At 38.5% G+C, this 72,089-nt stretch overlaps 1 protein-coding gene across 1 annotated transcript; it reads left to right on the forward strand.

Moving 5' to 3' along the window:
• Positions 1 to 8,495: 8,495 nt before the first annotated feature.
• Positions 8,496 to 40,247, forward strand: LOC140951908 (uncharacterized). Its single transcript, XM_073401281.1, has 8 exons — positions 8,496 to 8,535; positions 19,260 to 19,358; positions 22,351 to 22,512; positions 23,326 to 23,403; positions 25,248 to 25,315; positions 27,109 to 27,201; positions 33,704 to 38,001; positions 38,643 to 40,247. Exons 2-7 carry the CDS (start codon positions 19,265 to 19,267, stop codon positions 37,988 to 37,990), a joined length of 4,782 nt encoding a protein of 1,593 aa, XP_073257382.1. The 5' UTR covers positions 8,496 to 8,535; positions 19,260 to 19,264; the 3' UTR covers positions 37,991 to 38,001; positions 38,643 to 40,247.
• Positions 40,248 to 72,089: the final 31,842 nt, after the last annotated feature.

Raw genomic sequence — 72,089 nt, forward strand, 5'->3', positions numbered from 1 at the left:
ATAAAAGTACAATTATTCTGTTAGACCATTTACATTATGCACTTGTATATGCTGTATATAAAACCAGATGAAAGAAGGAAAACTTTTGGCAGCAGTAACAAGAAAACTGTAGGTTTAAACATAGTTAAATAAATGCAACGTTTTTATTGGTCAATACAATCAAAATGATAGGAATTCTTTTGAACGTTGTGCACTTTCAGGTCCACAAAAACATATAACAAAGGAGTCTGACGGGTTTCATAGCCATTCCACTCAATTAACTATGGTTTAAAGGGGCTATGTCACCCCACACGCATGCGCGAGCCAATGAAGACAAACTTGAAAAAGTCGGCCCGACTTTTTCAAGTTGTGTCGGAGATTTTGGAAGGCTGTTTTTATCTGTCTAAATCTCAGCCATCTTTCGATAGTTAGCGAAGTTTTGTATTAAGAATCGTTCTATGGTGATTACAGAATAATTTTTTGGCGTTATTTTGAAATTGTTTGCCTGTGGAATGTTTTTACGTTGATTTACTGTGTCCTCTTATCAGCGGCCGTTGTAATGGCAGAGTTATAATGACGGCTACTCCACAATGAGTGATGGAATCTTTGATGGAATCTTCCCTATAGTTCACAGAACCTTTCTATTGAGTTATTTTAGAGGCTTCTGGCTCTTGGATTTTTCTTGTGCCCAAAGTATGTGGACATATAATGAAGCGGCTATCGAGTTTGCGGCGGCCGTTTTTTGTAAACGATTACAAGAGCAGGCGCGGATCTAGGATAAATACTGACCGTTTTTCTAAACGAGCGCCGAAGGCGTAAGCTTCCAGTGGGGTCCAGAGGCATGCACCCCCGTGAAATTTTTTTTATTTTTCTCCCTTAAGTCACCTTTCCTGGGTTTCTGAGTCATTCAGCCAGGATATTGGCCTGATTTTAACTTGGAAAGTTTTATTTTATGAAAAATTTATTCAGTTATGAAAATTCTGACCGATTTTTGTAAAACGGTGAGACCGGTGTGGATCCGCGCCTGAAGAGCATCAGGCCATGAGTTTCGTGACGAAACTAAACTCCTGGCGAAAGAAACAATATAAAATTCGGCTAGATTCCTTCTTGTATTTATCTGGATTCACGGCAAAGATAAAAACGACCGTTTGCTCGTCCAGATTGTTCTCAACGGACTTAGAGAGGCACCTTAGTACGAGTTAGATCCTGTAAATGCCATGTTTTTGAACTGTTTGTGTTCGAGCATATTTTTGGAAAATAGCAGAGTTTACTTTCCCTTTTTATCAACGGACTGCTTATAGTGGCGTAGTATACCAATGATGCTTGGTTCTGTTTTTCTCGACGTCGCAGTGATTCGGCACGATCGAACAGTTTTGCGCGATAATGTATGTTTCCCTAAGATCAAAACAAAGACTTGATGTCTCTTGTTCTATCAGCATCTAAATTATAACAGGGTCGTAACAAGGTATATGGGATCAGGGATCCACAGCAAAAAAAAGAGGGTGGGATCAGGACTCACCGCGCCGGGATCTGGGATCACAAGCCGTGGGATCGGGATCAGCATTACTGTAAGGGGATCAGGGATCCGGTTTTCCGACATAACAACAAAGACCACAAAATTCTGAAATGCGCCTTAATTGGAGGAACCTCAGCCAACATTTTTCAATTCAGTTGTATTTTTGCTGTAACATTTCGATCCGGTACTAAACTGTACTAACGCAATCCTATCTGCTGGATTAGCTTGTCTGCAAAACGTGTGGCCATAGATACGAATACTTTCCTTGAATTGAAAGATATTTATCTTATGTTGCCTTTTTTAGCCCATTACTTACTCTCAGCGTGTTGACCTGTTAACTCAGTTTGTTGGAGCTAAGATGACTGAGCTAAAGAATTGGTCAAAAGTCTTTGCTTGCCGAATACGGATTCTAGAAAAAATTTACAAAATGGACATTGCCCTTTACCAAAGAACTAATTTCCCTCTTTCTAAACCTATATTGTGTGATGAAGCCAGGCCGTGACTCTAAGCAAATATTTATCATTAAAATGTCTTAAGAGGTGCAGTTCTTTTAATTGACAAAATCCTCTTATCATAGCACTTTCTTTTTGCACTTGGTACTTGACACTTAGCACGTTTTACTGACGAGCCTCAAGAGACCATATATGGCAGCCTTTATACCAAAATTCCTTTCAGTAATAGATCCCAAAAATATCGATCAATCAAAATTTACTTTCAAGGCACTAACTGCAAATTACTTTCAAATGTAAAGTAGCTAGTGTCATGAAAGGGATAGCAAAAATATGAAGCTTGCGGGTCTGATTAAATATTCTGCTAAGGAGAAGCTCTGTGATAAAAGCCTACAAGGCTATAACAGGCCGGATCGTCCAAAATGCAGGAAACACAATCCCTATAGTGTGGAAATAAACTGCTGCAAATATTGAAACCATGGTAGATTCTTTAAATTTCCTGTCGCTACACCTTTTGCAAGTTATATTAGCATTTGCCAAGCTGTTGTTGTTCATACGCTAGCAACAGGGATTCTCTAATCATCCTGGTCTTGTGGAATTCTGTAGGAACTAGTCGTTGGTCAAGCCAATCTTTGCTCAAAGAGATCTCAGGAGCGTAGCATCCATATACGAACATACGCGCGTGTGTACATGTACAGCTAAAACATAGAAAAATATTTTTTATTTTCCTCATTAAATCGGGATGACGGGTACATTTTTCGCATTATTGGTGTGTTTGTGTTAGTATTTCCTTTATCCTTTTATTATTCCATAATTCTGACGGCGTCACTGGCCTCTTTCTCCCCATAAAGATCAAACTTAAAGCAAACATGGAAAATTCTTAATGAAGTGATCAACAGGCGTGTCGCTAAATCGCCGTATCCTGCAAGCTTCACCAAAAATGAAATGGAAATTAGCAATCCTACTGACATTGCCAATAAATTCTGTGATTACTTCACCAATATAGGGCCAAATTTGGCGAGCAAAATTCCTTCCACAAATTCGTCACCCAAGAATTTCTTAAGCAGCGCTCTTTCCGAATCCATTTCATTGCAACCACTAACAGTCGGTGAATTAAACAATATTGTTAAATCGTTCAACGCCAACAAAGCTCCTGGACATGATAATATATCCATGAAGATAGTTCATCAGTCTTTCCAAAATATTGCGCAGCCTCTTGTAACCATTATAAACACTTCGTTGTCTACTGGTGTGTTTCCTGAATCTCTCAAAATAGCCAAAGTGATTCCAGTTTTTAAGGCAGATGACCCAACACTTTTTAGTAATTACAGGCCAATATCAATTCTTCCAGCCTTTTCTAAACTCTTTGAAAAAGTCATGTACAACCGACTGATTAATTTATTAAATTTGCATAATATTTTATACTCGAAACAATTTGGATTCCGTAATAATCATTCGACTGCATTAGCGTTAATTGACTTGATCAACAACATATCTTCAGCTATCGACAGAAATGAAACAACTTTAGGCATCTTCTTAGATCTTTCTAAGGCGTTTGATACAATTAATCATGAAATATTGTGTCATAAACTGCAACACTATGGTATTCGGGATACTGCTTTGGCGTGGATCAAAAGCTATCTTGACGATCGGACTCAATTTGTCCAGTTTGGGTCCCATCGATCTTCTCCGCGGAAAATTTTATGTGGCGTCCCGCAGGGCTCAATTCTTGGACCTCTTTTGTTTATTATTTACATTAATGATCTTCCTAATGTCTCTAGTCTCACTCAATCTTTACTGTTTGCTGATGACACAAGTATCTTTTGTTCCCATAAAGATGCCAATCACCTCGTTTCTATTGTTAACAATGAACTTGCAAAAATAATTATTTGGCTTAAAGTGAATAAGTTATCTCTAAATCTGACTAAAACAAATTTTATGATTTTTCATCCAAAGCAAAAGAAAGTCTATGTTAATGTCCCTCTTACTCTGGAAAATACCGTGATCAAGCAAGTCACGGAGACAAAATTTTTAGGTGTTCTCATTGATCAGCATCTCTCTTGGAAACCACATATTGATTTCGTCTCAAAAAAAATTTCGAAAAGTGTGGGAATTATTGCGAAAGCCCGCTTTTACCTATCATCCCAAACTTTGATGACCTTGTATTACTCCCTTGTATATCCTTTCTTAACATACTGTAATGTCGCCTGGTCCTCCACCTACTGTTCCAACCTAAACTGTATTTACCTTTTGCAAAAGCGTCTAGTGCGACTCATAACAAAAGCTCACTATCTAGCAAATACCGCCCCTTTATTTAGCCAGCTTAAAGTCCTTGACATATTTAGTATTAATTCATTTTCTGTCGCTACCTTTATGTATTCTTATCACCATAATCTTTTGCCTAATAGCTTTCATGACTTGTTCTTAAGTAGTAATCAAGTCCATCAATACGAAACTCGACTAGCCTCTCAATATAGACCTCATTTTTGTAGAACAAATATAAAGCAATTCAGTATCCTTTACCGAGGACTAAAATCTGGAATTCGTTGCCTGTTTCACTAATTAGCTCTCCTTCTACATCTGTTTTTAAAAAAAATTTAAAGAATTATCTAACTGATAGCCGATCTGTCGTTTAATTTTCTGATCTTGCTCACTCTGCACTCAGCCATGAACTTAGTTCACTAGGTAGTTGAAGGAAACCTATTAATATAAGCTTCAAGCTTCGTTAGGCTTCCTTGTCACATTAGTTTTATAATTTAATTAACACCTTTTGTTCATGTTGTGTAAGGTTTTGTGAGTGACTAAATAAATAAATAAATAAATAAAAATAAACGCTGAATCTTACCAACAACACCAGAGATGGGTAAAATAAACGACTAGCTACTGCATTTTCCTGCGTATTAATTTACTGAAAATGTTCTGTAAAAAAACGCTGGAAATGGCATTTCTGACACTCTAAATTTAAAAATTTTCTGGTAGTATGCCACCAACCCCCCTAGGCTGGGCCGCCTTCATCGCTACAACTTTTCTCCCTGCGGCGTACACCCTCAGGCTACCTACACCAGTATCAAACTCGTATAAAAATAGTCAACTTAGTTGGTCAACCGGTGCTATCTAGGCGACGACTGAGACAAAGATACGTGTACAGCTAGAGCAAATGCCTTTTACCAGACTTAGTTGATCTTTTCTTTCGCTTGTGTTGTTAAAAGAAGGGCGTAAATGGTACGAACAGAGCACTAAGCTATAACAGTTCATTACAAGATATATTGTAATCAGAGCTCCTACGATTATGATAGAAATTATGATAAGTCGATGTGTCGAAAGAACAGACTGGAGCCAACCTTAATTCTCCATTCAGTAAATGATGTGACTAATTGTAAAAGAAATAAAACAGAGAAACACTTTTTTTCAGTTTTTATAAAGTATACGCACTTAACGTTAATCCAACCCAGATTGAATCCAGGGATAAAAAAAAAATTCGTGGGATCAGGGATCAAGTTTTGAAACAATTTTGGAATCAGGGATCAAAATTTTAGGCTATAATGTGGGATCAGTCGGCAAAAAATATACCTTGTTGCGACCCTGTTATAAAATCACTAGCGACAGACAAGTCTAATTGTTAATGATTTGAAACAGTCTTGGTCTTTATCTTCGGTCTAGCGTCTTTTGTAGCTCGTTTGTAAAATACAACTTCGATTTATTTTGTTGAATAAGACAATATGTTGTTGTTGAATTTTTGTTTGCGCTCTATTTTATGAATGGCATGCGTTTTTACTTCAAAACTACAAGTAAAATTGTCGTCACAATTTTATTCTTGATCTAGCATAACCAGAGAAGAAACGTTTCGTAAATTCTATCGAAATATCCCTTATCTAAACCCATTTCGCTTGTTAACCTCTCTAAATTCGGAGCCTTGGACGTGACAGAGATCAAGGAGAAAGTCGCGCGTTAAAAACAATAGAATTTTGACAGTTGAAAGTAATTTGCATAACCTCAGAGCGCATGCTCTCCAGCTGACATAGCCCCTTTAAGAGGGGGGCGTAAGGGTTTGCGGTGATGCGGTTTTGCGTTATTTTTGGTGCGGTTTTGCGGTAATTTTTATTTTAACTCGCGGTATTGCGGTTTCCAAACACTAAGCGGTTTGCGGTTATTACAACCTTGAAGTCGCGGTTTTCGGTGAAAAAAAAAAGTGTCTGCGGTGATAACACTCTTTAGAACGGTCGGCATCCGGTTGTTTTGCAAGCGCGAGCCAAGTGTTTTGTTTTACAACGCATCAGGGTTCATTATATCAGCTTACAATTTAACTCTGTGGTTTGCAATTACGGCCTTTTCCAGTTAATACTTAATGTGATTAACCGTTTTGGCCAGTGATGCGTAAAAAAATTAGTTGCCGGATGTTAGCTCGTACAGCCATACAGCGTCGTGTTCTCGTTGCTTTGATTCAATGCGCGACAATGGCAACTGAGGTCGTCGAGGTCGCAACTGAAAGCGAAGAGGACGTAATAATTAATTGCGTGGCAATCTTCTATGAAGAAGGAAAGGAAGGGGAGAATTTCAGAAGAGCTGTACGTTTTAGCAATCGTATTTTCCACTGAACGTGAACTCTTTACGAGACAAGAAGGTCACATTTCCAGAAGAAACATTTATTCCGCGTTCCACAACTAGCACAGGGTCGTCCAAAGTGATCAGTCACCCAATGTAAGACGTACAGGATCAGTGACAGAGTTTTTCGTTCAAGTACATGACCAGCATACTTGGCATATGGTTAGTAGTAAATAGAGTATAATAGTGTAGTACAATATATCGTTAGCGTTATGATGGTATGTTTAATACTAACGCACAATGTTATTGCGTTCGAGGTACGAGAACGCAGCCCCTAATTTGTGTTGGGTGTTGTGTGCATTATTGGGTGTCCTGTGCAATTAATAAGAGAGGTTTTTTTGAGATTGCATTTTCGTCGTCGGTCGTCGACACACATTTGCCTCGCTTTGAGGCTCTTGCTTAAGTTTTGCTTCACTTTGACGCGCTAACCCATGTGGTGATTCTTGTGTCCTCGGCGTTCATCTTTCAAAGGTTTGCTGAGGTCTGATTAGACTTTCCAAAAGTCCTTCGTCGGATTTCATATCGTCGCTCGCGGTAGGCCGTCTCGCGGCCAAACAAGGCTCGCTCCGCTCGCCAAGAGGTCGACTTGTAGCAAGTCTAAGGTCTGATATTCTGTCTTCGTAAGGCGTTCATCTTTTAAAAAGTTTGCTGAATCTTCGTAAAGCGTACATCAATATGTGTTTGCTGAATCGTCTAAAGCATTCATCTTTCAGGAGTTTGCTGTTAAATTTTGATTTGGAATAAGCCTTCATATTTTTGAGCATGGTTCGTCACTGTCTTTGGAAAATGTCTGCGACTCCTGGTGCATGCATCAAACCGTGTTAAGTTCGGCGGCCGTTATGCCACAAAGTAAATTTACCGAATTGTGTAGCTTGGCGGTCGTTGTGTCAAAAAGTAAATCTACCGAGTTGTGTAGCTCGGCAGCCCTTGTGCCACAAAGTAAATCTACCGAGATGTGAAGCTCGGCGGCCCCATTTGATCATGCCTTGTGATATTTTCGGCACCGGACAAACGAACACTTTAACTCTATGTTATTTATTAGGAAAAAACTTATAAACCAGCCCACAGTAGCGCCACTCTCGAGTCACTTAAATCAACACGCCGGACCAAATCACTGGAAAAGTTATTGACGTGAGCCGCACACACGTACCATTGAAGGCTTTGACAGGGTTAGTGCGAAGTTTGAATTCAGATGCGAAAGCTTTTAAAACAGTAAATTCAATGTAATTCATTTTGTCAACAAGTTGATAATTGGATGCTCTTAAAAATGACAGAGAAAATTATCTGAAGAAATGTTTTTGAAGAAAGAAAAAGAATCCCGGGTTAAGCACTAATCGGCCTTTGAGTAACTGCGCCTTGTAACTCGCGCCAGTAAAACAAAATGTTCCATTTACGACGCACTCTGGCCAATGCCTCCTCCGATTTAAAGCACTTGACACCGAACCATACGATATCTTTTGAAAACGTTCTTATGATACACAGTTTAAATAGAGGTTTTGCTGTACGCAACCCTAATACGTTCAAAATATGCCATAATCATATTTATCGATATCGCAACCACCTTTTCGCCTCAACTGCTACCTGTATGCCTAACAAACATATCGAACGCACTCTCCTAAGCTCCGATTACTCCTAGTCAGAATATATCACAAGTCTTGCTGACGTCAGCTTTCATATTGCGGCCTACATGTACGCGCGGTTTCGGTATTCGGGAAAAAATCCGATGCGGTTTGCGGTTTTTTGGCGTATTTCTGTGCGGTTTTGCGGTTTTCGGACCCCCCTTACGCCCCCCTCCTTTAAGGTCTTGCCAAGACAAGCGAGTCTAAAGAGATTGACAGAACAGTGATACATGATTGGTAGATTTTAATCCATTGTTTCTTATTGGTCGTTTTAGTTTTGATTGGCGGAAGAGCAGTGAACATACTTCATATGTTTTCCTTCAGAGTCTGCTTGTCATTTCGCTACAAAAAAGATACGTGTTCAGTTCAGGTAATTGTGCCAGTTTATCACTGTATGAGGGTTTTGATTAGAATTGGTGATATCAGCTAAGACGAAATTGTGTGAAGACTTGAGGAGTCAGTTGCTTAAACAAAGTGAGTAGCTTAGATAACAGTAGCATTAAAGAAACGCGCCCATTCAAAAACGTCGATCGTGAAAATGCAAATGAGTGAAAAATGACGTTAATTAAGTGTGAATCAAGAAATTCCCTGGGTATATCCCTTTCCTGCTTATTGTCCTGCTCAGACAGCCGCAACATTTGCCTATTCTTCGATGAAGAATAGAACTTCACGCGACTAACAATAGCTCAGTCTGTTTAAAAACTGTCTAAATTTACTCCGAATTAGCATGTGACTTTTTGCTGTTAAACGCTTCAAAATTGAAAAATCCTCGATGATTGTTGTTGATTTTGCCGTAAATAATTCAATGCACTGACTTAAAACGAATTTTTACCTTTTAAAAACTTCATGGTGTTCGAATCGATCGATGAAATATGAGCGCAACCGATGCGTCAATAGTTTGTTTACATTTTGTCGCAGGTTTTGGATAATATTATAAACCTTAAAATTTACGGGCAAATTCGACGAAAAAGCACTCTCACTTACATTATTCATTTAAGATATTGATTTTAGCAACGTATACGGCAAAATTAAGAGCGATACTTTCTTTAAGAACGCTATAACTACAAACTTAATGGCCAAACCTAAACAGCGATCTAATCCGTCTCTTGAAAACAACTACAATACCGCTTCTGATAATAATATTTATAAACGCTGCAAACATTTTTATTCAATCTTATCGAGTGATTTTCGTGAAGAGGAGTTTTTAAGTGAAGAATACTTTGGTTTCTGATTAGCTTAAACTGTTTTGCCATCGAAACAATTCGCACGAGACTACCGAATTCGCGAGGGTTTTATGTTAGTGCACGAGGAAGAAAAATGCTTCTCTTTGCATAAACATTTTCTTCTTTGTTACAATGACAAAGACATTCCAACACTTAAAACAATGGCAACCTACTTCTATTGTTTCTGCATTGTCTCTTGAAAGTGTGAGAATAGTGTAACCGCTATGAAGTTCATAAGAGACCGAAAACCATGGTAGTCTTTGAAACCTCGTTTTTGCTCTCAAAGCCTAATGGGTACCCCACTTTTCACGGGCCACGTTTTTCAATGGGCACGTTTCTGTAATGGAAAAAAATAAGTGTATCTTAGAAACCTATTTATAAGTCACTTGTTTTGAGTTGAGGGCTGTAACTGCGTCAAGCCATAGTTTGCCGGACAAATACCCAGGATATTTTATCTGAGGAGGAGCAATCGGCATTTCTTTTCCCCGGTCAGTAAGGGCTACTTGTGCTGAGTAAGTTTTGATGCAAACAAACAACTGAACATCGGCAAAACTTGTTAACAGTCACAGTAAATTAAAGCAGAAAGTAATTAGCGATTTTTTTAATTCATCAATTTGAATCAGACTGATGTTTTGAGTTTTAGCATTCTACAACATTTTTTCTCTCTATGTGAAATTGCTAATCTTGCTGGAAGCCATATTTTAGCACAGATAAATTTTAAGATTTTGTTTTCTCTATGCTTAAATAGTGTAATTTGGGGGTGTTGGGAGGGAGCAAGGTAATTAACGAAATAATAAACTGTTAAAGTAGTCTACAAGATTGCTTACAAAAGTGTCGTTAGGATGCCATTCAATGTCTTTTCATCTCATCCTTGAATGTTATGGTGGATTAAGTGTTTAGTATTATCAACTGAACACATTGCTAGACTTAAAACATTCCCGAAATGATCAAAGTGACGTGGTCTTTCTATGTCAGAATGAATTGATATTGGTTGACAGAGAGAGTATAACTTTTATCCGAGCTCCATCGGCTAAACTTGTTGACAGAAATAACAGTAAAAGCAGAAAGTAATTAGAGATTTTTTAGATCATTGATTTGAATCAAACTGATGTTCTGAATTTTAGCATTCTACAACATTTTTTCTCTCTATATGAAAGAGCTAATCTTGCTGTCGTGATGCATTTATTAAAGAGCAAAAACGAAGATGTCAACACACAATGACAGTCGAAAAGTTTACAAAAAAATGTCCGAAGAATATCAGACTCTGCCTCAGACCATCATGAAATGCCGGTTACCCCTCAATTTCTCCGCGAACAGCTTAAAAACGACAGCTTAAACAGAGAGTTTTTGTCCCGTCTTTTACACGATTGCACTTATTGGTAGACTTAAAGCAGCCCCTTATAAATCATCAAAGTTATCTTGCACTAAAGTGCGTGCGTTCCGTTTCAAAGTGAATTGATAGTGGAAGGTTTCCGCTTCATGATGAAGCAGTGAAACTCAAAAGGGGGAAAATTTAAAAAACAACTGGCCACAGTCATAATGATAAGTATTCAAAGTCATTTTCTTTTTCATATGAGAGCAGCGCAGATTTGCTCAGCGGCCACATTAGAAACACTCGAGAGTGGAAAGAGGAAATCATCTTCGCCACTTTTGAAAAAATTTGAGCGAAGCTAAGAGCATCAGCTTTTCATGGAAATACTAGCAAAGGAAAGAAAGAACTTAGAAAGGTCTTGTTACCGTAACTATGGGTGCTGTAATGTCAGAAATTCGAGCCACTTTATAAAATAATGAAAAATTTTCAAAGGAGAAATTGTGAACAAAATTATATATTTCACCCTTTGTAAACAAATACTCAAATTCACTATTCGTTTACAAGCAATGTTAATCCCTTTTACCTTCTTTCTCCCTCTCTCTTGCTTTCAAGGAAGGAAAAATCATGTATTGTGTGACATTCTCAGAAAAACAGGAAGACTATGATGTTATCTCTTAGGGAATTCCCCCAGGAAGAGCTAAGTCTTTTGATTCATCATGTGATTTTTAAACCAATAACAAATTAACCCAGAAATTATATACATAAGCTTGGATTAGGGAGCAAGGGTGGCGCAGTGGTGAGAGCACTCGCCTCCCACCAATGTGGCCCGATTTCAAATCCCGGCGTCGACGCCATATGTGGGTTGAGTTTGTTGTTGGTTCTCTCCCTTGCTCCGAGAGGTTTTTCTCCGGGTAGTCCGGTTTTCCCCTCTCCTCAAAAACCAACATTTCCAAATTCCAATTCGACCAGGAATCAGGTAAACGAAGAACCACTATGTGGATGTGCTACCTGCAAATCGTTATTTATTTGTCTTTGTGCAGAAAACTAACAGAATGGTTTTTCTGGAATCGCGTAGGGTTTTCAAGAAAACTACGGTGTATAAACCTATTCAATTCCAAGTGAATAAGAAAGAAATAACCAAATTCGCAGTGGATTTTAAGAATTTTTTTGGCGTATCTAATCTAAGCCAAATGATGACAATTTCTTAGAGGCCAGCACTGCAAACGGGTGTGAAAAATGACATTTTTGGTCTGAAAAAGGGTCAGGATCAAGAATCAAGAATTCCCAGGAGTACCATTAGGTTTATCTCAAATTGTCAAAATGTTCTGGCTGACCCCTCTAGATAAACTTGCGCCTTCGGCGGTCTTTGAATTCGTGCTAGGTTTGGGCTAACCCCATCAGAATTCAAAATCCTGACTTTTCACTTTCCTGTCAGGGCAAAGTTAATGTCAAACTGCAATGCGCCTGACAGGAGCATAACTAGTAAGAAATAGAGCAATTCAGAGGTATAATCAACTAGTCGAGTCTTCCCACTGTCTCCCACTGTCAGCTATGTTTGCCCTTGCTACCACTGATTACGTTTAAAGTCCGTCGACACAAAAAAAACCATGAGGCGTTTCTAGCAATTCTTGCACAAGAGGGTTTCAAATCCAAAGGATAAGGGATAAGAGGGCGGGGGGTTGGGGACGACAAGAAAGGCAATATCCAACTGGACATGCAAGGCAGACTGTATATTGTACTTTCAGTGGACACTCCTTTAACCCGGAATTGCCTTTATTTTGTATAATGAACAACAAGACCAAAGACAACAAATAACCAAGAATTGCGAACCAATTTCGTTTCTCAGTAGAGCATATACACATATTGCGTGACTTTTGGTCAGCCGAAATGATAGCAGCTCTAGGAACGAAAAAGAAGGAAAACAATACTGTTAGCTACCCTAAATTGTTGCTTTTAACAACTGATTAACATGTGAAAATTGCAGAAAAGAACTTTTAAGCGGGATTTTATTGTTATGAGAGTTAATGTGACGTGGAAAAAAATCGTCCTTTATCCGTATTAACCGGTGTCCGTATTAGGCGGGTCATTTTTAGAGAAAACTTTGTCGGGACTTTGGAGATTGTCTCTTATACCCGGATGTCCGTACCTTTCAGTTATATTTAGATATATGTGATCCTCTAGATATGTGTGAGTAGATAATTAAGGCTGAGCTCAATTTCTTTACCTATATATAATTAATTTAAGAACTGCAGCCTCTGATTTAAAACGTTTTACTATACGTGGTTTCGCTTTGTTAAGTCTGGAAAGTTTCTTGGAAGTGCGAGGAAAATTTCATTTCCGGTTAATTTGTCATACATATTGCGTGGCACATGGAATAATGTTACGGAAGATGCGGGGTCATGGAGAGTTTAAAGCGCCCATGGAATGAGACTTATCGTACTAAAACTGAAGCGGGTAAGTGTTAAAAACTCAAAATAGAGCGAAGGGTACACAAGTGAGACTTGGCAAAGCATGTCGAAGTCCAGTGGTGTTTTGCCCGAGTCGCAGCCCGGGGTCACGTTAGTCTTTGCAGCCACGATTGCAGGCACGGTGGTATGGTGCGTTTCTTGTTGCTTTTTCTTTACATCCGACTTCCCTACAGGTGAATTTGGATTAATAATGATAAACTGTTAAAGTGTAGTCACCAAGATTGCTTACAAAAGTGTCGTTAGGATGCCTTTCAATGTCTTTTCATCTCGTCCTTAACTATTATGGTGGATTAAGTGTTTTACTATTATCAACTGAACACATTGCTAGATTTAAAACACTCCCGAAATGATCAAAGTGACGTGGTCTTTCTATGTCAGAGAATGAATTGATATTGGTTGACTGACAGAATAGAACTTTTATCGGAGCTCCATCGGCAAAAATTGTTAACAGAAATAACAGTAAAAGCAGAAAGTAATCAGAGATTTTTTAATTTATTGATATAAATCAGACTGATGTTTTGAATTTTAGCATTGTACAACATTTTTTCTCTCTATGTGAAAGTGCTAATCTTGCTGTCGTGATGCATTTATTAAAGAGCAAAAAGGAAGATACCAACACACAATGACAGTCAAAAAGTTTACAAAAAAATGTCAGAAGAAAATCAGCCTCGGGTGCTGCCTAAACATCCTGCTTTCGCTTTGACAGTTTGGATAGTTTTCACTTTCGTCATTCAAGCAGAAAAAAAAAAGCACTACACGATAGTTTCAGAGGTATTCTCTGCATTCAATGGATACACACACCGATGCAATCATGTTTTGAAAGAGAATTCACAAAGCACTTGTCAATAGGTTTAAACGTATGATAAAGTGAACAAAAATCTCAAAAGGGATTCATTGTAGTAGCATCTTTTGACGGAACAATTTTATACAGTTTAACCGCTGGAGTATTACCTTTTTGGCATAAAAAGATCTACTGCAATACAGCGACAATCCAGCGAAGAGCTAGTGCTGGATATTGTGTAGACTCATCTAATTTTCGCCTCTTACCCTTTTTTCTCTCCCCACACCCCCCCCCCCCCCCCTTCCCGCCCATCCCTTGCCTATGACCTATGGAGAGCGTAAACAAAAGTAAAGACAGACAGTTGTCACTCCAGTTTTGGTACTAAACAGATCATCAGACGTAATCAAATACTATTACCTGCTTTTGACCTATGAAGCAGTGATCTGATGAAAATAGGCCAAATTGCAAAACGTGTTCATTTAGCATCCAGGTTTCGTTTCGCCAATTTCCCTTTCCTATTAAAGCAAGAGCTCTTCAGTTGACTTTCCTGCTGCCTGACTGTTCTTTGTATCAAAAGGTATGTTACAACTAAATATCCGGGGGAAGGGGCCTAGGGTAGAAAAGTACCATTTAGTGTTTCAAGCATTTGAAAGACGAAAGAAACATAGTTAATTCTACCGTTCGTCATATCTGCATTTCCTTAAACTTAGCTGTTCATTATTGTTATTTTAATCGGTGACACCTGTACAAAATGGTAATACTGAATAAACTTGTTGTTGTTGTTTCAAACCCCGTAAAACTACCATCGACATTTTTTACGATGAGTAAGGAATAGGAACCCTGTTTTACGACCATACGTTAAGCTATTTGGTTAACCTGTCCTTTGTATCTCCGTCGCGCCCCCCGTTCTTTAGCCTGCGAAAACAGCCGTCTCTCCTCGTTCCTCGCCGTTAGGGACGCTTCGCCTGGCGGAACGTGCCTAGTAGCAAGGAGCGAAGAGAACCGGCTGGTTTCGCACGCTACCGGTTCTTTCTCGCACTTCCAAGCGCCTGCTAGCGGGGTATGATAGTCTCAAAGCAATAAACAAGCGTGTTGGATTTTATTCGGACACCTCCCGCCATTACCTAATGGATACCGTAAACAAATATGTGCTTTTGATGCACATTTTTTACCTGCTAAGTAGTAATCTGATGAAAACTAAAACAGATGCTGCGTTAACATCCTGCTTTCGCTTTGTCAGTTTGAATAGTTTTCACTTTCGTCAGCGTAAACAAATATGTGCTTCCAGATCTGAGGAACATTTTTTTTACTTAAGTGAAACAGACGCCACCCCAGATTATTTTAAAAAACCCTGCTTTCAGATTTGACAGTTTTCACCCTCGTTATTCAGGTTAAATACAGCGGAAGCTCTCGTAAGAATCTCGTAAGCGAACACCCTTGGGACGCTCAAAAAGGTGTCCGTTACAGGAGCTGGCCATTTATAATTAGGAGAATGGATGTCATAAGTGGTACCCCGTAAGCAAAGGCTACATTTTCGCGGTATGAGCTGGCGTGCGAAAAGTACCTTCGTAATACTAAGGAATTTACTGTGTATAAGAATATCATACCATTCAGATTGCACAATAATGATGATGGTGGTAAGAACAAAAATAGTACACTACAAGAGCAAGGTGTGAGCAATAACTGTGTTTACAAATTAAACTAGAGGCCTCACTCTGCCTTTCGAAAACTAAAACAATCAAAGGTGAATCTTTCCTTTTACACCAGCTATTTCTCTGATATATAAGTAAATTCTTATAACTTGCATGTACGCCAAGCAAATTTCTTGACAAAGAGAGGTGCACAGCACTCAAAGGAAACATACATGTATCATATCACGCCTTATTCTGAGTGGAAGTTGAAGGTTTCCTAAACGTTTCGTAGTCGTCGCGTTCCAGTCAAAAAAGGTATAAGCACAAAATTTATTTTCTATCACTTCGCCAGTAATGAAAGCAAAAATCACCACCGATACAAATAAACTTAAGAATTAGCATTTGGGACATTCACTGCGAGTTTTGCGAACTGTAAGCTTACCTTCTCGCGCTCTCTCTTCATACGAAGATATCTCTCAGATTCCAGATCTGTTGATTGATCCTTCTTCTATATGCTAGCAAAAGATCCAAGTTTAATTTTCCGCCGCTGGTTTGCGTTGAGAGCCGCCGTAAAAGCAGTACTCTTCGAAGTTATTAAACCGAGAAAACAACGAAACTGTCAGCTGTAAACAATCTCTCATTCTCTTGGTCAGACTAGCGTGCAGCACAATTTGTTTGATTGAAGTGATTGCTGCACACATACGGAGACTAATGTAGTAAAATCGAAAGAGTTTTCCTAAACAAGAACTTCTCGAAGTGGGAGAGAAACCGAACGTTATTTGAGCAGGGCTCGTTCAAGAAATTAGTCAAGTTAAGAAAATTACGTCACATAGCTATAGTCTTGTATTCTTGGTATCCAGGCCACAGGATCATAGCCTTTTTATGGCGGACGAAAATTAATGGTTTCTGAGCGCAAAAAATACCACTTTCCTTAATCGTATGAAGCTATAATTTGCACACGCAAAAAAAAAAGTATTCAAGGATTTGATCATAGTAGGACTTTAAAACCCCGAAAGTTGACCCTGTCACGTTTTATAAGCGCACAACGTAAGTCAAGTTATACTGTAATGCTATATTTTGGGGGTCAAGGGATTGGGGCACTGGATGCGTTGTGGAAAGTCCGAGTTAAAAATAATGCCAATCGTTTCTTGTTTCAAAGGCTAACTTGCCTATTTTTATTCATAGCGGTAGAAGCTACTATACAGCCTCGGCTTAAAAACGCGCAGTCGGTAGACCAATAAACCACCATTATAGGGTCTTGTTGATTAGCAAATCGAGGGTATCAAACGGAGCTGATTAAAGATCTGCGGGTATCACATCGTTAATTTCTTTAAGGGATCATCGTATCTTTTATCCCATGTTGTAAGTCCATATTTTACATCCATGGATTCAAAACTGATAAATGTAACCTTATATAAGCTATGGCCTAGCGCTTTGGGGCCAAGCTGTTCAATCTAATTTTATCTTAATAAGATCTTGATGCCACAAAAGCGTGCGCTTCGCCTCATCAATTTTGCACCGTTCAAATCTCATGTTGTCCCTTTATTTGGCCTCTATAATGTTCTTCCTCTGGATTTTCTGTACTTTAAATCCATTTGTATCATAATGCATGCCGTATTTAATAACAAAGCACTCCTTAATATCTCCAGTTTTGTCACTCTCGCCTATGAAACACATTATTACAACACTAGATTTTCTCAGGCTGGCACTTTCGCCATACAAAATTCCAGAACACAGCGGAGAATTAAGTCGTTTTCTTACAACGGGCTAAGGCGTGGAATTGCATTCCTCTTAATGTTCGTTCATTATTAACTGGGCTGGCCGAAGGCTGGCCCAGTTTATAAAATACGTGGTGGGGGTGTGCCGTCCGACTCTCCCAATCCTGATCCTAGACGCTATTTTAGACCAATACCTATAAGGCAAATATAACGGAGTAACCCGGGATTTTTGTGTCAAAAAATGAACGCTATCAATCATTAACTAAGTAATCCAGGGGGGTATTCCTGGGAATTCGTGGTGGGGGTGTGTTGTCCGGCTCTCCAAATCCTGATCCTAGACCTTATTTCAGATCAATACCCATAAGGCAAATGTAAGGGAGTACTCCCCAGGGGATTTTCGTCGTCATGATGCAACCTCGTCCCCAGGGCTTTTCCCTTGAAAAATGGGTGGGGCGGGAAAAGGCCCTGGCATCGGCTGGTCACGTGTCCCCTCGTACACCCTAAAATCCTGGGTGTAATAAATTAGCGCTATGTGAAAAGCTAAAATTATGCGTAACTTCACACCGCGCGATCTTGGGCGGCCTCTTATGGCTCTTAACGGTTAACGAAAGGTTTTGCAAGATTTCCTTTTTGTCACAGATACTGGCCTTGGTAATTTTTTGCTTTTCTTCGATTTCTATGAAGGGGACAGCGAGTAACATTTGTAAAACTTCTGTTTATAGAGCGGTATATATCGTACATGCATAAAGTATGTACTGGAAAAGTCCGCTTTCTCGACTCTTCAGATTTTTTTCTTTCATTTCTTGCGAAGACGGCTGCCGTACACAGCCTAGTTCTATTCACCTTAACTCTCAGTCATATCACAGCGACAAGCGTTGGTTTAAACTTAGCCTGTATGACCTGTATTTTTAAAAAAATTGATTGACCTCTGTGATCAAACGACTGGCAACAAAGAAAGACTTGGGTCCATTTAAAATTGACAGAGCTATAGTTGATTCCAATCGATCAGTTTATCTTCCCTTTGATATAAGGAAAATCCTTTATATTTATCCTCGAAAAGAGAAAAGATATCAGAGGTCTTCAAATGTTTCAGATCGGCGACCTGTCATCGTTCCTGGCTGGTGGGCTGACTTGCATCCGGCGCGGAGATTTGTTTGTTTCATGGTCGGGTTGTAGAGAAGACCAGAATCCATAAAGCATTTTGATGAACAATTCTATTTCAATCAAGTTCAATCCTGGAGGCAAAGGCCCGCATTGTTGTTTGACATTGGACAAAATCACACTTACGACTCCATGAAGTTCGGTCAAAGTACTAGTCAATAACAGCTTGTCTCAACTCTGAAGCATTTGATATATTTTGTACGTGACAACGTAGAGCCGGTACGCCCTTTCGTAAACTTATAGCATTTGAATAATGCACAATTAAATGGATCTTCAGCTTTTGAATCGTACACACGCGAAAATATTGACATAGTTTTCTATGCTAGTATTTTCCATTGTTACTCCCTTCGACTTCTGTCAGCGCAAAACCAGCGGGTTGCATATAAATTAGCTTCTCAGGAATATTTACGCTGTGCACGTGACCAGCCGATGCCAGGGCCTTTTCCCGCCCCACCCATTTTTTAAGGGAAAAGCCCTGGGGACGAGGTTGGTCATGATGATGATGAACACTATCGGTTGTTAATTTGGTAACGATAAAGTATGTTAAGCGAAGGCAGCCATTAAATGGAGATGTGTTTGAAACTAGCATACTTTTTTTTTCATCGAATAAGGACGAATAAGGACGTCTCTTAAGCTATCATTTGTATGTGAAGTAAATAAGGGTTGTTGTTGTTAATAACCACTACAGTGTTTACAATGAGAGCGACTTTTATCGGTTTTAAAATTGTTCACGTTTGAAAGGAAGCCGCAGACGCATATTAAGTTTGTTTCAGTTTGTTTGTTTTTTTTCCCCGATCCAGAATTCATGGCGCAGAGAGGAGGTAAAGAAGAAAATGAGAGTGACGTCACATCACCTGATGTAGGGCAAAAGCTGTGTTTTGATGACGAAACTTTGAAAGGTAAGGTAACGGCTACAAAGAACATTACGAAGATATTCATATCAGCTTTTAACATGTCCAAAGCAGACATATTTTTCTTATTCTCTTACGATCCTAGAATAAAGCCCAACACGAGCCTTTTCGAAAGCTTGTGCCTTGAAAAATGAATGTCGCCTTTCGCGAAAGCTCTCTGTATAAAGTGTCTAGCTTCTAACATAAAAAATATAATTATTAAAGCAATTCTTGGCTTCAGTTTGCAAAAATTTGGTGTTTCTTTGGTGACGTCTGCGCTCAGGATACAAAGATATCTTTCTGCTGGAGGGTCTATCGTATGAGGGACAACTGCTAAAAAACGGCCTATTTCGATTTCTTTTCGCGTCTTGGGGGTTGTGTACATTTTGTGAAGTTGATGCTGTTTTATTGATTTGATTTATTTCCTTGCATATTTTTGCGAGTTGTTTAAAAATTCTTTCATGAAAGATGTTGTGCTGCATTATGTAATAACGACGCATTTTGGTAATAACTTACGCAATTTGTAACAATGCCCTGACGCAAAGTGTAATAATTTTGTTCTTGCAAGAACAACATACAAGCAAATGAGAAAACAAAAAATAATGTTACTTAATTAGCAGCAACGAGGCCTTAATACAAAAGTAAACCTTACGAGTCGATTGCCTGCGTGCAGACGTCTCCTATTTCCTTTGTTGCACGCGAAAAAGGGACGTCTGCGTAACGCCGTCGCTAATCGTGTTCCAGCGTCCCGCTGGCATGGAATTCTATTTCGCATAAATTGTGAAATAATATCCGGTTAGTAATAAGAGTTGACAGGCCAAACACAACATCATAAGCTCGTTATAATGCGAAACGTGACCTTGAGAGTCTGCTTGCACAGAGGTTTTTCTTCTTTTCTCTCTCGCACTACACAGTGCATGTAGCAGTGTAAATTTTGACTGAGTAAATCTCGTTTTTGCCGCACCAAGTCTTACATTTAGAGGTCACGAAGCAGGCTTGTTACATGTACACTGAGTAATCATTTCCTGTGCTTTATGCTTCTGTGGGTGTTCCTGATAGGATTTGATTTCAGATGCAGTTCTGAAGTGTTTAAATTTTCTTTGACCTCTGTTTGTTATGGCTTAATAAAGATTTTAGTTTTTTGGCTGGCTTTCTCCGAAATGCCCGCCTGGTGCGAAGTCCACGCCGCTTTTGTACGGTCTGCACAGAATGGCACATGTTTTGATTAGTTTTGACCGGAAAACCCCGATTACATAAATCACTGCATACATTATCAGACCAGATTCAATAACAACCAATCAGCGTTAAGTCGAACAATGCGCACTGTGTGTCAGCCTATCACAGCATGTTCCCAAGATCTTGGGAACCCAGCGGGACGCTGGAACACGATTAGCGACGGCGTTACGCAGACGTCCCTTTTCCGCGTGCAACAAAGGAAATAGGAGACGTCTGCACGCAGGCAAACGAGTCGACGGCATCGACGAGTTAAGTCATGTTCATGAATACTGCCACAAGAAATTTTAATTGTTTAGAAAAGCGTTAATTAAAAAATAGATTCGACACGATCCATTATTACTGACTCTTAAATCGTTTCGTTCCACATACTTACGTTTTGTTGTTGTTGTTGCTGTTAATTATTGTTTATTCTCTGGTTCCTCTGGAACGAGAAAGAAGAGAGAGCTGAGAACGAGGTTGTGTTAGTGCCTCATAAACGAAGTGAACGAACCTGGTTTGGTTTTTTTAAATAAACATTATTAATCGTTAGTTCTCGTATTTAGGCAGTTTTGGTGGATTTTGCTTAGGTTCGAAACCCGGTCATTGAGAAGTGAATTTCAATTATCATTTCTTACGAACCTTTCAAGTCGCCAATTCAGTCGAACGAATCAGGCCCAGTAAGAGTGAGATCATTTTGACGCAATTCTCCTCTCGTAAGTGTTTCATTTCGAACGAAATGCATGTGTGGGGCTTCACCAGCCTTCCAACACAGTCAGACGCTCTATCATAGGGCCTTATTTTGCATTCCTCCTGCTTTAACGAAAGTCCACCTTGTAATCTCAAAATACCAAAATGCGGCCGACAAAATCATGATTCACGCGAGGAAAGGCCTATATGCCCATAGAAAAAAGGTTCTTTGCAAGATTTGAGATGTACTTGCCATTACTTTAATATCTTTTTTTTTTCGTTTTCTCTGTTGTTTGTATGTTGTTTTTGCAAAAATAGAATTATTACAATTTGCGTCAGGACGTTGTTACAAATTGCGTAGACAGACAATTTTGACAACTGAATTGTTCAGCTAAGTTAAACAAATTTCACAGGAAATTAGTGGTGACAGACTGAGCGAGGGAATTCGTCGGTGTTTACGAGGTAACATGCAACAGAGTTGAGCAAACAGCATAAAGAGGTCAAAAGGGTCAAAATACATGGTGTCCTGCTTCAGTCAACAATTAATGGTTGTGGCTGAGTATCGTATGAAGAATTATGGAGATCGAAGAGGGTGATAACATCCTCCGAGAAGCCGACTTCAATAATTGTTTTATTATTCAGTCAAAATAATTCCTAGTTTAAAAACATAGTTAAAACATGCTTACTTCTATCGATGTTAAGCTCATCTTCGATAGTGCACGTTTAGGGTTGTTCAGCTCCGCAAATATTCTCCAAATAGCAGATGTCGTCCTTCGAGTTGTCTTCTTGCTGTTCTTACCGTGTTTTTAGCTATTATTTCGCCTAGTTCTTACTCTTGCAACGAGTGAAATGTCCGTGTTTCCACAACCAAAACAACTCAGCCTCGTCCCCAGGTCTTCTCTGTTAACGGTGCATTAACCTGCAAAAAAGCTGCACTTTTGACGTCATTGCTTGATTAATAGCAAAATTCTTCCAAATTTGGTCATCAGTAGCTGGTTATGGTGAATTATGCGTGTGTTTTTAGCCAATCAGAATCGGGGAAATGTTTTGAATGAATAATAATATACATTAACAATTTCTTAATTTAATTCATTTCTAGCGATAGCTGAGGTTTACTTTAACGAAGGTAATGAAGCATACAGAAAGAAAGATTACAGCAATGCCGTTTACTTCTATACTGAGGGAATTGAAGTTAACTGTAAGGATGAAGATCTCAAAGCTAAACTGTACAGCAACAGAGCACTTGCACATCATAAATTGGGTGAGACTATTTTCATTTATAAAATAGAAGGGGCAGAGCAGCCGAGTGGTGGGTACCTCGTACTCGAAATCCTGACGTCTTGGATTTGTGCTCCGCTCCACCTGCTGGTTTTATTTCCCGCTAACTTCAAGTTTACTGACTGCTCAACTGTGCTTGTAAAATACAACTTGTCTGCCACCTGCCAGTTGGGGCTTTTAATTAAGTTTTTTAATTTAGAATATATTTTTGACTTTTTGAATGAAAGAAGAACATTTTTTCGTACTTTTTCATTTTTCATTAACTCTTATTACTAATAGGTGTCGTACTGGTTTTAACACCTCGCACTGTTATTAAGAGAAGAATGACGACGCATTTTTTAACAATGGTTGCGGCATTTTGTTACAACTTACGCACATTGTCATAAGAGCTGTGGTATTTTGTAATAAATGGAGGTTACGCATTTTTTAAACCATCTTAATCATTAGTTACTAGTTAGCTAGTTTTAACAAAATATATTATTAATTTTGCTTAAATTTAAAGACCCCTTCAATTTCAATAATATTTCTAATACTCCTTTAGAGGTCCGACATTATTTTGTAAGCTCAAGTTGCATGTTCTTAGACAAGAAAACCCTGCTTAAAATTTAGGTTAAACTTAACCAACTTTCGAGGAGCTGGGCCCGGTTCATTACAAAAAGGCCGCAGTTCTTATTACAAAATACGTAAGTTGTCACAAAGTACCGCAACCCTTGTTACAAAATGCGTCGTTACTAGAGAATGTGTTTTTTATTGCTTTATCACGGCGTTTTTTTTTCTTTTTTTGCAACACTCATAGGAAATTACAGTGGCTCACTTAGAGATGCAAAAGTTGTCAAGGACATACGACCACTATTTATCAAAGCAATAACAACAGGTAATTTAAAAAAGATCATAGACACTCATAGGCCTTAATTCCACGTTACTCTAATAACAAAGTAAGCGCTCGCGGCACAACTGCATTAACAAAAAAAGCTCAGCAGCAGCAGCAACGATTTTTCTTTTCCAAACTATAGTGGAGCTTTCCAGTGCACCATGGGTAACAAAATTTGGTTAACTACGCATCCAAGAAAATTTTGTAATCACATGACCGTCCATCCTTGCGCACCACAGGCTACTTAATTTGAAATGTCATTTTTTAGCCGGTGTGGTGGGCTGGCAGCCTAAAACCTCTCAGAGCTTTACCCTGCGTAGCAAGCGTTTCCGCGCGAGTTCATCGAGAAAGTTGGGAAGAGAGCAAAAGAAGGAATGACAGGGGAGGGGGAGGGGAAAGAAGAAACGCTTGCCCGCAAACCCCACGATTTTGAAAAACTGCGTTCGCCCACGAACGCGGCTTGTGATTGGTGCGGTGCTAGTAGTGTTGATTACTTAGCACTCGAAACATCAATCAAACCAGGTATGCTTTGTTTACGAGCGTCACAGATCTGGTCTCAACTGATTTGTGGTCGCAGATTACAATTGCTTTGGACTGATATTTATTTGAATCGTGTTTGTGCAAAGGTTTATGAGATCTGCGTCTTCAAAGTATATTTGGAGATCGAGCAGTCGAGACTAGGGAAGGACAATTTATTGGGAATGACGGCGTGCGGATCTGACTGGAAAAAAACAAATAGACTGTTTGTAGGAGATAACATCAACGTAAATCAGAACATCAGTACTCAACACTAGCTAAAGCCGCCACAGACAAGCGATTTGTTAGCTTTTTGAAATGAAAAGATTCTTTTTGTTTATTGGAAATTTAGCGGCATATATTGTAGAGAACGCCTCGACGCGGGCTGAAGAGTAGCCGCTCTGCAAAACTTATAGCCGGCTGAGTGAATTGTTGCGAAAAAATCATTGTTGACGTTTCGACGAGGTTTCACAACGAAATAAAGCCACACAATAAAAAACAAGAAATTCTGCAGCAATTGCTCAGAGTTTTAACCTTCTTTTATCGTAAACCTTTTTTACCACAGTTTTTGCAATCGCCTGGGGCGTGTTCTATTAGAGAACAAAGTAATTTTACAAGTCTGGCAATCCAGGGGTAATCTGTTCGTTAAACTCCTATTTTGACGAGCTGTCAATTTACAAACAAACCGAACCGTGAAATATCAAGGGGCGTTTTTCAGAATCGTGGGGTTTGCGGGCAAGCGTTTCCTCTTCTCCCCTCCCCCTCCATCCCCCTTCCACCTTTTTTTTTTCGCTTCCGCTCTAAGTTTCGCGCAATAACTCGATTGGAAACGCTTGCTACTTAGGCTACGAGAGCTTTGCTTTTCGCTCTGGCTAAATCTATATGTTATAGAGTAGAGGACATTGTGAAATTTGGAGTTCGGGTCAATGACATAAAGTAATTATCAGGCCCCGAATGTTCAAACGTTGGATAGCGCTATCCACCGGAAAATCACTATCCAGTAGATAAGTATTAGATAAACCAATTGGATTGTCCACTGGTAGACCTGGTAAGAGATTTATCCAGTGGATAGTGTTATTATCCACCTTTTGAACAACTGGGGCCAGTACGAGTAGTATGGTTATGTTAACGGTGTAACGGGAGACATAGGAGAGTCTTACCTCTCTTTTTTCTAAATAAAGTTACAAAGTTCTTCACGCATACTTTTTTAGGCAAATCGATTTCTCTTCGTTTGAAAATGATATCTTGGCGAGAAGGGAGAGGACAGTTAACACTTGAACATGATCTAAATATAATTATATTATTCTTATACATGAATTACATTATTTCAGGAGCTAATGCCTGTACAAAGTTAAGCTTGTTTGAACAGACAATGACTTGGTGTGATGAAGGATTAGCTGTATCCTTTTGATGTTTTAATGCCTGCATGACTTAAACGTAGTTCAATTTAATTTTCAGCCTGTTATATGCATTACTTTCACGCTTTTACTTGTAAACACCAGTGTGTCATTACAGTCCTCTCGGAAATGTCTCATTGCACCTGATCGAAGAAAAAAAGCCGCCTATAATCCATATACGTCCCTCGGGCCGTAATTATTTCATGATATTATTCCTGATAGATCTTTTTAAAATGGAAAACACATGAGTCTGTCTTAATATTATAAAATTTGAACCGAATTTTCGGTCTGACCAAATTTTCGGTCTCTGTTTTACCATGATTCAATAATTAAGACCCTTTTTTAAGAGAACAAAGCACTATAGCTATTTGCACGCTCACACCTTCATCGAATTAAGTTAGTGTCAAGTTACCTGATGTCATACTTAACTGTAGTTAATGCTTTCAGTCGACATTGCGGTCACACCACGCAGTTAACAACAGTTAGTTCTAATTAGCCTATGTAAATATTTTGTTTGTTGTTTTTGGTTTCCCCCTCGCTTCACGCTTGGTTTTGTATTTTGCATTTTTATATATGCTCATCTCGCACGTGGGAAAAGAAGTGTCACATTCTGATTGGTTGTTTTTTTGTAAACTTAAGACTAACCTACGAACCCTGCTTGGGTATAACTATAGTTAGTCTGTATTGTTTTGGATCACCGAGGCGTAAATGTTACCGAAATAGCTAACTATGGTTATCCCCGTCTTAACTATATAGTTAGTAGCCCAGATGTGACGGCAGCCACTGAAAGTTCAAACTGTGAGGTTCAGCCCTGCTCTTCCCTGCTACGTTATCAAGCCCTCCCCGGACTTTCAGTTTCTTAAATATTCAAGAGGGTTGTACGTTAGATAAAGGTTGTGGAACAACAAAAGAAAAGGTGTGAGTCATGAAATAAGAATGGTTACAATCTAAACGAGCCGGTTAAGGGTACTCTAAGAAAAGTAATCAGTAAGAATAAGTAAAAATTTCAGTATCCGAAAAACTAGAAACATATAGTTTTAGCACTGTGCACAGACGCCCCCTCCCCTAAAAAAAATTCGGGGAGAGAGACGTCTGTGAATCGCTGACGTTAATCGTATTCTGGTTTCCCCGGAATGTCTCTGATTGGTTAGCATATTAATGCCTTGACCTGAGTAATTTTCGCTGTTGTGATAGGTAAATGAATCTTAGATTTCCCCGAGGAAAACGTTAGCCTCAGAGGGCAGCTTTCGAAAACATCAAAACATTGAAATGTAAATATTTTTGGCTTTCCAGCATGTGAAATGAGATGACTGATGTTTTCTGCAACGAGTGCGGTCGCATGTGTACTCTGCCGAGAAGGACGTAAAGAGAAGGATGTAAACAATTCTGTATCTGTATTTCAACGTGGGCAATGCGTGGAAAATATTTTTTTGGCCTGCAATTGTGCCGGTCATGACTCGTATAATTAGAAAAAAGAAGAGCTCTACTTTCAAATGAAGAGAATAATTGAACTATTCAATTCTTTAGGCGAAACCTGCTGCATAAAACTCTTGCATAAAACATTTGATAATAATTAATTTAATTTATGCAAATGTATACCGGTACACGATTAACGTGGGCGATCCACAGACGTCTCTCTCCCCAATTTTTTTTATTCGAGCGGAGGGGAGGCGTCTGTATACAGGTTAAGAACATGAAAAGAAGATTCCATCCAAGGGAGGGGTCATACGTTTGAGTTCATTTTCCTTCGTTACACGCATTCTCAGTATTATTTACACCTTTATAAATTAAAAAGATTGACAAGGAAAACACCACGCTGTTGAAACTGAGGAAACTGGCTGCAGACAAAGCGAAGTGTATTTCAGGAAATGGGGACTCAGGCGACAAGGTATTTTGTTTAGTTGTTGCTATATATAAGAAGCATTTTGCCTTACTACGGCGATCGAAATACAGTGGAACCTATATTCAGGGGACCGTCGGGACCAAGGCAAGTGTCCCCTGAATGGGGGTTGGGCTGGGGTTTGATTAGCCTGCGTAGCTGGCGGTATTGTGTGGGTGTGAGATAAAAGTTTTGGCGGCGGAGCCGTGTTCCAAAAAAAAGGAGTAGGGACGAGGCGGTTGAAATACCGCCTGCCAGAAAACCCCGGTATTTTGAATGGTCCGCATACCAGCGTGCGGGGAAACGGATTGGTCGAGGGCCATACATATGTCAATCATGTTAGATGAGACTTCGCGTATATTTCCCAATTTAGGGAGCAGATGGCAAACTGGAGAAGACGTACATGTAAAGTGATTGTGATTTCCGCTTTAGAAAGAGCATAATTGATGACCAAATTGCCGAAATGGCGTCTTTAAACTTCACAGCGCTGGAATTGTCTTAATTTAGCCGTAAGAAACAAAGGTCAAAGAAAATTAAAACACTTTACAACTGCATCTGAGATCAAATCCTATCAGGAACACCTACAGAAGAATAAACCACCGGAAATGGTTACTCAGTATGCATGTAACAAACCAGCTTCATGACCTTTTAATGTTAAGCCTAGTGTTGCAAAAAAAGATTTACTCAGTCAAAGTTTAGAATGATACATGCACTGTGTAGTGCTAGTAACCTTCGAGCGAGAGCCGAGAAAATAAAAAAAAACCTCTGTTCAAGCAAACTCACAAGGTCACGTTTCACATTGTCACGAGCTTAGGAGTCGTGTTTAGCCTGTCAACGCTTATTTCTAAACTGTCTCGCGTGAAAATAATCGGAAGTTTCAAAATGCAGGTTTCTCTTTGATTGACTGATTTAATTGGGATCAGCTAACGTGACAAAAGTGGGCGGCATTCGAAAAATCATGGTTCTCTGGCAGGCGGTATTTCTCCCGGTTCCGCCGTCAAATCTCACTCGACTATATTACAACGGCTCCGCCGCCAAATCTCACTCGACTACTACACAATACCGCCAGCTACGCAGGCTAGGGTTTGATAATAATTAACCAAACAAAATAAAATACTGCCCGGAATCTGCTATAGTCATTATTTAAAGGAGCTTAATAATGTTAAAAAAATATGATTAACTCATCACTGTGACGTTTGGTGTTGAATTCCCACAAGTACAGTACATCGATTTAATGCAGATAGTTCAAGTTTGGAAAGCTGTCACCATTGTAACGAGTGTATGCTTAAACTTATCAACGATTTTAGTGGTCGGTCACTTTATGAGTGCTAAGGTGTCCCCTGAATGGAGGTTAAACCTAGGTTTCAGGACCCAGAAAAAGTGTCCCTTTCCCCTGAATAGAGGTGTCCCTTCAATACAGGTAACAAATACAAGGATTATGTGAATATCTTTCCGGGACCAAATTTTGTGTCCCCTCCATGGCTATGTCCCTTGAATGGAGGGGTTCCAATGTAGTCTGTCGTATTACAAAACATGTTGCCTCCCAATTCGTGGTTTATGGCGAAAGTTATTTTCTGAGAATATCTTTTTGCCTACGACAATGGCCACCTTGAGGGAAGTGGCAAGTCGCCGTTATGAGGAGGCAGGGGTTATATGCCACTATTTTTCCGGGAGGAGGGTAAACATTGGAAAAATAAAAACAAACATAACGTAATGTGGCTTTTTCATACGTAACACAATAGAAATATATCAATAAAACTGAAACCAAATTTTGAGAATAGAAAATAATATCAAAATCATGTAAGTAAGGTACAGTGAGTTAGTCAATTTAAACTTGTGATCAGGTCGTGCTTTAGTGGTCGTTACCGGTTTGACTGTACTGTTTTTAACAATCAGTTTTTTCCTTTCTATAAATTATGTCTGACAGTTTTGAAATTTATGTGTTTTGTAATCTTTTTTTTTTTACATTATTTTCGCTTCGTACTTGAAAGTTGATTGTATTTTTTTGTAATCATGGGTTTGTTAATAAAATAGAACCTGTGTTAATTGGGCGCCCACAGTGATCTCTCTAGAGTCGAGTTAACACATGTTCGTTCTACAGAAAATTTGAAAGGAAAATTTTGGGACTTCCTGACACTTGAGATCGCTTAGTACAGGGTCACCTTGCTGTATCCATTATTTGTGCTTTTAAGGTGATTCCTTAGTAAAAGAACCTAACATAGATTGTAGCTAAAACTTGGTACACTGATGTAACAACTCAAGAAGATGATAAAAAAGTAATAAAAAGTGGGGGTCACCGTGCTCGTTGTGACGTCACAATGCTGACAAATACGCTTATTTTGGACCCTTTGACAAAAACCTCGCGCAGCGCAAAACTAGACAAAAAGGAAACATTTTTTCAATGATGCATGTGGTATAGCACAGAATTTGACTTTAATATATTGTTTATCCACTTACGTACCAGAAAAATGTTTTTTAATGCCCTTGTTTTTACTTTACGCTCCAAAGTAGAATTTAATTGGGCATACGCTATTCGACCCGTGATAGCTCAATCCGTACAATGTAGTAAAATTGCCAAAAAACTGAACATAGATTTGTGCCAATTTTTTTCTCATCGAAAGGAAGCACTGTCCTTATTAAAATCAAAAAGTAAAAAATGGGGGTCACCGTGCTCGTTTTTGCGGTAAAGCTGCAGAAAGTGCGCACCAAATGCATTTTCTCCGATTTTTACGAAAGGACTGAAGCGAGTTTCAAAATAGAATGTATGTGAAAGGGGGCAGAAAGTATTAAAAAATCCGTTTTTACAGAATTTACATCGAGATATCACATTTAGGACACAATGTGATAAAGAAAGCGTTTAAATGAAAATCAAAGTGAGTAAGCACAAATTAAACATCCACTATCGAGGTTATCCGTGAGGAAGGCTAACTCAGCAACACGCGTACTGCTTACGTTATACACATTCCCACCACATTGAGTCTCACCTCGGCAAGAAACAACCGCAAGCAAAAATTGCAATAACGTCTCTCTTCAGTCAACTTCATTTTAATAATGTTACTTCACACAGTGCTCTTTTTTACGGAGGCCATCTTGTTATGCGCAGTAAGAGATGTGAAGTGCAAAACCAGGGAATCACCTTAAAAACTGTTCTTGGCCTTTGCTATACTTTTTAATATGCTCCTTTCTCTGGTTCCATATATTAGTTGCTTGTGTAATGACTGTCTTAACGATACTACATGTCGCATGTGGCACGACGACATTCTTTGGCAAGAACTCCCAGAATCCTTCAAGACTTAGTTTTTTTAGCCTTTCTTGTGCAAATTAACGTTTTTGTTATTGAAACCTAACTGAGATTATTTGATTTAAACAAGAAAGGAAACACGAAATGAACTCTGGTGGTTGTAGCCAAAAGACATCCAGGCGCGTAGCTGGGGTTTGAGAAGGGGTGTTCGTACTGATACGAATAGGATATACTGGGGTCACAACATGGGCTACTTAATTATCAACCCACAACAGGACCATTCCTTTTTGTAAAGCAAACTTTGCAATTGCATCATCCTAGGGTGGAGGCCTTCAAATACGTTGACAACTTCGTCCAGATCGATAGGCATATCTGTACTTCGTGCAAGGCTTTCGAATTTGTGCCCATAAGACTTTCCCGATACCTTAAACGTTTTCTTACAGGGTAATTTAAACTGAGCTAAAACACTCAAAGGTTGTTTTACATTCCTCCACTATATGCTAAAAGCAGAAAATTAACAGCTTGTGTTTCTAGTCCTCCATCACTGACCTGCATGCAAAGGGGGGTTTGATTCAAACCCGTGGACCCCCCCCCCCCTCCTACACGCCTGACACCTACGTGGAAATTTGACACTTAGATTACCAACAGGCAAAAAGTTAAGTTATGCCATGGGCTCTTGGTTATTCAAGTACGTTTTTAAAGTAACGTATATGAACTGTTGAATGCTGTATGCATTATTTTAACCAGCGGGTACAAACTGGACTGTATTTACTTCATATGTGATTTTACTTTTCCTTGATAAAGCTTTAAGTACCTCTTGCCTACTGTCCGTCTACTGTGTGAGACTTCCGTTAAAATTAAACCTTTGCACAAGGAAAAGAGTCCCGATCGTCTAAGACGCCTTAATACAGAAGCCATGCATTGATACTGGAAGAAGCAAAATTCGTTTTAGTTGAATTAAAAACACAGCCACAGGAAGTCTTTCTTGGAATTTTCCAAACATAGTTTGAAGCAGTGTTACAGGGGCAGTATTTCGAGAATTTCCCCCCGTTTTCGTTTTTAACTGCCTCAAAATAGCAGAAAAAATACAACTTCATTCTCCAAGGACTACAAGGTGTAAAAATAAAAAAGAAATAACGCTATTTTCCCATTTCATTCTGTCAAAGCTAGAAATGTCAGAGGACGTCTCTAGCCAAAGAGCGCTTATTACTTCGTCGTTTATTAGAAGCAAAACCAGAGCACCCTTTTTACGCCTCTTGGTGATACTGCTCTTTTTTTAAGAAAACAATAGCGAGACATATAGAGCTTTATTTTGTAAACAATACATTTATTTGTAGCTTTTTGAAGGATTAGCAAAGTTTTTTACACTAGTTAGAAATTCTTACAGCACGCTTTAAGTAAAATGAGGAATTTTTGCATTCTTTAGTCGCACTCAGAAAGTAAAGGCTAACATGGGATACACGACGTATCCTCGACAAAGGTTTCATTTTCCAGTCTTGACCTTGGAAAGATAGCTTTAAATTGTGGTGATTTTAAAGCAGCCCGAGTGTGCTTCGAGAACGAATTGAAAGAAGCCATGGAAGCAGGTGACAGAGATAACGAGTGTGGTGCATATACAAACCTCGGTATTGCATATAAATCTCTCGGCGATTTTATAAAAGCAGCCAATGTCATCAGCAGGTTCTAAGTATCTCAAAAGAAAACGGAAGTGACAAAGACTTTCAAAAGACTGCTTACGTCAACCTTGGCAAATTCTATCACTCTCTGAGTGATTTCGGACTGAAAGCAATCGACCTTCATCATCAGGCTCTTCGTATCGCAAAAGACATTAAAAACAAATATTCAGAAGGAGACACATATGGTGCCCTTGGTAATGCGTATCACTCTCTCGGTAATTTTAAAAGAGCAATCGAATTTCATCGGAAGGCTCTCAGTATAGCAAAAGAGAATGGAGCAAAAGATTTAGAAGCGCGTGCACATGGCAACCTTGGCGCCGTGTACAACTCTCGCGGTGATTTTGAAAGAGCAATCGAATTCTATCAGCAAGTATCTTTTTGTCGCAAGACAATTTGGAGACGATGTTTCAGAAGGATCTGTCTATTGCAGCCTTGTTTGAGAAAACGAGGCTTCTTCTTCAAGAGAAAGACGAATGGAAAGTCAGCTTTCGGAATCGATGTAAGGCTTACAGTCTTTTATGGCCTTCAATTACAACAAAGCTAAATTTCGAGTGTGAAGTCTCTTTCAGTGCAGCTTGGAAGAAATAAAGTGATTCGCTCCTGTGATTAAAGGGCTACTTTAACTTGAAGATTTCACCACTAACTGATTTTCGCGTATATGGAATTCTTTTTGCACTTGTAGTAGTAGAAGAAGAAGTAGTCAACTGAAAAATGAAATTAATATTACAAAGAAAGTTATTACACACGTCAATTTCGGTTGAAACGACGGGCAAATATTATACTTACAATTTGTGTTCCATATGAGGCTATAGTAAGCTTCGATGTGCGATGGGTGGTGACACTTTTGAAATGTAAGTTGCGTAACCAACTTCTAGGTTTTTAAATAACCAGTCACCTGATCTTTTTTTGGCGCGTTGCGGTAAGAATTAAATATTCTCAAAAAAAAAGACAAACAGCTTGAAAAAATGCAAATCAAAAGACTGGAAGCTTGTATAAACCCGACGGCATAGCCTTTCAGTCGAAAATAAAACGATGAAAAGAAAAGAGTACTTAATAGAAATAATTGAACTGAGCTGCTCTGAGGATGGATTTATACTCGTCATTACTTCTAGTGCCGGTAAAGTAGATCATGAACGAATTGCCCGGCTAAGATGTTTCCTTCACAGTTCAAAAATATCCCACGTTAGGCGAATTGTTTTTATCAGAGCCACAAATCAGGTGTGTGGCTCTTTTCTGTATCGCCTCTTTTGTAGCTTTAACATACTTGATGAGGTATGGGTTCCAAATAAGACAGGTCTACTACTAACAAAATCTAAGTGTTAGTGCGACTTCTTAACCTAAGTTACGTCCCAAGTGTGATCAACATTGATTTTCTCATATCAATCTCAATGCATAATAAAGTAGAAAGGTTACGAGAATTAAGAACATGATCAGAAAAAGAAAAATGGTTTGATATTTCGCATTTAAATTTCAAGGAGATGTATAAAGATCGGCTTGATATTGGGGCCTAAAGCTTTTTAACGGTTGGGCGTAGTATTTTGCATTAGCCTAATATCAAATTTTGTTAAAATTAGTAATTTTGCTTTGTATTTAGTCTTTTAGGAAAGGTAAAGGTAAACATGGACTTAAAGACAAAACCTCCAGTTACAACCTCGGAGTTGCAGCTTTAGGACGCTGTGATTTCCCAACTGCCAAAAATTACTTCGAGTTAGAATTGAATGAGGCCAAACAGACAAGGAACAAGTATAGAGAAGCCAAAGCGTATAACAGCCTTGGTTTTGTGCATCACTCTCTCAATGATTATGAAAAAGCAATCGAATTTTATCAGCAGTCTCTAACTATGGTAAAAGAGATTGGAGACAAAGATTCCGAAGGAAAAGCATATACCAGCATTGGCAGTGCGTATGCTTGTCTCGGTGATTATAAAAAAGCAATCGAATTTCATCAGCAGTCTCTTAGTATCGCAAAAGAGATTGGAGACAAAGATTCCGAAGGAAAAGCATATCTCAGCCTTGGCAATGCGTATGACTCTCTCTGTGATTATAAAAAAGCAATCGAATTTCATCAGCAGTCTCTTAGTATCGCGAAAGAGATTGGACACAAAGGTGCAGAAGGTGCAGCATATACCAACCTTGGCAATGCGTATCACTCTCTCGGTGATTATAGAAAAGCAATCGAATTTAATCAGCAGTCTCTTAGTATCGCAAAAGAGATTGGAGACAAAGATACAGAAGGCAAAGCAAATGCCAACCTTGGTAGTGCATATAACTGTGTCGGTGATTATAAAGGAGCAATCGAATTTCATCAGCAGTCCCTTAGTATCGCAAAAGAGATTGGAAACAAAGGTACAGAAGGGGTAGCATACGGCAACCTTGGCGTTGCGTGTTGTGGTCTCGCTGATTATAAAAAAGCAATCGAATTTCACCAGCAGTCTCTTAGTATCGCAAAAGAGATTGGAGACAAAGGTTCAGAAGGCAAAGCATATACCAACCTTGGCGGTGCGTATCACTCTCTCTGTGATTATAAAAAAGCAATCAAATTTCATCAGCAGTCTCTTAGTATCGCAAAAGGGATTGGAAACAAAGGTTCAGAAGGCAAAGCATATACCAACCTTGGCGGTGCGTATCACTCTCTCGGTGATTATAAAGGAGCAATCGAATTTCATCAGCAGTCTCTTAGTATCGCAAAAGAGATTGGAGACAAAGGTACAGAAGGGGCAGCATACGGCAACCTTGGCGCTGCGTGTTGCGGTCTCGCTGATTATAAAAAAGCAATCGAATTTTTTCAGAAGTCTCTTAGTATCGCAAAAGAGATTGGAGACAAACATGCAGAAGACACATCATATTGCAACCTTGGCAACGCGTATTCCTCTCTCGGGGAATATAAGAAAGCAATCGAATTTCATCAGCAGTCTCTTAGTATCGCAAAAGAGATTGGAGACAAAGGTACAGAAGGGGCAGCATACGGCAACCTTGGCGCTGCGTATACACGTCTCGGTGATTATAAAAAAGCAATCGAATTTCATCAGCAGTCTCTTAGCATCGCAAAAGAGATTGGAAACAAAGGTTCACAAGGTGCAGCATATACCAGCCTTGGCAATGCGTATCACTCTCTCTGTGATTATAAAAAAGCAATCGAATTTCACCAGCAGTCTCTTAGTATCGCAAAAGAGATTGGGGACAAAGGTTCAGAAGGCAAAGCATATACCAACCTTGGCGGTGCGTATTACTATCTCGGTAATTATGAAAAAGCGATGGAATTTCATCAGCAATCTCTTAATATCGCAAAAGAGATTGGAGACAAAGGTTTAGAAGGTGGAGCATATGCTAACCTTGGCGTTGTGTATGACTGTCTCAGTGATTATAAGAAAGCAATCGAATTTCATCAGCGATCTCTTAGTATCGCAAAAGAGATTGGAGGCAAAGGTTTAGAAGGCAGAGCATATGTTAACCTTGGCGTTGTGTATAACCGTCTCAGTGATTATAAAAAAGCAATCGAATTTCATCAGCAGTCTCTTAGTATCACAAAAAAGATTGGAGACAAAGAGTCACAAGGCGGCTCATATGGCAGCCTTGGCAGTGCGTATAGATGTCTCGGTAATTATGAAAAAGCGATCGAATTTCATCAGCAGTCTCTTAATATCGCAAAAGAGATTGGAGACAAAGTTTCAGAAGGAAAAGCATATGGCAACCTTGGCATTGTGTATAGCTGTCAATGTGATTATACGAAAGCAATTGAGTTTCATCAGCAGTCTCTTAGTCTCGCAAAAGAGGTTGGAGACAAACATTCAGAAGGGTCATTATATGACAGTCTTGGCATAGCGTATAGATGTCTCGGTGATTATAAAAAAGCTATCGAATTTCATCAGCGATCTCTAGGTATGGCAAAAGAGATTGGAGACAAAAGTTTGGAAGGAACAGCATATTCCAACCTTGGGGCTGCGTATACACGTCTCGGTGATTGTAAAAAACCAATCGAATTTTATGAGGAATCTCTTAGGATCGCAATAGAGATTGGAGCCAAAGATAAAGAAGGCCAGGTATATGGCAACCTAGGCGCTGCGTATTACTATCTCAATGATCATGAAAAAGCAATCGAATTTTATCGGCAGTCTCTTAGAATCGCAAAAGAGATTGGAGACAAAGTTTCAGAAAGCAAATCATATAACAGCCTTGGCGTTTCGTATGGCTGTCTCGGTGATTATAAAAAAGGAATCGAATTTCATCAGCAGTCTCTTAGAATCGCAAAAGAGATTACAGACAAAGAAGGAGAAGGCAGAGTATATAACTGCCTTGGCGCTTCTTATGGCCGTCTCGGTGATTATAAAAAAGAAATCGAATTTAATCAGCAGTCTCTTAGTATCGCAAAAGAGATTGGAGACAAAAATTTAGAACAAAACACGTACGCAAGTCTTGGTCATAGTTTTGAAAAACGTCATGATTTCCGTAAGGCTGAAGAGTGTTACGAATCCAGTATAAAAGTGTTTGAGGAGATGAGGTTCCTTCTTCGAGGGAAAGACGAATGGAAAATCACTTTTCGGGATCAATTCAAAATGTACAATTATTTGTGGCGTGTTCAGTTAAAACAAGGCAAGACCAAAGAGGCGTTTTTAACAACTGAGCGGGGACGAGCGCAAGCTCTCACAGATCTCATGGAATCACAGTTTGGCGTAAAATCAACTCCATCTGCATCAAAAGAGCAGATGGAAATAACAACTAACATTTCAAGCTTTATTTCAGCGTCTATGACATTTCTTGTGGAAGTTTTCGAATCAGTGTTCTTCTGGGTACTGCCTAAAGGACAAGAAATGCAGTCGATGCAAAAGAAAATCAATGGTACCTTGAAAGATATGACTGACAAAGCATACGAACAGATTGGTGTTGGTAGGCTTGCCACTGAACGTGCCAGGTGCGAAGATCGCTCCCTTCGTGATCCAGAAGATGAAACAAATGAAGCTTTATCCGATAGGTACTGGGGTGCAGGTGAAAAAAAACTTACATCGCTACAAGCTGGGAGTGAAGCTTTAAGAGAATTGTATGATGTTGTGATCGCTCCCATTTCACACTTGATAAAAGATGAGGAACTTATCATTGTTCCTGATGGTTCATCATTCTTGATTCCTTATGCTGCCCTTTTGGATCAAAATTCCAGGCCTAGGTATTTGTCTGAAACGCTGAGAATTCGATTGGCTCCGTCACTAACAAGCTTGCGCCTGCTGGCAGAGTGTCCAGAGGGGCGCCATAGTACGGCTGGTGCACTGCTTGTTGGTAATCCGTGGATTGAAACTGTAAACATCGAAGGAGAGAAAATTAAGCAGCTTCCTGGCGCTGAAGAAGAGGTACAAATGATTGGTGAGGTATTAAACGTTGAGCCTGTCATTGGAAAAAACGCTACAAAAGAACAAGTGTTAAGCAGGCTAAAATCAGTTTCTTTAGTTCACATTGCAGCTCACGGTTCTGCAGAAAGGGGTGAAATTCTGTTGTCACCTAATCATGGCAGCTCCAATCCTCCCGAAGAGAAAGACTGTCTTTTAACAATGACAGATGTGTTGAATGCAAAATTGGACGCCAAGCTTGTTGTCTTGAGCTGCTGTCACAGTGGACGAGGGAAGACCAAGGCTGAGGGCGTGGTTGGTATTGCACGTGCCTTTTTAGGAGCCGGTGCGCGTTCTGTTATTGCGTCACTTTGGGCGATTGACGACGAAGCCACTCTGGCGTTTATGGAACACTTTTACAAACATTTGGTCAAGGGGCAGAGCGCAAGTAAATCACTTCATGAGGCCATGAAAATAATGCGGGAGTCAAAAGAATTCAGTGCAGTGAAGCACTGGGCACCATTTATGCTGATTGGCGATGACGTCACTTTAAATCTCGACCAATGAAGGTCGGTTGGGTAAGTTTAGTTGAAAATGTTATTGAGTCAATGAAACGCAAAAAGACAGTGTTAGAAATACCACACATTGATAATACTTATAACATAAAGAATAGTTTCGGATGAAGAAGATTAAAATGGAATTACTACGAATAAAACTTGACAATTTTTGGGCTAAATTTTTTAATGCGATAAATGTATATGAAATAAATCATAAATGAAAACAGCGGAAAATGAAATCAAGTAAAGAATGATCCTCGCAGTTGTGAACGCAATTTATGCAATTGCGTAAAAGAAACCTGAAAAAACTTCAGAATTTCAACGGGATTTGAACCCGTGACCTCGCGATATCGGTGCAAGCTTTAACCAACTGAGCTATGAAGCCACTGATGTTGGGAGAAGGTAACAAATGACAACAGCGAGGATCATTCTTTACTTGATTAAAGTTTTTAAGTTGCAAAAAACATTGTTGCAGTTTAGAGAAATAAAAGAATTTTGTCTTTGAATGCTGTTCCCAGTTTCTGAAATTAAGCCCTCCGGAGAGTTTAAAACAGAGACTTCGGAAATATCGGAAATGACCTATCTTGGGGTAATTTAAGAAGATTTACCCTGAAGACCCTTATACGTTTCCTTATAAAAAATAACAATCATGTTTTTTTCAGTTACATTGCAGCACATTATGACGAACTCTAAATGATGAGATACTCACTTGCCGGTACCTTGGTCGCTTGCAGACTGGGATACAAGTAAAAGAATAAAAACGAAAGCAACCATGAACTAATGACGTTCACTAATATAATCATCTCTGCATTCAGTAGCGCACGAATTCAGCTTCTAACGTGACATCCTATCTCGAATCAGCTATATACTCGTAACATCCAGTTTCTACACGCTCACATCACTGAGGACTCAGCTAAATATTGTTGTCAAAACAGATATTGTTGAATTCTTAGATAACTAAGGAATGCCAGTCTTCGTCGATAACTTTTCTTCACTTTTTTACTTGTGGCTTCCAAACCCCTTCTAAATAGTGAAATGGCGTATTTTGTTCCAGTCAGTCGTTTGTCTTGTCCATTTATATTTGATAGTTAGTCTTTTAAGAAGTGAAATATGACTTTTTTGGTTAATTCCAAATATCCTTTTATTTGCAAAGTTTTATCTGCAAAAGCGTGTAAGGCACAATATTTGTTCAATGTAAATATCTGGTCCTTAGCAGATTCCGTTCACACTTACAGTTTAGAATAATTTTATGCGACATAAAACATATCTTTTCAACTTGTTAATTACTTCAGTTATGAGACTGTTCTCTATGTGGTCCACTCCCTGAGAGTATCGCGTCCGCAGCATAAACGCAGTTGAAACACAACTGAAACAGTTTTTATTAAATCATTTTGAATCGTAGTTAGTATTTGTAATGTTGGTTCAATTTTTAAATCTTTCCTGTAGTATTAGTTTGTAACCGTATTTTAGGGTATTTTTCATATATTTTTGATCTTCTTTTTTTAGAGGACCCTCCTAAAAACCACCTTAAGGTGACTGGAGGCCTCCTCAAAAAATTATTTATTATAGTATGTACAGGACGTAATGTTTGGCTCGCCAGCGATATCCGAGCGGTGTTTATTGACACGACTAGGTGAACATTAAGCCACATATAAAGTGATGAAACTTTGCGCCTTTTTAGCTGTTTAAAAGACAAGGTCACACCAGAAAGGACAATGTTTTTCCAGTCCGAAATAAAAAGATGACAGTGTGTTTGGTTATTAAGCCTTCAAGTCCATCCGATCCAAAAGAAATTTGTTCGACAACAATCGTTTAAAAAATCAACTGTGTCCACAGATCACGCGCAACCAGTTGTGTCCAACATTAAAGCGGCTGGAAACTCTTTGTTTGGTACTGTCACATGGCCATTTTGTATTTTCTTACGGTCTCCTTTATTTGCGAATTTTCATAAGAAAAAAAAGTGGGCTTTGAAGGTTGAAAAAGACGGTCATGATCCGAACACATTTTCATCACTTTAAGAAATATTAAGGCTAGTGATAATCTGTCAAGGAAAATATTCTGTTTACTTTCAGTAGCTAGATCACTTTCACTTTCAGTATATTACTTTTCAATTTATTGTTAAATATGACTAGTTTATTATTCTTATATTAAGAATTTACATTACTCTTTGTAATTTTTCATTGATTTTTTATGACTTATTGTTAATTATGGCCATTTAGTTTTAATAAATATTGTACATTTCTAAGTTGTTAGTAAAAAATGAAGGTCTTAAAATTTATGTAATTTTTTTTTACCGTCTTAAGGACATTTCCGAGTTGCTCCAAGATTCTTTTTCAAAGCGAGGCTGAGTGCGAAGTTATTGATATAAAAATGATTTTGTATTTTTGTGCAAATAAAACTTTTTTTTCACAGGAAAGGTTTTGCACTTAGCCTCGTTTACAGAGTGAGAGTTTTTGTAACTCGGAAGTGGTCTGTTGCTTTTTACACCTTCACCAGTCCGTTATTGTCCTAAGTGGGACTCCCGTTTCAAATAATAGAAAATAACTGCAATGAGAAACTTGAGCTTCCCGCCAATTTTACGTTGTACGAAATGACGTCACGTATGAGCCAAAATAGCGACTCAGGATCCTTGGCACCCATTTGACTGACGAATATCCCACTGGGATCAGGTGAGCTATGAGGGCTCAGCAAACTGTCAATAACCGAACACAATCTCAGTAGTTCAAGAATGACCCTTTGAAATGCCAGATACAGAAACAAGTGTATTGCTATATTGAGAAACCAAGAACAAAGATGGTCTGTGTTTTAAATTGTTAGTAGGAAAAAAAATGAAGATTTTAGTGCGATTTTCGTCAATCCATCAGTAAATGATGTAAAGCCTAATTCCCAAATCCCCCATCTGAGAATCCCGTTTCAAAACAGAAAATGTTCGAGTGCCTACGTTCTTGTGCTAGTCACACTCTGACACTCCTATTCTAATTCAAAGACTTCTGCACCCAAAAGTGTCTAAAAACGTTACATTTAGCAAGAGCACATATAGTATAATACCCATACATACCGCTCTCAAAGAGAGCGTTGCGTGACGACACTTAAAACGGCTGTGTAGCAGACTAAATACCTCTCGGCTCGCTCCACGATTTGGTTTTCGCCTACGTCCATTTTTTTTCTTCTTCCTCCCTCCCCAACCCCCCAATGCGGATCCTGGTCCCAGGCAAGTCGACGCCTTCCTTTTCAGTCTCAAAATTAAGGGCTTAATCACTCTTGCCAAGCCTTCAATGTCTACAACGATATTTCCCACAAACTGGGGTTCAAGTTTTTTCTTCCCCTTTGGTAATTTATCGCAGCTATATGACCGCAAATATGAAAGTGATCATCCCAACCCAAGCGATTTCCCCATGGGGAAGACCTCTAGTATGACCACACCTGATAGTTTAAAAGAATGACTACTGCGTTTCGACCGTTTCGTTTGGCACGTGCAGCTGGACGCCGCACGTGCTCGGATTGCCCGCCCACAATTCACTTCGTGCTTCTCGTTCGAGAAAGACTGAGCACAAGTAATCAAAATGCCGGCTAACATGAGATGTCACTGAAAGTTAAGTTTGTGTGACTTTTTTTCTTCGCTGCTTCTAGATGTCGCCGCTTCAGGACACTTCTCGATCATCTTTGTAAAGGTAGGAATGTTTATACTCAAACATCTAGGTTAGATGCGGATAAAAGAAGACGCCGCCCACTCTCGATTTAAAGAGAAAGAACTCTGATGTAAATACGAGGGGGCGTTGGGGGAAAATTCAAGACAGTTATGTAAACAGGGGCACCCAACGACTGTTTTCGGTAAAATATCTGTTCGGAGAAGCAAATATTGCCGAGAATTTGCTTTTGCTTGAGGACGGTTTAAAATTTCTAGACAGATGTTCTATTCATGTACAATTTTCGAAGCTTGTCAAAGAAATTCCCTACGATTTTCTGAAGTTTGATTTTTTTTTTTTTCTTAGGAAGAGGAAACCTAAAATTTTCTGATTCTAACTTAACTTAACTTAACTTAACTTTATTATTTCATCGCTCATATAGTACAAACTCAGTAAAGCCAAAGCCGGGGGCTTATACGGCCTGTGGTCAGAATGACAGAAATTATTAGAAATGAAGACTGTAGGCTAAACTACAAAACTAAAACAAGATACAAAACTGACATTAAATAAGTTTACATGCATGCAGTCCTATAACAGTCCTATAACAGTCCATAACTAGTGACAAATAAACTAACAATAAGCTAGGAGAATCCTGTGCTAGTTCAATTTAGGCTTAAAAAGTGAAGTTTTAATTTCTTTTTGAAGTTAGTAGTGGTAAGGCTGTCACGGACAGTCCAGGGGATATCCTTCCAAATAGTCAGGGCTTGAGAACTAATCGCAAATTGATACCTGAGGGACAGTTTATGCAAGTTGAAACGAGAACGAATTAGATAATCATGAAAATCACAATTAAAGTGGACGAGGGAGGAAAGAGAGGCAGGTAAAAGGCGATTAAAGTGTGAGAATACAAAACAAGAAACATGAAATTTATAAAGTGAATGGAGAGAAAGAATATTAAGCTTTGAGAAAAGAGGCTTAGAACGAGTTCTTGGAGAAGAAAAGGTGATAATTCGAATGGCTTTCTTTTGGAGTAGATAGAGGGGTTCAAGGTAGGAGGAATATGTAGATGCCCAGATGAGGTTACAATAGTTGATATAAGGTAGAAAGATGGAATTATATAAGGTTTTTAGAGTGACTGAAGGTAAGTATTGTCTCAATTTAGACAAAATTCCTATAACCTAGCGACTTTATTGCAGATGGAAGTGATGTGCGGTTTCCATGAAAGTTTTTCGTGAATAATTTTTCCAAGAAATTTATGTTCCTGTACCTGCGCTATAGGGGTATTATTTATTAAGATGTTTAATTCTGAAGGATTGATGTGTTTACGTCGTGGATGGAAGATGATGCATTTGGATTTATCAGGGTGAACAGTAAGCTTGTTTGCATTAAACCAGGAGGAGACATGAGAAAGCTCTTGATTAACCATTCTAGTTATAGTAGCCAAGTCTTAATGACAAAGAAAAATATTGGTGTCATCAGCAAAAAGAATAAATGAAACATAATTTGAAGAAAGAAAAAGATCATTAATGTATAGGAGGAATAATAAGGGGCCAAGAACAGAACTTTGAGGGACCCCACACACAACAGTATTATTAGAAGAAACATGACCATTGACCATAACATACTGTTGTCGGTTGTCTAAATAGCTGGTGAGCCAAGCTAGAGGAATACCATGGATACCATAAAAGTTTAATTTGTCAATAAGTATCTGATGATTTACAGTATCAAATGCCTTCTTGAGGTCTAAGTAAATTCCAATAGTGTATTCGTTACTTTCAAAGCCTTCATATATATTGTTTACAAATTCAAGGATAGCCATAGTTGTGGAATGATGTGGTCTGAAGCCATATTGATGGTGACTAAGAGTGTCAAATTTTTCAAGAAATGCAGACAATCTGAAGTAAAAGAGTTTTTCAAAGACCTTGGAAAGACAGGGGAGAATAGAAGTAGGCCTGTAGTTAGAGAACAAGGAAGAGTCATCACATTTGAAGATGGGAAGGATCTTGGCTGTTTTGAGCTTATCTGGAAAAACACCTTAGGGAACGCGTCCAAATATCGGCATCGGGTCACACCGATGCCGATCAATTGGGCACCGATTTTTTCCGATTCCGTTGAAGGTCGGACCCGATTTTATCGGCACCGAATTAAACGCAATCGGCAACGGGTCTCAAGTCTTTATCGGGCCAATTAACAAAGGTCAACAAAAATATCTGGCAGCTCAAATAACCCGTCACAAAAGCAAAAGCAAAAGCGTGAATGTTGTTTTATAACCTTATCTTTCTTATAAATGTGTCTTGTTTGAACCGAAATTTAACGTCACAGTTTCGAACATTTGTTTGTATTTCCTATGACAGAGTATGACCAGAAAATATTAAATTTGTGTATCAAAATGGGCACGAGAAGAAACTGCCGGTCATTCAACAACGCTGAAGAGCATCTTTTGAGTGAAAGACGGCGCAATGTACATTGCAAGTGTACGATCTCAAAATGATAATTTTAAAATAGCTTGAGCCTGTGCTAACCGGAACTCAAAACGCATGATTATAGGAATCTTTGGAGAAAAATAGAAGTCAGAACATCCACGACCAAAATGCAAATGTTAATGTTACCATGTTGTGTACTTTAACTGCTAAATTGCCACAGGAGAGAAGAGGACATCGTCTGAGAATCAGGCTGCAACTTGTTTATTGGTTGCATATGAACTCAAAAAAGTGACTGATGGAGGCGTTCAACTGGTTTTCTCTTTCTCAATTCTCTTTCCGCTATTAAATTGAGTCGAACTTACCGGATGTATGCACAGTTTGCTTTAGTTGAACACTCCGGTAAAAAAGGTTCTGATTTTTGTCAAAAAGTCAGCCACCTAGAGTCAAGTGCAATTTTTTCTAAGTGCTGAGAGTGGAAAGCAATTTCACGTGGCACCATGCTCAAGCTCACAGAACATGCAGCAAAGTCGCTATTAAAGCCATTCTCTTTTTGGTAGCTCCTGTATGAAACTTCGTTGCGTGTCTTCCGTGACTCGCGAGTGTGGGAATCTTTCAGTTCTTGTTACTAATTCCCTGGAGACAATCTAAGGCCGCAATCTAATTGGTCAGTATTTTTTGCCTCAGATCGCATTACACCTTGCGTTTAGGTTCGTTGAATGAAAGAGGCAAATTTGCGTAAAAGTTTATCCGTGGTTTTATATTATCCATGGTTTTGCTCTCGCTCCGCTCGCTAGGAAACCCGTTGAGGTTTACTTGTAACACGTCTATGAATCCAGTTGCGTTTCGGAAAAGTGAGTTCCGGTTGTGTTTTTGGATTGCATTGTTAGAAAGTATCGAGTAAAGAACACACTACTCAGAAAGGTGTTTTGTTTGCTATATATCAACGAAGAACAGTGGTGTTTTGCTTCGTAATATTTAACCCCTTTTAATTTTCATAGAATAAATGTTATGGAGCAGCGTGGTGTTTGCGATCGACTGAAGGAAATACGTCTGCAAAACGCCGAAAATCACGTGTATAGGCAAGCATCAAATCAACAAACTCGAAACGCAACATGCAGGAACATACAATATTGCTATTTGTTATGGAGTAGGAAAAAGGTACAGTCGATTGAAATTATTTTGGAGTGAAACGACTCTTTCATTATTTGGTTCGTGACACGCTTCATTTTACATATCAGATAAAATAATATGACGATGACACATATGAACATCGGAATGTCAACTGGCTCCGATTGAATCGGCAAAGTTTTTATCGTAATCGGAAACGGCAACAGTAGTCTACTATGTTGAAATTTAACCCCCTTTGGTGCCTTCCCTTGCCTTCCGTATGCCTTCCCTTTATTAACATGCATATGGTCTAGTCAATGACGTCACCTATTGTTATAACCTGGGAAAAAGTGCCTTCCTCCATACTAATTAAGTGCCTTCCTCCATATATAATGAAGTGGATAGGTTTACTAATGAGCGTCACTCTACTACAATAGGAACAATAGGCTTGCCTAGACTTGCCCGGGCTCTTTTAACCCTGATTGGATAGTAAACAATCTATTATGTGATTAACATAAAAGCGCGCTCTCCCTTTAGCATATTACTCTTGCAATCGCTTTGCTAAGGAAAAAGTCTTATTATCACCAATATTTTTTAAAACATTACTCCAAACATGCAAGTCGAATCGAGCTGTAAACTTGTCTGACTATTACAGAACCGTTTTCTCCTTTCTATCTCGAGGAAAAGAAAAACTATTGAAGTCTTGTCATTTTCACGCGCGGTTAATCAGTTAATTATGCGAGTTCACAAGCCCAAAGTTGAATACAAATTAGCTCTACAGCTAGACCCCAGGGAGCAACCTTGACGTATTATTATAAAACAATTAACTTAACAAGCATCAATTAAAACACGCGACTAACAATTGCTAGCAATAAAAATGAGGAGGAGGAGGAGGAGGGAAAACAATAAAAATGAGGAGGAGGTGGAGGAGGAGGGAAAATAATAAAATTGTGGAGGAGGGAATAATAACATTGAGAAGGGAAAATAACGAAATTGAGGAGGAGGGCATAAAAAAAATGAGGAGGGAAACGTGGTAAACAAAGATAGCTTGCTTTCTTTGACTATTTTAATAGATTTCTTTCAAATCGCTGTATTTGACTCTTTTTGTTTTAAACGGTATCTCGTGTCTGATTTTATTGCTAGCAATTATTAGTCGCGTGTTTTAATTGATGCTTGTTAAGTTAATTGTTTTATAATAATACGTCAAGGTTGCTCCCTGGGGTCTAGCTGTAGAGCTAATTTGTATTCAACTTTGGGCTTGTGAACTCGCATAATTAACTGATTAACCGCGCGTGAAAATGACAAGACTTCAATAGTTTTTCTTTTCCTCGAGATAGAAAGGAGAAAACGGTTCTGTAATAGTCAGACAAGTTTACAGCTCGATTCGACTTGCATGTTTGGAGTAATGTTTTAAAAAATATTGGTGATAATAAGACTTTTTCCTTAGCAAAGCGATTGCAAGAGTAATATGCTAAAGGGAGAGCGCGCTTTTATGTTAATCACATAATAGATTGTTTACTATCCAATCAGGGTTAAAAGAGCCTGGGCAAGTCTAGGCAAGCCTATTGTTCCTATTGTAGTAGAGTGACGCTCATTAGTAAACCTATCCACTTCATTATATATGGAGGAAGGCACTTAATTAGTATGGAGGAAGGCACTTTTTCCCAGGTTATAACAATAGGTGACGTCATTGACTAGACCATATGCATGTTAATAAAGGGAAGGCATACGGAAGGCAAGGGAAGGCACCAAAGGGGGTTAAATTTCAACATAGTAGACTACTGGCAACTGGTGCCTATAGATCGGTACCGATTCCGATCAATCGGAAAATTAATGGGGTCCGTTTCCCATGATCGGGTTCCCTACCGATATTTGGACGCGTTCCCTTAAGAAAATGACAGATTACAGATATTTTATGGGTCAAAGGGGCAGCTATTAAATCAATAGTATCTTTTATAGGGGAAATACAGAGGCCATCAAAACCCTCACCTTTACTATTTTTTAGAGAATGGACTATATTAGCAACCTCAGTGGGAGAAGTTGGGTTAAGATAGAAACACTTTGCGTAATGACCAATCAGAAACTCTCTATACCTAATTTGAGTGGGAAAGATTTTATTTACCAAAGAAGGACCAACATTAGCAAAGAAATTATTAAACTTTGTAGCTATCTGAGTAGGATTTGAGTATGAACCAGAACTATCTTTCATGTTATTGAAACGTTGCTCAGGTTACTTTTTGGAGATAATCTGTTTTATGACTGACCATGTCTTTCTTAAATCTGAACTGACAGAGAGCAGTTTGTCATGGAAGAATTTTTTCCTGGCAAGTTTGATGAGAAAATTGTATTTACTAAGGTATTTGTTGTATCTCAACTTGTTCAGTGCATTTGGGTTTAGCTGGAACTGTTTGTAAAGAGAATTTTTCCTTTTACAAGAAGTAAAGAGACCATTTGAGAACCAGGGTTTTGAAGAGTGGTGAGGTTTAGAACATGCGGGTTGAAGAGGAAATGACAAAAGTCATACTGTATGCCGAAGTAAGAAGACAAGAGATGTGTCATAAACGGCTTGGAAACTAAAATTTGATAGCATTTTGTTTTGAATAAGGGTATGGGCATGATTTTCAGTTGAACATGCCTACCGAGCGTAAAAATCGCATCCAGTCTGAGGATTAATGACAGAGGGAAAATTTTATATATTTAGGCATGACAAAATTCAAGGGAACATTGGTACTTAGAAATAACATCTCATAGACATGGAAAAAATGGGTTCATGCCCTCGCAGCCCAAAATTGACCCAGCTAAACTTAGGTCCCAGATCTCTCGCCGGGTTAATAATTCATTCCCAGTTTTAGCTCCTCTGGTTTGGAATGCCGGGCATGCCGATGGTGAAGCCAGTTGGTTTGGCATGCCCGGCATGCCAGGCAAGAAATTGGCATGTCCAGCGAGACTGATTTTGATGTTCGCTTCAGCATCATATCCTGAGAATCACATATAATCGCCAAATATATCTTAGGGAGCTTGAAGTTACAGGTTTCATGCCTGGCAATAAATGCAGATTATAACAAAAAAAGTCATGTTTGTCACAATGTGTGTCACGGGATCGACTGGCAAAACTGAAGATAGAAGCCTGGATTTATAAATAAAAAGCACAACAAAACAACATTATTCATACATAAAATAGAATACTTAACTTGCAATCAAAGATTAATCCTTTTATTTCAAACCGATACTGACATTTCTGGGTCCACATTTAAATTTGATCGCGGAAAAGCGTCTTAAACAATAAGATAACAAATCTTCTCAGTATAAACTTATCCATGCTTAAGTTTTATCGTGTCGGAGTGTTTCTCGGTCAACAGCATTAAAAGACTGGTGAAAATGAAGCTTACCAGGTCGTTCAAGTCAGTACGAGAATACGACGTTAATACTGCAAAGACGTTCTGATTTGGTGAATTTGGACTGCCTTCTCAGAGAGATTTTGCTTAGTTTTTCAGTGCGCTCCTTGTCGGCTATGCGAATCTCGCAAACTGTTTTACTCCTTGCTGACGATAGTCCTTTGAGCAACGTCATCTGCGTCATCCGAAGATACCCCGAGCACGCACGAAATCGGCCGAATTTCCGCAGAAGTGTTTTCGCGGATGACGAGGAATCTAGTTTGTTGTAGCGTGGCAGTTGTGGCGTCACGATGTCGTCATGTCTCTTCGCACTTCTTTGTCTTTTTTTTCTGCGGTGCATGGTTGAGATGTTGGTGAATGCTGGACAAGAAATGGATTCTGCGAGAGACTGTAAGTACAAATTTAGTATTAATTTGGTAAAGAAAAAGCCTGAATATCGAACAAATCCCGTGAATTATCCTTTTGGCATTCAGTTTATCTTGCTGTTGAGCATGCCTAAGAACTCCGGCATAAGTGGTTGTCAACTTGTTCACTTCGGATTGTTTCTGTTTGTATGTCTTGTAATCTTCTTCTGCTGCTAAGAAGACTAGAGAAAACTTCAAAAATAAGAAACCAATGCTAAAAAAAGTCAGTTCTAATTTTATAGCTCGCGTATAATTATTTTTGGCACCTACGGTCATATTTTTCCACTGTACTGGTAAAGTTACTTATTTTTGCTGCATAGTTTGACTGTTGTTTGAAAGACAATCAAACGGATATTACAATCACTTTTGGAGACAAAATAAAATATCCGTAAATCAAATGCCAAAATCAGATTTGGATTTCGCTTTAGAAAAATGAACATGCTGCGCGTGTCAATGCAAAGTTGTAAACAACTCAATATAAGCAGTCTGTGAATGTGCGTTTAGGTCCACAAAACTAATTTTTCTTTTGGACATCTCATCCAAGCAAAGACTTAAGGCTTACATTGCTTGTCTACGAGTGTACTACAAAATGCTTTGCTACAGTAAGCCTCTGAGAGGCGATTCTGGTAAATTTATAGGACGCTAAAATGCAAATAATTCTAAGCTTAAACAACCTGGCTGGGTCCGACTTTTGAATTACAAAATGTTCAGGCTTGCCGGCTCTACTTTAACTGAACATGGTTTTTGAAATGATTTTGTAATATTTTAACCCGAAAATTATGATTGGGTTATAAAGCTTTTAAAACGGACGAAAACTAAGCTAATAAACATGTTCAATGTAAAAAACTAAGATTTAGTCGCTTTTTCAACTTTGCTTTGTGGGCCGAAAAAATTACCTTTACGCAAAAACAAAAGCAAATAATGAGGCTTTTATTGGACATATTTTCTGAGAATTTTATCTGATCAATTTAATGTCACTAGCATTGTTTTCGTATAGGAATTTTCCTAATTAAATGAGCTTTTAATTTAATAATTTTGATACTCTATAAACTTCTCATTTGATAGCCTCACTTTTTTATACACCGATTGAGAAACAAATTCGCTCTCGTTAAATCCTATTTTATGACCTATTTATTAGAACTCTAGGTAACATACGAAATGATGTAACCGGACAGGCTTTAACCTTTGGTCCTAATTTATTTTTTCTTCGCAACCCCTAATCGATTGACGGGCCGTGAAAGAATATCGCCACAAAAAGATGCGAAAAAGTTTTCGCTGAGTTTCCTTTACATATTCCGGCTTTATATGGGTCTACACCCCAATTGCCTGCTTAAAAATGAAACTGTTGTTCAGTTAAGTGTCAGTCAAACTCGGTATAATCTTGACTTGCAAATCCAAATGCAAAGGTTTATTTCGCAGTAGAAAAGCGTGTAAACATCATCGAACAGCGCGATGTAAATTGGCTAATGTGAAACCACCTTTCTTTCACTTTATTTACCATGTATTTATCTCAATTGCACACTCTTGTGAAATTAGCCTCAGACAATTAGTTGCGACCTTTAACAGACTCAACAAGCCAGTATGAAAATATGTTAAGAGAAGCTGAGCTCTAAATGTTCTATTTCTTTTTTTTATATTGCCCTTGCATGTCTTAAGATTCCATTTCTTTTTTGTTACAGGTAACTTCCAGACATGACGAGGAGATAATTACTTTTCTAGAGAGCAATCCTTTGATACCGTCAGTTATTACTGACTTACTTTGAGTTAAAAACGAAGAACACAGACACTGGTAATGACAAAAAAACATTAATCCCTGGCAAGCCTACAAAACAAGAAAGAGGAACTCAGACTCCTTATCAAAATGTGAAACAAGATAAAAAGAGCTTTTCTAACGTAGGGAAAATTGCGTTCGAGAGATTTGTAATTCAACGTTATATTCAAGCACATTGCATTGTCAAACATCATAATTTACTGAATAATGAACAGTGATTTTGGGGCTTAGCTCAGTTTGTAATGAACTTTGAAAGATATTCTATAACCTTGTATTTGTAAAAGCTTTCATGGCACATAGATGCATTTTATTATACAATGAAAATAGTCTCTGTCTCTCTTTTTACTGATTTCAGTCAATTCCATTTTATTCGCAATGTGAAATGGGAATCCTATTAAAGACTCATTAAAAGGGGTGAGGAGTTTTTACAATCCCCCAACAGGTCATCTCCACGATGACGCTGTTTTATTACTTCGGCAGAATCCCTCAGGGTTTTACTTTCTTGTGAAAATTAGAGCTTTTGTTATTTAAACTTCGCTGCGACAACCAAATCTATGAAAATGAAAGGAATAGCAATGACGTCATCGTGTAACCGTACATCAAAAGATAAGCACTGTGATCTGTTTATTTTTTTTTTTAGCCAGGCTTAAAATATCTGTAGATTCAAGGAATTATAACCTGTGCGTTGAAACATGCTAGAGACCGATTTTGGCATGCCCGGCATGACCCAGATTATGGCACGCCCGGCATTCCAGAGAATTTAGCATGCCGGGCATGTCAGAAAATTTGGCATGCCCGGCATGCCGGGGATTTTGCTGGGTATGAATTACTTATTACTAGAACCTAGGCTTCTCGCGGCCTGGGTGAGAAGGTCACAGAGCCTCAAATTATGCTTACAGGGCATGCGAAATTCTGTTGCATGCCAATTTCAATGCAAAACCACTCTGGGGCCACCCCCTCTATTACCAGTGAGCAAATCATTGACGATAGGCATGGGAAAAATCCTTGCATGCTAACCAACATTGAAAACGTAGCAGAAATGTCCTCAATTGCTGAGTCATGCCCTAGGGGAGGCTTTAAAATACAGAATTTCCTGACATGGATGAGGGAATTTTCCGTAAACAGCATGTGATCATGCCGACTAGGACGTATTGCCTCCGTATTGCCCCTTTTTACAGCTAGCTAGGCTCATTTTTTGGTTCCATGGCCTGAAATGACGAAAAATTCATGCCCTAAATGTAAAAAGTCCAAAAACGTCCTCGAAATTTTAGTTTCCAAGCCGTTCATAAGATTCATTTACAGAATTAATGGAATAGACTGAAGACCAGTCGACACCTTCCAGTTTAGACCTGAATGCTGACATAGTTTTTGAGTTAATAAAACGTACAAATCTCTTTTGGCGTGGTGGCTCAACAATCATTTTCAAGTGGGTAACTTGAAAAACTGGGAGGTGATCAGATATTAAGTCAGTGTAAAGAATGCCACTATTCATGTTAAGTTCAAGATTGTTTGTAAATATGTTGTCAATCAGAGTTGCAGTTGAGGAAGTTATGCGAGTTGGTTTGGAGATCAAAGGATAGAGGCTATTAGATGTCATAAGATTAATGAACTCATTTGTAGGTTGATGAGAATGAGAGTTGAGGACGTTGATATTAAAATCACCCATAATATAAGATAGCTTATTCTCAAAACTGATGGCTGACAAGATATCTTCAACATACCTGTTAAAGCCATTAAGAGAGGCATCGGGAGGTCTATAGGGGCAGCCAACAATAATATTTTTACCATGAGGTCGCATGATTTCCACAAAGACTGATTCGTACAATGAGTTGTCAGAAGATTGAAGATCAATCCTAGGCTTAAAATTCATATCAGACTGAATGTAAAGACCAACTCCACCACCTAATTTATGTTCTCTTGAATTGGAGATAAAATGGTAGCCAGGAATATTAAAGAGATCAGAATTAGACTTATGTAACCAGGTTTCAGAAACGGCAACAACAGAGAACAACATATTAAGTGAAAGAAGATATTCTGACAGGTCGTCAAAGTGTTTAGGGAGGCTCCGGATATTAATATGGAAAGCAGAAAATGCATCAGGAGGAAAAGGAATTTTGTTAAATTCTGAATAGGTTAGATATATGCAGTTCGAAAGTAATTCTGAATTTGCAGTAAAAAAATTGGGGTTAGGATCAAGTTAATCAGAGTTCATTAGCAGATAAGATGTCTCAGGGTCATCAAAAAAGAGATTAAACACTTTTTGCTTTGGAAGTTCAGGATCAAAATTTCCTTCAAAATTAAAGTCAAACAGTGCAAAGAAGAAATCAGTATCATCTTCAAAATGGTTAAATGGAAATAGAGTGGCAAGACAAACTGAGCAGAACCAATCTTCGTTAGTATTAGATAAAGCAATGTATTCCTCACATGTAAAAGGAGTGCACTTTAAATGGGTCCAGTTCTGACATATGTCACATAAAATGGCTTTGTGACTATTACGGACGTTAAATTTACACACAGTACATGGGTACTGTGATGTGAGAGAGTAATCAGAAAAATTCTCACTTCCGTAAAACTTTACATTGCACCTAAAGATTTGGGAAAAATAATACTGAAGCCCTTGTAATTTCGAAAAGACTTAAGTTCCCCCTGGATGGCTGAACAGATAAAATTTTTGTATTGCCGCCTAGTAGAATGCACTTCTAGAGATCTAAAAGTACCCTAGATTGCCTAAAAAGTGTTTTCATCGTATTTTGGAGGAAACCTTCATTGGGTGCCCCTGTGTAAACTCGTGATATGAGTAACTGGGAAATAAGGTAAACTTATTGAGTTGAGTTGAGTTTTCAGCAATGGAAAACCTAATATTTTGAAATTTACATGTGCTTGCATGATTGGTGAGCGTACAGCTAAAGCTGCTATTAAAGTGTGGTACACCGTAATCGTCTTTTTTTTGTTGAAAAACAATTTCAAACCATATGGGTTTTACTTGCTTAAAATGCCAACTTACTGAAAAAAACTTTAATCCAACATGTTTGCAAATATTTCCAAGTCTCAGCAGTCAAGGAAATGGGTAAATGAGCTAAACTTGTCCCTCACAGCACAGAATCTTTAGGGCACAACTTTGTTTACATACTTTCGTGTATCATGCCTCTCAGCCAATCAGAGCACGAGTGCTATCTTAGTTATTTTATAAAATGCAATGCAAATCATCATTGACATTTCCAAAATATAAAGCAACTTTATCATACATTTGAGACAAATTGAGTCATAAGTCCAAGAGAAAAGCAAATGTCTGTGATCCCTGCTTGCTTCATTTCTAGCTTCTGCCTCTCCTTTTTTTTTATTATTTGTTATTGGAAAATTTGGAATGAACAAAAGCCAACAGACGTTACTTTCAACACCAACATCAATTCTTCTACATTCTTCTTAATAGATACATCTTCTGCATAATTATCAGGCTAACACTGAGATCTATGCTACATTCATAAAATGAACTGTTTTATTATATACTGATTTCCATGGATGTTTTTAATGCACCCTATCTATTGAGATATATTGTATGATACATCACATTTTTGTTTAAAACATATCAAAATAAACCAGATTTCTGTTTAATCAACATCTAATCAGTAGCCTGGCGGGATTGGTACTTAGGATGAGCAAAGTTTTGGCAGAGGATAGATAGATAGATACAATCAAACCTGTATTAAGCGGCCAAATATTAAGCGGTCACCTGCCAAAGTCAAAGTCCCCGGAAATTGCTTCCCTTATTTACTGTAAACTTGACCTCCACTGAACGGTCACCTCTATTAAGCGGATGCGGTCACCCTTTCTAATGTCTCAAAGTGCTGATTTTATTGTTTTCACCTGTATTAAATGGTCACTTTGTTTACAAAAAATAAATTCTGGGAGTCAAGTACAGCCAAGTTAAAATCACAAGTGTAACTTGTTTCCACAAATGTCTCAAAATCAACTACCTAAACAGTGACATTTGGTTATTTTTAACCGTAGTGTCAACATTGAACATCAAATTAATCTTTAAATAGCTTCTCTTTTATTAAACTAATTGCGCAAAAAATTGTCCTCTTCAAAATGATATTCACAAGGCACTTCTAAACCATAACCAGCTCCTCTGTTAACACGCTTTCCTTTAATAATGACCCTGGCAGAATTAATTTTAAATAAAATGCCATTCCCACTAACCCTGATGTTGAATTTTACGATACCTGTATTAAGCGGTCACTTAGCCAATCCCCCGTGGGTGACCGCTTAATACAGGTTTGACAGTAGACGCCTTTATTTAAAATCAAAAAGTAATTACCCAGGGTAGTCCATTCAGGGAGCTTACAAAGCAGATTTTTTCCTAGGAAGAGGAAAGTTTTGGCAGAGGAACTGCAAAGCCAAGCAGAGAATGGAGAGGAGACGCTTTGAATATTCTTGCGCTTTTTGCGTTCGCTTCTTGCAGCAGAGCCAAAACTCTTGCAAGCACAAAAACAATTCTGGCAGCTACATAGGCTATCTAATCAGAGGTTTCATTTATTGATATTTGACTACTTTGACAACTTATCCCAAATGGAGGGTAATAGTTTGTTAAAAAGTGTTCAGTAGAAAAAGGGAAAATATATAAAAATATATTGCAATGCTACAAACAGTGGTTGAGGGATGCATACAATAGTCTAGGTTTTGCTACAGTAGCTGATTGTTGTTTTTTAGTGTCTAGTGTTAGAATTTGACCGGAGTCTCAGTTGCAAATAACAAAAAAAAGTCTCTGCCCACTCGAGAAACATTTATTTTTGGTTTTTGTTTTGTTTTGTTTTTGTACCTTTTTGCCTTCTTTTTTAGTTTTGCAACAAAGCACACGTATATTTCACTGCCCACCAACCAGACATGTTCACCATTTGGAGGCACATGAGAAATCCCCCCTCTTAGCATGTATATGTAAAATTATCTATGTCCCTAAAATAGTTATCACAAAGGAATATTCGGAACATTGCAAACTTTTTATAATAATGATAATAATAATAATAATAATAATAACTTTATTTTTATAGCTCATGCTGCTTTAGAATGTATAAAACGAAACAAAAATAATTTGCATCGAGTATTATATTAAAATCTTTTTACAATGTACAAAGAAAAGGAAAAAGGGAAAATATATAAAAATACATTGCAATGCTACAAACAGTGGTTGAGGGTACTGATGTATACAATAGTCTAGGTTTTGCTACAGTAGCTGATTGTTGTTTTTTAGTGTCTAGTGTTAGAATTTGACTGGAATCTCATGGTAAAGCCCAGTTATCAGAGTGAATCGACTTGACACTTCAATATCCCCCTGGGGGCACTGGACCTTATCTTGTGCCTAGAGAGAGTGGGGAATTTGATGTTTGCCTGGGCAGGGTGGGGAATTGCAACTATGAATTGAATGGCAAGTCCAGGTTGGAAATAAAACGTGATCTTTTTCATCTCAACATGACTCATGAGTAAATAGTGTTAAGCACTACCTTGATTGATACAGTTGTAGGCCAGACACTGAAATTGAAGAGTTCAACATTTTAATGCACATATTGTTCACGGATCTTTATTGACCAAACAACAAGAAACTTTTTGGAATAAACGTTATCCTGTGTATTAATACATGTTCACAAACCTCTTTGCAGTGAAGATATGTGCTTTCCACAACAAAAATTAGTATTACACTGGCTTTCTTTAATGACATAAATTAAATTGAACAACCCAGACACTCTTCCTCTAGAAAAATCCTGCTAATGCAGGCCCCAGTCAGGTGATATGTTCCAAATGAGCTACGAAGTGAATAACACTGAAATTACAGGCCAACTTTCCTGGACAAGTTTATCTATCATTTGAATCTTGATATTCGTGATTCCTACAATAATTTTCCTCCAGATTCATGATTCACGAAGAATTTTGATCACCCGACTGACTTACTGATTTTCCCAGTGGCAACTTAGTCTCGTTAATTTGTATAATTTCTTTGGTGTTCAAACTTCTGTTTTCATCCAGAGTCGGCATCATTTCATATCAGTATCATATCACCCAGTATCGTTTTGACCAGGTATGGAGTTAAACTGTTTTTTTGTAACTGAACATTAAGTACCAGAGTTAACTGGAGAAACAAGCAGACTGTCCACCCCGAATGCACAAATTATATAGGGGGTCCTGTGGCATGCTCCCTTGGAAAAAATTTTTGAAAATTGACTCTCAGAAACACCATATAGTGCATTCCTTGGATCAAACACCATTTATTCATACGTGTATTTTGTCGAGCTTTTCTCAGAGTCGTGTTATTCATGATTTCTGAACCGAACTTGTACAAAAGTCTATTTATGAATTTAATTGATGTATTAAATTCTCGTTATTATTCGATTCAGTATAAATGTGACATATGAAACAGATGAAAGTTTCACCTACTGAAAAAAATAATTCCAGCCATAGGGTAAAAAAAATGTTTCCACCTTACATGTACAACATCCCCACCCCCCCTCCATCACTTTTCTAATGGTCCATCCCTTAGCCGAATAGGTCTATTACCCAAGTGATCATGATGTGACAAACATCGGAAATGTCACATCACAGGAAAAAATGTAACTCTATAAATATAAATTAGGGGTCTTCGTTTTCTACCTTTTTGGGGATTTTTTAGAAAACAAAGACCCTGGTCAAATTTTTTATTGAAAATTGTGTTGTTTCTTACACTCCTCCAGTGTCTAGAAGTCATTATAAGCAGTTTCGAGGCCTTTGCCACTGATTTTGAGGAGGGTCTTCGTTTTCTACATTTTGGGGGGTTTGTAGAAAACGAAAGACTCTGGTCAATTTCATTGATAATTGAAGGTCCATGTTGTTTCTTACACATCTAAGGTCGAGATACCCGTTTCTAGCTATTCATGAGTGATTTTGAGGGGGGGGGGGGTCTTCGTTTTTGGGCCTTAGGTCTTAGATATTAGGTCTTCATTTTCTACCCACCCAGCTACCAAGGCCATCTAATCAAAGGTTTCATTTATTGATATTTGATTGAAGAACTTCAATTTATCCTAAATAGAGGGTAATAGTTTGTCAACAAGTATTCAGTTGGATTAATAATACAAAAAGTCTCTGCCCACTTGAGAAACAATTGTTTGGTTTTTGTTTTGTTTTGATTGTTTTGTCTTTTACCTTTTTGCCTTCTTTTTTAGTTTTGCAACAAAGCATGTGATTTCACTGCTCACCAAAATGCAACCAGGTGTGTTCACCATTTGGAGGCACATGAGAAATCCCCCCTCTTAACATGTACATGTTAAATTATTTATGTCCCTAACATAGCTATCACACAAGAATGTTTGGAGCACTACTGCCACTACAAACTTTATAATAATGATAATTATAACTCTGTTTCTATAGCACTCATATATTGAGCTCATGGTGCTTTACAATGTGTAAAAGGAAACAAAAATAATTTCATCAAGCACAAAATAAATTATATTAAAATCTTTTTACAATTCCCAAAGAAAAGGAAAAAGGGAAAATATCTAAAAATATCTTGCAATACTACAAACAGCGGTTGTAAGGGGGCGTGCGTTGACATCATTCTGGAATGTCAGCTGCTATCTTAAGTTAACAACGCAGCATTGGAGAAATGTTTTGTGTTCAATACAGAAACTCCAAGGATCTATCGATCTATAAAGTCCTTTATTTAACTTGAAATCTCATAAAAACTGAAATACAATTAGCAAAAATAAAGCTATTACTATAAAATCTAAACAAATTGAAATGACCTTAACTTGAGCGCGTGGGAAATTGTGCATACAGATAAATCTAAACAATACAAATCTTCTTCAGCGTAACAAATCCGCTTACAATCGATAACAACAAGAAATTTCGGGATCTAAATTGAAAGAAACAATACATTTAAGACACCTCTTTCCCTGGTATACATTAACTCAAGTATTTGTCACGATCCTAGATCTATCTTACGGTGTTCGAGGAGTATCACAAATAAAATTTACTATGTCTGATTCTTTTCTTGTCATCTATGATTTTGATATCTTGTCTATGATTAAAAGGAAAAATCCCTTTCGTTTTTTATTGTGTCATTTTGATTTTAAATTTGTCGCGTTTGATTTCTCCAATAACAATTTTGATTTGCAAAAGTTTGTCGCGTTTGATTTCTCAAATGCATTTTTGATTTCCAAAATTTGACGCGTTTGATTTCTAAAATTTGACGCGTTTGATTTCTCAAATGACACTTTTGATTTCCAAAATTTGTCGCGTTTGATTTCTCAAATGACACTTTTGATTTCCAAAATTTGTCGCGTTTGATTTCTCAAATGACACTCTTGATTTCCAAAATTAGACGCGTTTTGATTTCTCAAATGACACTTTTTATTTCGAAAATTTATCGCGTTTGATTTCTCAAATGACACTTTTGATTTCCAGAATTTGTCGCGTTTGATATGATTTCTCAAATGACACTTTTGATTTCCAAAATTAGACGCGTTTGATTTTTCAAATGCCACTTTTGATTTCCAAAATTTCGTTAGTCTCCCAGCTGGGGGTACGTGCCCCGTCAAAGGTACTTGAGGGGATTTACGGTATTATATACGCATTGAAATTATTTCCTGCCCATGCTATCTGTTGCAATGGATGGCAACGGTGGCATGAGTGAGTGGGCTGACTATCTTGAGTTTTAAACCTATGCCTGCAAAAAAGGCACCCCCAAAATTATTCTGGCCAGTGTTCCCAAATGAAAATTGTTTGATAAATTTGTCGACAGAAGCATTTTGTGTAAGGGTAAATACACTGCATAGGATTGGCCTAAAACAGCAATGTCCTCGTGACATATACCCTTTAACACCCTTTAAAACAAATTCACAAGGCTTAAGCCTACCCGTCGCCTGACAACATATCCGTCCCTAAATCTATTTAAAACGATTGATCAAGTGGAACAAGTTTTCGGTCTCGAAAATTTTTGACGGTGTAAAGTGACAAAATTTCGAAACTCCACGTGCATCTCTTAAACTACTTTTATTACAAGACTTGTATGTGATTGGGTTTAAATTTTTCCGCAGTGATTTTCATTTTTGGGGGGGTATGGTAGGTCTTCGATGATGCGGTTTTGAAGATTGGAGTTAAAATTTTAACCAAAGATGAGTAGGACTTAGGGATTTTTACAACAGATTAAATTTTAAAGTACTTAGCGGACACACGTGTTTGAGAGCGACCCCAAACAGCTTCGCATTTAAATTTTACTCATTTTACAGACACCCTACCTCTACCATTAATTGTTTGCCAGATCACTTGGTCTGATTACCTGGTTTTTTGTTTTGTTTTTTGTTTTAGTTTTTAGACTGAAGAGGATGGGATAACTAAAAAATGGAGTTGCACACTGGGTGTATATTTGAGATCACAAAAAGTGTCCAAAGAAAGTGACAGAAAACATATTTTAAAAAATCAGTTTTTCAGATCTCGGAACATACTGTGCGCGAAAGAGGGAATCGGTCCAAGTAATAAGTTTAAATTCCAAGACCTGGTTAAAGCCCCTTGTAGGACAGACAAATAATTATTTGAGGTACCGGTCTACACGAATTTAGCCTATAAAATGCCTGCTGCTTACGTGGGAACATGCAACGCAGCTGCATGTCCTGCACTTGGACGTTCCATCACCCAAAACGAACCTTTCACAGCCGCCAAATCTGTGAGGCGGGTGGTTGATACAACTTCCTCGAAAAACGCCCTCTCTATATATCTCGTTCTGCCATGATCAGTAGAACTGAATGTCCCCGGCCTTAAATGAAAAATCCTTAAATAACTGTGACCGAGCCCAGGTTTTATGAGCCCGCCAGACTGAGCATTCCGACCCACTGACCCTTGTTTTCACCAAAACCGCTGGATGCTACAATCTGGTTGAGGCTATTATTTCCCCATGAGTGGGGCATTGCACCCACTTAACCTGTCACGTGGGTATATATACTATTTTCGAAATCAGAAACGCCATTTGGGAAATCAAACGACCTGATTTTGGCAATCAAACATTTGTTTAAGATATCGGTTGGGAAAAGATTAACAATCAAACACGCATTTCAGAGAGCATACTCAACACACTTAGAAAACATAAGCGTTCATTTAGTAATAGAAAACGAGAAATTTTGGAAATCAAACTCGAGTGTCATTTGAGAAATCAAACGCGACAAATTTTGGAAATCAAAAGTGTCATTTGAGAAATCAAACGCGACAAATTTTGGAAATCAAACGCGACAAATTTTGGAAATCAAAAGTGTCATTTGAGAAATCAAACGCGTCAAATTTTAGAAATCAAACGCGTCAAATTTTGGAAATCAAAAATGCATTTGAGAAATCAAACGCGACAAACTTTGAAAATCAAAATTGTTATTGGAGAAATCAAACGCGACAAATTTAAAATCAAAATGACACAATAAAAACGAAAAGGATTTTTCCTTTTAATCATAGACAAGATATCAAAATCATAGAAGACAAGAAAAGAATCAGACATAGTAAATTTTATTTGTGATACTCCTCGAACACCGTACTATCTTTCTTTACAATCTCTGCGCATCTCTAGCTCGTGGTCCGAATGGAAGATGTTACCGATCACTTTTGGAATGTCACTCAAAACAAAGGAGTATTAATTTTAAATAACTATGACGTAGATCACGCAATCACAACCAAAAATAGCCTACGTTACAGTGGTTGAGGGTAGTGATGCATACAATAGTCTAGGTTTTGCTACAGGAGCTAATTGTTGATGTTTTTTAGTGTCTAGTGTTAGCATTTGACCGGAGTCCCGTTGTATATCAGAGTGAATCAATTTGAAACTTTGTCATCCCCCCCCCCACCTCTGGGCATTGGGCCATACCTTGTACCTGGAGGGAGTGGGGAATTTGATGTTTGCCTGGTCAGGGTGGGGAATTTGAGCTGGAAATGTCAACTTGGGATGACAACACGAGTCAATAGATGTAAATTGTAAATGGGTGGCTTGTTCAGTAATGTTTCAAAAGCTATATGTATGCATTTTTTGATACCTTTTGAAGTCAGCTGTTTTATAGTGGGTCAAGAAGCGTGTTACTGTGACCCTAATATCACTGTTTTTTAATACAGGGTGAATGATAAGATTATCATTGGGGAATGCATGCCTGACTTGTTGCTGAATTTTGGTTGCCCTTTTGTCAATAAAATAGCATTAATTGTTGGCCTATGAAGATGCCTCTTTATTGAAGCAGTCATTATTAATGTATACCTTCAAAAATGTAGCATGTACTTTTCAACCAAGCTCTTGCTTCTTGACATGATAGCTTTAACTTTATCATGAAAGCCAGGAGAAACCTTATTTACATTTTGTGCTGTGTTTACATGTAATTATTTGCATTGTCAACTAGGTTTACCAAGCTTTGGTTTAAATTAAACCAGATTACTAGTCTGAGAGAACCAGGCAGCAGAGGCTTACCATGCTTTTGAGGTGGGAGATTTAAACCAGGCCTACCAGGCAACCCTGGTTAAACCAGGCTTACCATGCTTCTGAGGTAGGGGATTTTAACCAGGCCTACCAGGAAACTCTGGTTAAACCAGGCTTACAATGCTTTTAAGGTAAAAAATTTAAACCAGATTTACCAGAAAACCCTGAAAAATTTCAACCAGGCCTACCAGGAAAGCCTGGTAATATCAGGCTAACCAATCATTTCTGCTTAGGATTTTTCGGTTAAAACCTGAGTTACCAGACTTCCATGGAAAATTACAACCAGGCTAACCTTAAAAGTCTGGTAAAACCAGGCTTAATCGTCAAAAGCCTGGTAAGTCTGGTTCAACCAGGCTTTTAACCAGACTTTTGGTGCAAGGGTAACTTTTAGTTGTCTGGAACATTCACTAGAAATCATAATTCACAAATTATCTGTAAAACATCTCTTCTTTGGAAGGGGCATTTGACTGCTTCTTTGGGCTAATGTAATGGAAATTTGAACATACCTGTTTTAAAAAGTCGGTTGGACCAAATACTGAGTGCAAAGTTTATTTTAGAATTTGCTTATACTGTTGAACTTTATGTGCAACTATCCGTACTGAGCATAGATGAATTAGTGAAGGGGATGGTTTGAGTTGAGGGTTGAGTCTATTATCAGGACTATCAATTATTTGTGACATTGTTAATTCAGTTGGTCAGGGAAGTTTTACATTTGTCAGGAAAAAGTCAAGGAAAAGTCATGGAATTTCAGAAACCTCTGGCTTTGGCAACCATGCTTGAGCAACTGCAACCACTTTTTAGCCTGACAGTTGTATTTTTTTTCATTGTTTTTATTTTCTTGTAAGCGACTAGTTAATGCATGATGTGGTCACTGATCGCTGTATGTGCTACGTCGCTTAGAGTATACGAAGAACTCAGTCATTGACATTAACTTTTGAATCTACACTTATACTTATAGGCAACTTAAAAATTGAACGCAATAAATTATCTTACACACGGTACATGTGTTAGGACCTCGTCTTGGAAGAAACTTCCTGTGTGTCTATTCGCATAACTGAACATCTCCCGTTAGCAATCACTAAATCTTTGTATTTTGGGTGGTTGCTTATGGGAAGCTTGACTGTATTGAGGCCCTGCCAGGGTAAATTCTATGGTAGGGCCTCTGTATTTGTAATCTAACAATTGTATCATTTAATATATTCAACAAGGCATATCTTATAATTTTTTTAAAAATTTAATTTTGCATTTAGCAAGTTGGATTTTCCTTTAGTTTCAACCCAATTATTTTTATTCGACAACTAAATTTACCAATATTTTTAACTACAACCGAAATAAGTTATGATCTTTAGCAGAAATGGGTCTGTTGACTTCAATTAAACTTTATTTTGTTCTTCAGTAAAATATTTGTTCAACCGAAGCCTATTATTACTTTAAAAAAATGTTAAAGTTCCTGGACACATCAACAAATTGCCACAATTATACTTATCCCTACCCCTGTTATGCTGCTTAATTCTTTTTATTATTATTTCTTACACTCAAATGATTACAAATTAAATTACGTTAACAAATCATTACAATGAAATCTTATTATCAGTTACAGGGGGAAAAAAGTGAAATAAAAATAAATAGAAAGACAAAGTTCACAAAAATACTACAATCTATAAAACACTGAATCACGACTGAGGAGGCTGCTTGCCTTTTTGTCCTCCATCCCCCATCTGCCCGTTTCTCACCTCTATTTTATTCTACTAGTGCTGTATAGATCAAATTATTGTTCTCTGAGGGGCATTGTTTGAAAGTAGCCCATTTCTTCCTAAAGGAGGCTAAGTTATTATTATCGAAGGCAATAAGTTACTCAATTTCCATGGAGCGTATCACTAACTGAGTATACACTTATAGCATATGAAGGGTATATATCGTAGTTTGCAGCTATATATAGGTGTCTAGCAATAAAGGAGAAAGTGATGTAGGACAAGATTGGATATATTGTCAATTAAGTAGAGGCAAAGAACTGGTGAGAAGGGGGTGATGTTCAAGTTTGTCAAATCAGGATTTTCGGAGGTCCACTGTAAAACATTATGGTAAAAAATTTTGAGTTGATCTACATTCCCAAAAAGGAAATATTTGCTTGCGAATAGGATTTTTATAGTTCTTCTTCCTGTTAGTGGAGGCCTGGGACTTGGGGTGGCATCCATTCGCATTATAGCCAATGCCCTCTAGGACTTTTGTGTCAGCCAAGTGACCAGGCATCCATGTGGGTCAGCACTCATTAACATCCGTCGAAAGGCCCTTGAATCTTCCGTCGGATTTCGTAAACGTATGACGTCATTCTCGCCTCGTGGTATATAATGTATGCTTCTGCTTCGATCGTATACTGATTGGTCTGATGATCTGATGGTTTGTTCCGAGGCCTTGTCTTGCTTTTTAGATCATCCCTTGATTGATTCAAACAAGAAGATATCACTGTCCCCGTTTAAAGGATGTTTTGAAGTTTCAAGCCTCTTCTTGCTCCACGGGGTAAACTAAAGGAGCTTTTAGTGGATGTTACTGAATAACATCCTTTGAATGGCCCCAGATCACCAGGCTAGGTGACAATTATACATTATCACTCCTCTTATTGAATACATGTACAGTGTAGACTTGGTGTAAAAATCGCCATACTTATATTTCACATCAGTGAGGAGAAGGATCAATATTGTTATTTATTTAATAATATTTATTTTTTTATTTAGGCTTATTTATTTTATGCTTTATAATATAATATAATTAAGGTTGCAAATGAAAATGCTCTTTGCAATTGGTTGGAAGCCATTGATACTATGGAGTCTTCATCTATATGATATCTACAAGTTATTTCTTGGGAAAGGATGCCCATCAGGTCAATGGGTTTGTTCAAGATTTTTTAATACTTTTCTTTAACAGTACATTAAAATGAATGAATGTTGGAATCAATTTTTAATTCAAGTTAAATACCCCTCAGCGTTTTGACTGGGCTTCTTGTTGTTCTGTCAAAAATGTCTTTTAAAAACTGAAAGGGGAGGGTCCAGAGAATGTGGAAATGGTATCTTCTCATCTGCATTAGCCCTTCCATCTGTGTAAAAATCCCCACTCCCTGAATTGTTTGAGGTTTTGCTTGAATATTAGTTTATAAGTGCACATTAAAGCCTCTTCTGCTGTAATTGTTCCTTCAACTTCTTTCACAGTAAAGGCATGTCATTCTAGAAAGAAAGAAAATGCCCTGTCAGTCAATTAAGTAGAGCAGAGGCCATTTAATTTCATGAAGCAAAAACAAACATGAAAGAGTAATTATTCAACAGAAAGATTGTTTATCCTTTTTTGATCATCAATGACCATCCCTTCTGTTTTCTATGTGCATTATTGACTTTGTGATTTGACTGGTGGATTGATTCTTAGTGCACTCTCGATCCTCCTTTTTCCCTCTAGGTGTTAATTTGTTCTCTTATTTAGTATCAAAGTGTTGACCAATTTACTCTGAAATTATACTGCTCGTGAAAGGCATTTGTTCAGCCAAAGTGCCCAAGGTGGCTGGAGAGAGGAGTATTTGCTAGCTATGATGATCTATCACGTACCTCAATGTGGATCATTGTTACCAACAAAAGATGTCTTTATGTACAATAGTTTGTAAATGCAGATTTTTAATATAGAAATTGTTGTGAATCCAGATTAGTGTCTGTTAGTAAGAGGTGCATGTAAGCTTATAGAAGGTGTTTGTTAACAGAGGTTCTGTACAGTACCTGATGGAAATTGGGATTTTCTCTCCTGCTCAAGTTCTCTGCTGCAAACTAAATGTCATGTACTAACATTAATGCTACTATTTACAACAGTAGTTTAACAACATGAGTGATGTTCAGAATACTGAAAGTTTAAAAATATTACTTTGTCAAACAATGCGAATCATATTAAATATTATAATCATTACTATTACATTATTATTGATCAATTACAATATTATAGTCACTGCTATTACAAATTTTGGCAATACTTTGCAAAATATGCTTGCCATGCAGAGAAACTCAGCCAAAGTGATAGTCGTTTTCTTGAAAGGGAATTGCCTTTAATGGATCGTTTTAGCCTTTGTTTGAACAACTGCCTACTTACGCATACCCAACTGTCGATTACTGATTCTATGGACACTGTTAAGATCTCCCAGCGGTTTGCTTGTGCCAACTCCCTTTAAGGTCCTATATGGGGAAGCCCCGCCCGAAAGTTGTACTTTTTTCATGCTTCGGGTATATGAAAGGGTAGGAATTTTACTTGTTGAAGTATTTTATAGGGTAGGGAAATCTGTCATTTCGGTCTGTGAACTGGCCCAAAGGGCCGAACACATGAATTTTATGACTTTATAAAGTCGGGCAAACGTTCTATTTTTGGATTGATTCCTGTGTAAGTGACAATGCATTGGATGCAATGTTCTAAACGAGGTGTGTAAAAGGGGTACCATTTGTCAACAGAAGTTATACGAAAGGGGTACCTTTTAGTGAAAAATGGTATGTAAAAGGGTAAGGGTTGGACCTCGGGCGGAGCCTCCCCGTATAAACATTTGCTAACTACCCACCCACCCTTCCCACCGGGAAATTATCAGACAGCTTAGTACAAGGTTTGGCTTTCTCTTATTTAATACTGGTATACTTAGCTTTCTTTTGCTGTCTTTCCTTTTCCACTAGTTGTTTTTCCTTTTGTGAATGTTTTGTGTAGCTGTGTGTGGTGTGTGGTCCCTGACCCTTTAATATAATCATCTATTAATAACCTTAGTAAGGCTCACCTATCTTTTTAGCCCTCAATGGTTATTAAGGGCACCCTGTACTCTCTCCATATTTATATCTGTTTTTTGTAACATGTAGATCAATGCAGGGCACTGAAATAAAGTTGTTGTTCTTAGTTGCAGTCATTATTATTCGACAGAGACAGACATTACCGCAGTAATTTTCTATTATTCCCGCCAGTATTTTGAAAAAGTTGTTAGATGAGGCAGCGGTTCATTTGAGTTTTATTCGCTTGTTTGTGTAATTCTTCCTGAATGCCATTCCATCCGGGGCCATTCAAGGGATGTTACTCAGTATCATCCACTGAAGGGACCTTCTCGATTCGCCAAGAGGCTTGATCGAGGCGAAACATTAAAAAATTATTTCCAAACGGATGCCGTATCATCTTCTTGGTTGAATCAATCGAGGGATGATGGAAAAAGCAAGACAAGACCTCGAAACAAACCGTCAGATCACCAGACAAATCAGAGTACAGCTAATATATACCACGAGGCGAGCGTGACGTCATACGTTTACGAAATCCGACCGAAGATAAGAGGGCCTTTCGACGGATGTTAACGAGTGCTGACCATCCAGGTGAGCGTCACTTCATTTTCATCTTGACGGTGGTCAAGAACGTGTTTTTTCATTCGAGGTGAGTTTTAGCAATTTTCTTAACTTTTTTTAGCAGTTTGGCTTAACTGCAGAATACCCTGCCACTCCAAAACACATCTAGAATCCGTGGTACGCGGCTACGGAGCTACACCGCTAGGATGCTAAGTGGCTAGGTGGCTACGTGGCTACGGAGCTACACAGCTACGCAGCTTAGTGGCCTGGCGACGGCTTGGTGACCTGGGCACAACATGAATATATCTCGTTCTTTAATCCATGACCCGAAACAAGCGCGCTACACATGAATATATCTCGTTCTTTAATCCATGACCCGAAACAAGCGCGCTACACATGAATATATCTCGTTCTTTAATCCATGACCCGAAACAAGTGCCCTGGTTTCGGTTCATGGCTGCAAGATACAACTTACCACACACAATGCCCTCGATCAAAAGATCACATTATTTGGCCGCCTAAGCAACCAATAACTGCATGATATTTTCAATTCAACCAAAAAACTTTACTGAACACGATACATTTTCTTACGGTATATCCAAAACTCCTTTATTTAAATTTCAAACTCTTTCCGCAGATAAACAGTTCTTGCAACACAGGGCATCATACAGCAAAACCGTGTCATATAATGTACAATACTTTCAATTAACACAACTCAAAGTTAAACGTGTTCATATTTGCTCTTACACTGCTTGAACCGATTCGATAAGATTCTGACTGTTCAAATTGCTAAAGTCTGACGAAGAAAATGCCACTGGCGATGTACAAGCGCTATGTCAACTGTTCTCTGGAGAAGAGGCCTCCTACCGGTATGCCACTGAAAAAAAACGGGAAATAGCAGCAAACACGCCTTTCTGCATCTTAGGGGCAACACAGATTCCATTTGCCGCCCGTCTAGTCGCCCTATTAGATCAAGAACACGGTCTTTTAGACCGATTTTTAATTACATTCCCAAAGTGCTTGCGTCCGACGCCAACGCAAACAAGCCAGGCAATCGAAGCCTTAAAAGAGAGCGGCCTTTCCAGCGTCGAAGACATATTCGTGGAGATTGCTCGCCTGCATCTTTCACGTTCCACTTACACTCTAGACCAAGAGGCCACAGAAACTGTGAACACTATAAACGAACAATTTATAGCCGAGGTAAATGAAGCCATCTTGGAAGGCACAAGTCCGCCCAAGACGAAAAAGATCGACATCATCCTCCGTGTTGCAGCAGCGCTCCATATCTTTAACCACGTCACTGCGGAGCTGCTTCAAGGCAGGCAGCCCACACAGCCAGCAGACGAAATCGAAAAGTCTACACTTCTCTGCGCCATCGAATACGTAAATTGGGCTGAATCGCAGAAAGAAATTTTTGTTGAGGTAAGGGATATGAAATCTTTCTACCTTAAAATCCCACGATTACTTTCCAAACTATATACCTCAGATAACCCTTTTTATCTAGTTCAGGGGGTAGAGGAAGGGAAAGGAGTTTCTTAACAAATTATCAACACAGGGTAGGAATGAATGACTGGAGAAACGAAATTAGTCTCATTTTCTCAATGGCGATATAGCGGACGACGATAGGTCTTCCGATTAACATAATACAAAACAATAAATATTTCACCTTCCCTAAAAGACATTTCACAAGGAATATTTCGAAAGCAAAACGAATCAGTCAGAAACTATTACATATTCATGTGTAGCGCCCTTGTTTCGGGTCATGAATAAAGAACGACATATATTCGTGTTCAGCGCGTTTGTTTCGCGTACAATCGATTCAGTGAAGTCTAATGACAAGTGAATCGATTCTTAAAGTTTTAATTACATATTCCTAAACATATTTTTTTCCAGTTCCTGAATGACCTCATGTCGCCCACGATGGATGAAACAAAAGGTCAGCCAACCTTGATGTCCATGCAAACCGCGTGTCTTCATTTTGGTGGTCCACTTCTCACCTGCCGGGCCTTCAAACAGTGCGGCCCAATTCTGAGTTCACGGAAGCAGTCAACGCCCTTGAGCAAGCAGGCCTAGGAAAGGTTCGTTCCGTCCAAGTACGATTTGCACCACATCCAGTTCAAGTGTTCATCAAGCAAAAACCTGAGAATGTCAACTGGCCCTCAGATTTATGCAGCCGAAACGACTATAGATCCAAGTACAATCAAAATGCCAACAAATGTATCTCTACCGCTATCAAGCGGGCATTGATCGATGCGAACTTCATTCCACAAGAAATGTTCCCAGATGTTTAGATATGTAACACTTGCAATGAACAGTACAGGAACACAATATTCGTGTAAGGAACATTTGATGCGTATTAGCATATAGTTATTTCACAGTTTCAAGATTTCTGTCAATTCACCATTTTCAATACATTTTTAAACAGCTACATTTATGATCTCATTTCATAACGAATACAATTTTCATGTAAATTTTTGTAATTTAAAGTGAACTTAGTCATTTTCATTGCGATTAATAATGTAAATAAACATTAGCAGTATCAAAAACTATGAAATTGTCTGGTCGCCTTACAAATACCACATTGGCCTCGTACTCTCTTAGCCCCGTAGCAACTTTTTATCCTCCTAACCGGGTACACAATTACCCTTTTAAGTCCGTAGCCAAGTAGCTCCGTAGCCAAGTAGCTCCGTAGCCAAGTAGCTCCGTAGCCACGTAGCTACGTAGCCACTTAGCCATGTAGCTACGTAGCCATGTAGCTCCGTAGCTCCGTAGCCACGTAGCCAAGTAGCTCCGTAGCTACGTAGCTACGTAGCTACGTAGCTCCGTAGCCACGTGACCACGTAGCAACGTAGCCATGTAGCTACGTAGCTTTGTAGCTCCGTAGCTCCGTAGCCAAGTAGCTCCGTAGCCACGTGGCCACGTAGCCATGTAGCTACGTAGCTTTGTAGCTCCGTAGCTCCGTAGCCACGTAGCCAAGTAGCTACGTAGCTTTGTAGCTCCGTAGCTCCGTAGCCACGTAGCCACGTAGCCAAGTAGCTCCGTAGCTACGTAGCTATGTACCTTTGTAGCTCCGTAGCCACGTAGCTACGTAGCCACCTAGCCATGTAGCCACCTAGCCATGTACCGACTTAGCATCCTCGCCCTGTGTAACTCGTCAGCTTTGTGGCCAAGTAGCCACTATTTTCAGAGGTGCAACTTTCCAGTGGCAGGGTATTCTGCAGTTACTCCCTCCGTTTGCGCGTGTGCTTCGTCGAGTGCGGATTGTCTTCGGTTCCTTCTTTGGTTTGGTTTTTTCCCATGTCTAGCTCACCTCCTACAGTTCTCATATTGGGCTATTCATTTGGTCGGAGGCTAAGTTCCGACCTCAGGTCCCGTTTTGATGCCCGTACTGCCGTGCATTTTAATCTCTTGGGTGACGCCATGATTCAGTTGCATTGCGTTGGCGGTCGTACTGTGAAGAAACTTCGCCAGCACGACCTTGATGCTGTTTCTGCTCTTAAACCTGACATTATTATTCTTGAAATAAGTACTAATAATCTTGTCGTCCTCTGGGGAATCAGCGCAAAACGCACAGGAGTCTGTTTCTTTTTTGCCTGTCTCAAGAAGGAAGTCGTTTGTAGCTATCCTTCTATGCGTAAAATTTGTATAGGTAATAGCATGATTTGTAGTGATATTTGGCATAAATACCACGAGTGATATTTCAAAATTGTTATATGTAATTTCACGAGCCCTTAGGCGAGTGAAATTTGAGACAATTTTGAAATATCACGAGTGGTATTTATACCAAATATTACGTACAAAATATGCTATTATTTGCTTATACTACTACCCACAAAAGGTTTGTAATTTTCACATGCAGGTATTTCAAATTAAGCCGAAATACCACTGCTCTAAGCCAATCAAATTGCAGAAATTTCTGATGTAGTAGTATAAAAATTGAAATACTCTCAACTGTGTTTCCGTAGTGCCTACAAATGGTAGCTGATGGGTGTTTTCCCAGTTCACTTGTACACTTGAAAAAATGTCTCCACCAAGCCACTTCCCCTAGCTTTTCACTGGCGGGATCGTGAGGCATGACGTTTGTTTAGGATGAATTTGTCACAGTTACAGATAATAAATTAATCAACGTTTTCTCCTAAAATTCAATCACGTCAAACAAACTGAGATCTGCCGGTTTAAGTAACCGATCTAAGATGTCTTTGATACCTAGACTTTGTTCATATACTGATGGTTTTCGCTTCAGTGAGAAACTTCACAGCCAATGTTTATGAACCAAGGCTCAATCAGATAAACCGGAGATTATTTTTATTTTTTTTAGTGTAAGAAATTGAAATTAAATATTTTATTCCTAACATTCTACGACTTAACGAGTTGTTAACGGTAAAAGTACTGAAAACTTAACTAATAGTGTACTAATACGAACAAAAACAAAATTCAGGGTCTAGATCTACATCTCCATTTTGGCGGCGAGCAGCGCATACCGATGGTGAATGCAGGCACCTTCTTGTACTCTGATACATAAAAAAGGATAATTTATTGGTAGTGACAATGATTAATTCAAACTAATACTGCAATCATCAATTGAAAATGGT

This window comes from Porites lutea, chromosome 11 (genome assembly GCF_958299795.1).
Source record: "Porites lutea chromosome 11, jaPorLute2.1, whole genome shotgun sequence".
Taxonomy (NCBI): Eukaryota; Metazoa; Cnidaria; class Anthozoa; order Scleractinia; family Poritidae; genus Porites; species Porites lutea.

What these genes read in the sequence shown, in the direction of transcription:
- LOC140951908 (XM_073401281.1), top strand. Translation starts at nt 19,265, where the DNA reads ATGGCGCAGAGAGGAGGTAAAGAAGAAAATGAGAGTGACGTCACATCA. An exon ending in TGATGACGAAACTTTGAAAG is followed by an intron (nt 19,359 to 22,350) that starts GTAAGGTAACGG and finishes ATTCATTTCTAG; the next exon opens with CGATAGCTGAGGTTTACTTT. An exon ending in GGTGTGATGAAGGATTAGCT is followed by an intron (nt 25,316 to 27,108) that starts GTATCCTTTTGA and finishes TAAATTAAAAAG; the next exon opens with ATTGACAAGGAAAACACCAC.